Genomic DNA, 72,089 nt, shown 5'->3' on the forward strand with positions numbered 1-72,089 from the left:
ACCATGAAACAAACCATTAGTCGTGACTGTTCTGCTCCTTCCTGGAGGACCACTGCAGATTTTAAAATCTTCCTCCACCTGCCCTCGGTGGCGTCCTAGAAAGTTTCAGCTTGGGCCAATTTTACTCATTAGCTTGTATTTTAGCTCTTAGAACTCTGGGCTCTTCAGAGTGGGGCTGACGACATGAGGCTCCCTCCTTTTATTGTGCTTTTCCCTTCGGCACTTGCACTCGGACCAGCAGGAATACATTAACTCTGCAGCAGAGATGGAATTCAGACTCAAACCTTCCTCTCACCTTTGGTGCCCTTTGTCTCTTTGTCTCCCCTATTCTTCTCTAAATGCCCTTGGCCAGGCCAATGCCTATTGGTCTCAAAGATATAATTTCCCAATTCCAACTGGACAGATGCCTTTTTATTTCAGTCTGTTAAATAATGGTTTGTTATGTCTGTTAAAAAATGGTTGTCTCTATGCTCTGTACTGAATTTGCTGAAATACCATAAATGCTTCCCCAGGAGACAATGCAGTTGTGGGAACTGGGCAAACAAGAGGAAGAAGTTCTTTTTCAGGATATTTATAATTTAGATAATGACCTCCGTTGACCTGTTACCCAGGATTAACCTTCCCTTCTAACTCATGACAGTTGACTTTCTTATTGTTTTAGTTGTCACTCCTTTCTCCTTTAAGACATTGCTGTAAGACTTGTCTTTCAAAAACCCTCTATCCGTCAGGTCTTATTTTAGCATTAGCCTCGGGTGTCCAAGAACACTCGTTCATCATATCGTTTACTCTGGTTGAATATTCACAGCTTCACACATGTGCAAGTTCTAGAAGTTTACCAAAGCCAGTTAGTGGACACTGAGAAAGTATGCTTTAAAGGTGCAGATATTATATATCTTAAATATGTATTAATATGTTGGAATAGAAAGACTGAAATACTCACAGTCCATAAAATCCAATATAAAGGTAAAAAAAAAAAAGAGTATGCAATGGGTACTTTTTCATTTGAAACACACAATTTATTCTTTCCGATCATTTCCTATTTTCTGGATTGCTTAGTCTATAGTTTCTTAGGCTTATATGAAAACGCTCCTGCTACTTCGTGGAAATATTTGCATTCTAACCAAATAATTGCAGAACTTCTCAAAGGCTGAGAGAGATCCAGGCTGCCTCCATTATTTTTGAGGTTCCCAGTGTATTAATTTTTTTTAAATCGCTAAAAGGATTAAAAACTGTGGTGTTAAGGGCGCCTGGGTGGTTTAGTTGGTTGGGCATCTGCCTTCAGCTCAGGTTGTGATCCCAGAGCCCTGGGATTGAGTCCTGCATTGGGCTCCCTGCTCAGTGGGGAGTCTGCTTCTTCCTCTGCCCCTCCCCCCAGCTCGTTCTCTCTGTCTCTTTCAAAAATAAATAAAATCTTTTAAAAAAATTAATAAAAATTGTAGTGTTTTGAATGTTCACATTTTTAACAATTGACGACTATAACACAAAAAAATTACAACACAGAACAGTTGTGCTAGTCAGAAGATAATTTAAAGGTTTAATTTTGGGGGGCACCTGTGTGGCTCAGTTGGTTAAGCAACTGCCTACAGCTCAGGTCATGATCCCGGAGTCCTGGGATGGAGCCCCGCATTGGGCTCCCTGCTCTGTGGGGAGCCTGCTTCTCCCTCTCCCTCTGCCACTCCCCCTGCTTGTGCTCTCCTGCTCTCTCTCTGTCAAATAAATAAAATCTTTTATAAAGAAAGAAAGATTGATTTAATTTTTTAAATCTATAGTACACTAAAGGTGATACACTTTAGACAGGGATCTCAATTTTAAATTTGGATGAGGGTGTCTTCTTTCAATCCCATCAGCATATTTTTGTGTAATCTCCTTTGGAGTTAAAGTCAAAAGCCTAAATTCAAGGCCCTTTATAATGTCAGGACTGGGCCAGATAGCCTTCCAGCTCTGTGCCTGCCCCTCTTCCTCTTCCTCTCCCTTACCATAAGCCAAGAATATTTAATTAATAAGTGAGAAACTACATTATTATTTAGTAACACATAATGAATTAAAGATGATGCTCATCAGGTCTCATCCATTTCTAATTGTGTAAAGAAAAACTTTGAATAATCCTAGCTTGGTGAAGTATAACAAAGACCAGTTTTCCCCCCAAATGCTGAAGCCTAGGCTTTTCTTAGCCAATTTTTACAGGTATTGGTTTGATAAGTCTTGTTTAGATCACAACCTCCTTACAAAGGAACTCTATTTATCCTGAGCTGTTACTAAAAACAGTAATTAATCTTACTAGGCAGTTTCCATTTAAACTATTTAAGATTAAAACAGGAAAACAATTTTCCATTTATGATATGGGCTACACTAATATTTACACATACATATTATAGATGTGGACATATCCTGAACTCTGTGCTTATGAACACACACGTCATCACTGTTAGCCAACATATAATGCACACATACAAGGACACATAAGTAAATACCGTTCACTCAAATGATTGCCTCTGATTTGGAAACAACTGTCTCAATTTTAGTGCCACAGAAAAGATACTCAACCAACTGTGTGTAATTTGTAGCTGAAACTACCCTTTCGTATAGACAAGTTGGTTGTTCCATAATGTCAACAGAAACCAGGTATAGCTGGACTTAGATCATCAGCCACCTTGCCCTGGGGACTACTGGGTCAGTGGGTCACAGGACAGAGCTCCTCAAAACAGCAGCAGAGAAAGGTCTAGAGACCAGGGTCTTCCTAAGAGGCTGAGAAATCTCACTGTAACCTCATCTGCTCCAGGCCAGCTGCGGTGGAAAGTGGATAACTGAAGGTCAAGCAACCTGGGTCTGAAGTTGAGCTTCTCCTTTTTGTAAAGTAGAAAGAGCCAAGCGCAGATGTAATTTCAGCAGAGATCACAAAAGAGGCCAGAGAACCGAGCATTTAGAGAATAAAAGGAATTGACAAATATATTCCCCTATTAAACACACAGAAAAATCATTTTGAATGTCAGTTTCTCCCTTAACGTATTTAAAAGCTTATTAAACAAGTAATAACTATTTATTAATGTGATTTTTAAAGTAATTTTAAAGTAACACATTTTTAAAGTAATTTTTTTCTTCCTCACAAAACAAAGAATGCCACTCCCCACAAAAATACACTGTATTGAATGAATGATTGTAAATTTCCCAGCACATAGAATAGATCAGAAAGGCCAAGTAGCCTTATGTGTTGCTTTTCTGAAAAAGAAAACTGAGTTGTCTTTTTAAGAAATACAATTGGTAAATTGAAAACAATGAAAAGGAAAATGTAGCCAATAGAAAAAAAAATCCTAAAGATTGAAACTTTTGTTCTTCTTGAATAATTTAAGAGCTAGTTTCTCTAGGTGGATGTTACCACCAAGTATGACAGTAATGCTGAATAATGCAAACATAGTTATAATTATTTGGAATGTTAACTGTTTACTAAGATGGCTGCAAAGTTGTGTGTTTGTTGTCTGCTTCTGCAACTGGACATCTAGATGACAGTTTTCAAAGGCTCTGTGGACCAATGCTCCCATGCAAAGTCAGGGACTTTAATTGGAAGAAACTTCAAGATCTTTTCTTATTCTAAAACTAGGAGTCCATTGTTCATAAAAGTTAGAAAGTTTCATCACAGTATTTGTTAGGTCTTTTGCCTCCAAAATTTCTTTCATTTCTTTTTAACAACAAAAAGATGAAAAGGAATATGTTCCGGAGGGAGTTTGTGATTGTTTGCTCAGACAAAATCGGTCATCAGTCAAGGTCAAACAGTGACTGTGTGGCAGAGAACAGATTGGCAATTATTCGGTTTTAAATTCTGGACTTGAAATTAAAATAAGACAAAGTTCCTTTTGGTATCTCAAAGATCCCCACTGGTGTGAAACGTTTGCAGTTGCAAAGAGGGGTCTTTAGCTGTGCCAGGTGGGCTCTCTGGGGAGCAGGTGCAGAGACAGGGAAGGAGTGGGAAGGGAGTAAAAGCTGTGAAGACAAAGGGGAGGCAAACCCGCTTGGGCAGCGGCGGGGATGGGGCGGGGCGGGGGGAAGCCCTCTGACCCAGGCCCTCTTGACAAAGGCTTGGCCGGAATCAGGGACGCTCAAAGCACAGCTTGCACGATAAAGGAGACTTCTATCTGGCAGAAATGTTTAGGCCTTGTCCATGGCCTGCCTCAGTCATTGCTGGGGGCTACCCTGAAAAGAGCGGGACTCCTCCCCAGCTCCTGGAAGGAAAAAAAAAAAAGCTGGAGCAGCTCCTGACGGAGGTATGAGCCGGAGGCTGTCCGCCAACCACGCACCCTGCGGCTCCTGGCTGCGAACTGGGGAGGGAGTGTCAGAGATGCTCCCAGGCCTCGGTGCCCTGTGCCAGCTGAGCCTCCCCTTCCCTCTCAAACCCCCTCAAACCTCACCCATTTCCTGACCCGCTCTCCTGCCTCACTCTAGGAGAAGTCCAGGTTCTTCTCACTTTGTTACGCAGAGCAGTTAACAGGATAAAAATAACCTTTCTTAGTGAGAGGAGTCTTGTCTTTTCTATTCAGAGGCCTCTCACCTGGTCTTTTCCCTGGCTGTACACATGAAACATAAAGCCGTACTCCCTTAATATGAGAAATTGATCGTGGCAAATTCTCGCTCTAAGTCACATTTTCCCCTTCTCATTACAAAAAGAAACAACCAGGGATGGCAAGAGCAGAGAGTAACGTTTGGGAACCAAGGCTGTGAGGTTTACTGCCCTGGGCACACGCCCTGCCCTTCCTTCACCTAAGTTCACCTTTGGGTAAGAGACCGGTTTAGTGAAGGGGTGGTAGAAGCTGAAGAGTTATTTTCCTAAATAGTCACAACGAAATCCCTAGAACAGCATTCCAAGGAATCGGACTACGTGCCTTGCCTCTACTTGCCATTTGATAAATGTTGATTGTGCCATTTAATTAATAGTTAATTCTGTAGAGAGCAGGAATTTTACTCCATAAATTCAAAAGCACAAGAAATATCATATTCTTGATTTGTTTAGAACCCAATGGGCACCCCTAGGTCTCTCCTATATTGAAATTCTGGGGTCTTATTGATATGTATCATTTTGAGGGCTGACTCTTTTGTAGGACAGATTCCTAAACATGGGATTTTTGGGTCAGAAGGTCAATGTATTTCAAATCTGAACATACAGTTTCACATACTGTCCCACCCCCAAAAGTTTCAAACTGTCTGATTATCCACACCCTCACCAGCCTGGAAGTTATCAATCTTTTCAACTTTTGTCAAGCAGATGGGCAAAAATTTAATTTTGTTATTATTTTAATTTGCATTTCCCTGGCTACTGGCAAGATTGAGCAACTTTTAATGTTTATATGGCACCTGCACTTTCTTTGATCCACGGGGTCATTTGTCTTCTCACTGATCTATGAAAGCCTTATGTAAGTAAGGGCTCTTAACTCTTTTTTGTGTGTGTATGCTGCAAATATTTTCTTCTAATTTACTACTTGTCCTTTGACTGCCTATGGGCTAGCAAAGACAAAGCCTCCTGCCCCTCAGCTCATAATCCAATAGGGGCGTCAGATGAAAGATAATAATAAGACAACTTGATAAAATTATCTACAGATAATACGTCATAATAAATGCCACAGGGGCCAATTCTAATATCTGCAGCAGGCAAAATTTGTTTTCATATTAAAAATGCTTTTTAAAAATATTTAGTTAGTTTTTAAAGATTTTATTTATTTATTTTAGAGAGAGAGCATGCACACGAGTCGGGGAAGGAGCAGAGGGAGAGGGACAAGCAGCCTCCGCACTGAGTGCAGAGCCCCACATGGGGCTCAGTCCCATGACCCTGAGATCAGGACCTGAGCCAAAACCAAGAGTCGGATGCGTAACTGCCTGCACCACCCAGGTGCCCTTAAAAATGCTTTTTAATGTGTAATAAACACAGTGTAACTCCCCTGAAGGCCACTGGCATACTTTTATCATGGAGTCAGGCGTAAAGACCACTACTTTTAGATTTTGTCATAACTTGGCCACTTTTAACCTCATTCAACTTCTACCACTTCTCACACGTCCTCCCTCAGCCTACCACTCCCAAATTCCATTCTTCCTCAGAGTGTTTCTATTCAGTCTTCTATTTTCAAAGTAATGGTATTTGTTAGTTTGTGATATAGATTCTGGATAGATCTCCGGTGAGTCTTAGACTCCAAATATGTACATTAAAGAAACTGGAGAAGTCTTAACTTCTTCAAAGTCTTTTTTTTTTTTTTTAAGATTTATTTATTTATTTTAGAGAGAGAGAGAAAGTGCAGGGGGAGGGGCAGAGAGAGAGAGAGTCTTAAGCTGACTCCACACTGAGTGCAGACCCTGAAATCATGACCTGAACCAAAACCAAGAGTAGGACGCCTAACCGACTACACCACCCAGGCACCCCAGTTTCTTCAAATTCTTGACAATGCAAACAGAAGTTTCAGACTTTAATATTTTAAAACTGGAGAATCTATTTTCCTATTTAGTATTCACTCATTTACCAAATATTTGATTGCATACCTTCGATATACTTAGGCACTGTTTTAAATAACATTATATCCACATGTTCATGGAACTTACATCCTAGTTGGGAGAGAGAGAGACATTAAAGGTTATAATATGTCAGACAGTGATATATACTATAAAGGAAAATAAGGCAAGATAAGAAGGGTATTATGGGTCGAACTGTGCCCCCTCCAAAACTGAAGTCCCAGTACTTGTGAATGTGTGACCTCCCTCATTTGGAAATAGGATCTTTGCAGATGATCAAGTCATGATGAAGCCATTAGAGTGGGCCCTAATCCAATGACTAGTGTCCTAATAAAAAGGGGAAATTTGACACAGAGACATGCACACAGGAAGAACACCATGTGAAGATGAAGGCAGAGATCTATCTGGCTGATGCTTCTAGAAGCCAAGGAACATCAAAGTTTGCCAGCAAACCGCCAGAAGCTAAGAGTGAAACATGGAATAGATTTTCTCATGGCCTCAGAACAAACCAACTATGTCAACACCTTGACCTCAGACTTCTAGCTTTTAGGACTGTGAGACAATAAATTTCTGTTGTGCAAGTCTCCCAGATTGTAATATTTCGTTAGGACTGCCCTAGGAAACTAATAACAAAGAGGGAAAGTCAGATTTTAGATGGGGTGATGAGGGAAGTTTGCATATGAAAAGAGAACAGAATGTGGTCAAGAAGGTAACAGGGAGAAGACCAGGCAGAGGGAAGAGCAAGTACAAATACCTTCTGGTGGGAGCACATGAGTGGCAAGGGTAAGGATTGCCAAGGTCAGGGTTCCTGAAGCATAGCGAGCAAAGTGAAGGAAAGTGGGGGGAGATAAGGTCAGACCACAGAGGGACCAACTGGTCATGTGTGGATAGTTGCCTTCTTCCCTGGGTAAGATGAGAAGCCAATGGAGGGCAGAGAAATGACATCATTGTCAAAAGTAGCATATTTAGTTTTCTGTTGAGCAGAAAACAAGTTCCAAGTTCTTGATTTACGGTTTTGCTTATGCCTCTGTTTTAGACAGGACTCTTGGGGTTGTAAGTGGCAGAGATTCAGCTCAAACTCTCCCAAGCAAGGGAGGGAACTTATTAGCTCCCATAACCAAAAAGCCCATGAGTAATTTAGGCAGAGCTGGGGATCAACCCACATCATCAACAATCTGAATCCTTTTCTCCTTCTTTCCTTCTCCTTTCCTCTGTGTTGACTTTACTTGCAGGTAAGCTTTTATTATGTGGCAAAAGAACCACTTCGTGCTTAGTATTCATGCTTAGTATTGGATATCCCAGGAGACTTTTTCTCCCCTACCATTTACATAATCCCCCAAAGAATGCTGGTTGGCCCCCTTGGTCATGAGCCTAGTCCTACAATAATGAATGGTGGTTTCTAGAGATAATTCTTTGACTAACTGGCCTAGATCTCGTGTCTACTTCTGTGGCAAGGAAGCAGACCCACAGGCTGGACTATCTAGGTGGGAGAGGAACATTTACCAAAAGAAAACTGTTATGCCAAGGCCACAAAGCTGTACAGCTTCAGAACTCAGATTCATGTTAACATCTGCATGAATGGGACCCACTGCAGTGCACAATCCCTAAGAGACCATACATGGTGGTCTGTGGTTCTCTAACCTAGGAAGGGGGAAAAGAAGCTGTGCAGACAAAAACAGCAGGCATCCCTGAGTCCATCTAACAACAAAGCTAGTCATTTATAACTAGTCATTTATAACTCTAAGAAAGAACTTATTTTTTTTAAGACTATTTATGCAAAGTTGGCTGGACTTCTGGGTTCCTAGAACAAAAGATGACTCATAAAATGCAAATCTACAGCAGGTATATAAATACATTTATTTATCTAAAGAATGATATCCAGTAGTCCTAATTATGGCACACCCTTGAGCTTAAGGCAAGCAAATAATTCACCTTTGATAAAGGTAGTATAAATGGAGTTAAGATTCACAGATACATGGCTCTTCCTAAGAACTTTGTGCATTCATTTATTTCACAGCTATAGATTGGCCCCTAATATTGACAGGTACTATGTTAGGAATTACAAATATAGTGGGGGAACCAAACAAATCTGGTTCCTGTCCTCATGGGTGAGATGGACATTGGACAATGAACACACAAATAAATATATATTTATATTGTGATAAATATGTAGAAGGAAAAGAACTGGGTTCTATCAGAGAAAATTAACAGGAGGTTGGAGGTTAATTTAGATTGGGATCAGGGATTTATCTGAGGTTGTGCCATTTAGGCAGAATGCTGAGGGATTAATAGGAATTAGCCAGATGAAGAGTGGGAGAGGAAGGGAGAGTATTCCAGGCAGAGGGAATAGAACGTGCAAAGGCCTTAAAGAGTTTCAGATATCACCAGACATCCCTGCCCAGGCCCTGGGACGTTATCCCAGATGCTTATCATTTCTATTGTTCGTTGCTTTCTTTCTTTCTTTTTTTTTTTTTTTAAAGATTTTATTAATTTATTTGATAGAGAGACAGCCAGTGAGAGAGGGAACACAGGCAGGGGGAGTGGGAGAGGAAGAAGCAGGCTCCCAGCAAAGGAGCCTGATGTGGGGCCAGATCCCAGGACTCTGGGATCACGCCCTGAGCCGAAGGCAGACGCTTAACGACTGAGCCACCCAGGCGCTTTCCATGATATTTCAAATTAACTAAATAACACACATTCCCTTTCATCATTACATAATAGATGAAATGTTTAGATTTCCCCCCACTGACTATAATTTTTATGTATTAATGTATTAGTATACAAAGATGGTACAGTGACCAAAAACTGATAAAAAATGGAACTGATGAAAGGATGATTGTAATTATTTCATGCTGGCAATATACTTTCAAATGTTTTGTAGTCATTTACCACTTCTGTTTCCATAACTTCATGGTAGGAAAGAAGAGGCAAAATGACTTAGAAAGAGCTGAGGACACCAGCTATGGAGAGGAGGTTAGTATTTATAGGTAATTCTCTAAAGTTCTCTTCTGGCATCTACTAAGTGAAGAACAGAAGCATGGGTGCTAACTACTAGAGAGGATGCAAAACTTGGATGTCATAGTCCAGGCCCTTGAAAAATCAGGGTCCAAACAGAAAACAGATGGCACACTCAGAAGGGGCTAATTTGGGGTGTCTTAAATATGAAGGGACTGTTTTCAAAGGTGTGTGTATATGAGCTCTTACTACATAAGTCCACAGGTATGAGAAAAGACGGTTACTGGACCTAAGAGATCTATCTATCTATCTATCTATCTATCTATCTATCTATCATCTATCTATCTATCATCTATCTATCTACAGAGAGTCATAGAGTCATATAGAGTTGCCACTCTGTATCAGAGAGAAGCAATTCCCTTCAGTCAAGAGACACAGCCAGCTGGAGGCAACTCTATAGAAAGGGAACAAGGGGGGGTGCCCAGGTGGCTCAGTTGGCTAAGTGTCTGACTCTTGGTTTCGGCTCAGGTCATGATCTCAGGGTTGTGAGATCCAGCCCTGTGTCAAGCTCCGTGAGCAGTGAGGAGTCTACTTGAAGATTTTCTCTCTCTGCCCCTTCCCCCCACTCACATGCATGCTTTCTCTCAAATAATCTTAAAAAAAAAAAAAAAGAGAGAGAACAAAGGGATCAAGCAACCTGACCTCCTTCTCCTTCTTCCTTCTCTTTGACTTCTAACTGAACCCAAGTAGAAGGCAGAAATCATGAGCATCCACCAATGTGGAACATACAGGTCAACCTTCCAGGAAGAGAGTAGGATGGAGAAGAGGAAGAATAGATCAGACCTGAAGGATCAAAAGATATTTTGCCAGGGGCGCCTGGGTGGCACAGCGGTTAAGCGGCTGCCTTCGGCTCAGGGCGTGATCCCGGCGTTATGGGATCGAGCCCCACATCAGGCTCCTCTGCTATGAGCCTGCTTCTTCCTCTCCCACTCCCCCTGCTTGTGTTCCCTCTCTCACTGGCTGTCTCTATCTCTGTTGAATAAATAAATAAAATCTTTAAAAAAAAATTATAAAAAAAAAAGATATTTTGCCAGAATTTTTTACAGGTAGAAACCAATCCCCAGGTATTTAGCTAGCTAATGTTGCCTAGATGGATCTGGTTCTTCTTAACAATATTTCACAATTCATAGAGGCTGGATATATATTAAAATAGACCAAAGTGCTTATCTGCTGATTCCTAGGTTGCCCTGACAACTGGACAAGTAGTGTCAATTCCTGCTTTTCTAGTTTCAGAGTTATTTGCTGCTTTTTTTTTTTCCTACCCAGTCAACTCCTAAAAATGTACAGCCCAATAGACTTCTGCAATCACGTGTACTTGGAATAATTCCCTAATTAAGTGATGAGATACTTGAAGAAAGGCACTTTTGTCAGACTGCTATCACCCTATCACTCATCTTAGTTTTTCAAAATATTATAGGAATTTTTAAATATGAAAAACAGCACAGAGAGTAAGATAATGTGTACTCACATATCCGCCACTCTGATTTAGAAAATGTTAATATTTTGACATTTGTTTCCGAATTTTTAAACAAAATATCACAGATAGCGTGTAAGGCTTCTTGTTACTTGTCACTACCTCCTATTTATTCATTCATTAATGCCTTCATTCATTACTTTCATTTTAAAAAGATTTATTGAACAACTACTTAGTATGCTACAAAAGTCACAGGATAAAAACAAATAAGATTGAGACTTACTTCCTTTCCTCAAGGTGTTCCCAATCTAGCAACGATATCACCAAAATGTTTGATTGTCTGTTTTCAGAAGGTGGGTGTGAACATACAAAAATGGGGAGAAAAACTAAAGAAATGACAGCTTCTGCATTGAAAAATTGGCAATTTAAGATCGCAGTGGAAACCAAAGAGCGAGATGGATAAAACTCCAATTGCACTAACATAGTGACCACTTTGCCTCTTCTTGTTTCTGATAGAAGGGTACGGTAGATGCCCTTTTAGCAAATGAAAACCTGCCACTAAATAGGTATTTGACATCGGTCAATTTTTATGACAGCTTTTAGTGCTTAGTCCGTACTGAACATATAGACAGTATTAAGTGCTCAAACAAACAAACAAACAAAAAATAGATAGGTAGCTTTCAGGTCTAAAACCATGTAACTGTATACATTTTTTTAAACTGTAATTGAGGATTAGCACACTACATTGAAAAGTGTAATGCATTCAAATTCCTCTTATTCATAATTGACGGTAAGTTCTCTAAAATCAGGTAACTGTGAGACTTGCCTATTAGACGAGTAGTGGAAACTTTTCACAAGGGAAGCTATTCCTTTCACGGTTGAATTTCTTCACATTCTGCCATGCTGCTGGGTCTGGTTTGTCTGGGTCTGCAGTCGGGAAGACTGGAAGTCTATGTAGTATCTAAGTACAATTTAGGAGGTACCCCTTCTGGGCTCATACAGGCCTGCCAGCTTGTGCCTTTGTGGGAAAAAACAGGCTCCCTCTCCTCAGAGACAGCCCCAGAGCAGCCCACCCCAGCCCCACTTGCCCCCTTGGCCCAGCATGCTTGTGCACTGCACACACCGTACAACCAGGGGCCTTGTTTCCAGTGCCAGAAAACACGGCTTTCAGCACACTACACTGAACACCTCCCAGTGCTGGGCACTTGGCCAGGCACTGGAAATAAAAAGAGGAATAAGACGGAGTCTACCTTTGGTGTCTGGAAAGAGGGCCACATAAACAGATGACCACAATAAGACCTAGTAAAGGGATCAAAGAGAAATACAAACAGGATCACAAATGAAGGAACCCCTCGTTTTTCTCAGATGGGGCTGTGGTCAAGGAAAATTCAGAAAGGAAGAGGCTTCTGAATTGGGGTTCATAGAATGCGTAGAAGTTTATGAGGCGGGAAAAGGGCATCCGGGCTTTTGATGACAAGGATCAGCTTGGGAGTCTCTTCCTGCGGCCTCAGCCTCAGGAGAGCCTGGGCTGCAGCTTTACCATTTTGATCTAGGTTTTGGGTCCCACCATTTTTTGGGTTTGTCTATGTCTCTTTTTGTCTTTGAAGTGATCCAGACAAGCTCAGCAGCGGGGCTCGTCTAAACAGTGTAAAAAAACCAGTGCTGTCCCCCCACAGAGCTCTCTTGGGAGTCTACAGAGGCAGGAGGTGGCTGGTCAAAGGCCAGGGAGTTGGGAACGTGGCCAAAAGGCCTCCTTGAAGATACAGCACACAAGGACATTCCAGGAAGAGGGAGCAGTATAATACCACAGTATTTTGGTTGCTAGATGGAAATATCCTTAGTGACAAACATATTTAATTTGGCTGCAGGTGTGACCTTTGATTATGCAATAGAATTGTGGATCAGCTAGAATGTAATTTTTGAAAGAGACCTAGACTGCTTATTTCCCTGGAAGGATCAGTCAGTTTTGCCCAGAAAAGCTATTCAAAGACCGTGGACTACATTTCTAACTCTAATGAACCTTTCCCTCTGTTGGCACGTTCTACCCGTTGCTAGAAGAATCAGGAGGAAGCATGTGCCCAGAATAGTTCCACAGAAGCCACTGTCACTCTCAGAAAAACAGCTAGGTGTGTGTCCTTCCGGCAGGGAGTTAGAGAGCACTTCTCTGGGTCATTAAGGGAGAGTGGTCAGAGGCATCGGACTGACTGTAGAGGGTAGGGGACCAGCGGCAATGACCTTTATTTCTGCCCCTACCATAGGGACTCTGATGTTGCTGTGATGTACTTTAATGACGGTGTCCTCTGAACCTGTTTGTGGAGTTCAAGGAGGACTAGAAGCTTCACCACACACAGTTCAGCACAATAAGGACAACAACAAACCTGCTGACTGTGTTTTTACAGATTAGTTCCAAACTAGCTATTCCAGGCCACACACTCACAAACTAGTTCTCCTTTGATGACCCCTATGTTGAAATAAAAGGAGGTGGTGAGTTATGCAGCCCCCGCCCTCAGGAACCGCCTGAGGGCCCTCATTGCAACAATCTGATAACAGCGGAAAGCACTGAGGAGTACCTCCCCGCCCATGTTTGTGATCCTCCACTGCCCAAAACACTCCTTTCCAGGCTCCCACTGACTAGGCAATGGAAAACCTTGGCCCATAATAGTACCCAGGTAGGAGTCATCAACGAGAACACAAGACAAACTCAAGAACACTTTGTAAACACAAAAGAACATTCCTATAAAGTAGGCAGGCCCATTAAAACATGGCAGGTAAAAAAGAATAATAATAAAAGATAAATAAAATAAAATAAAATAAAATAAAATAAAATAAAATAAAATAAAATAGACCAAGGGCAGCCACAGAGAGTTGAGGGATATGTCAGCTTGTATTTAAGGACCTTGCAAAAGGGGATCACATGTCAATGAATAGCACTGGGAAAGTACCATGCACCAAAATGTCCTCAATCACCCTATAAAGACTTCATATTCTTCAGCTCAGGAATGAAAAAGATACCCCATTCCATCAGGTGCATATGCCAAAAATCCAGGAACCATCATTTATTTCTCTCTTTTCTCCACTGCTTTCCTCCCATCAGTCTGTCAGCAAGCCGACTCCAAATTATATATTGATCTGTCCACTTCTTTTTATGTCCACTACCACCATCCCAGTCCAAGACACAATAATCTCTTTGCCCAGACAACCTCAATATCCCACCTACTGGTTTCTCTATACTCACTTTGGCTCCCCACCATCTCTGATTTCAGTATGGGAAGGTCTTTCTAAGCATAAACTGATGGAAGAAATTAACATAGGAAGAGTTACATATTTGACAACAAAGAAAGCTTAAAATTTTGAATGTCAAAAAAAATCACCAAACATATCCCTTAGCAGAAGTGAGAGGGTTGGGGCAAAGAGAAATTTCACTTTCTACTATACATGTTTCTGTATTATTTAATTTATTCAGTGCATAGATATGTCTTTCAAAATAAAGAAAATCACATACAACAAAACATGCTACAAGCAACTAAAAATAAATAACAAACTGGAAAAATATTTGACACAAATATGATAAGACTTAATAGATTCGATGGTCTTAATATATAAAAATTTATACAAATCAAAAAGAAAAACATTAAGACTATCAGCATTAAAATGGATAAGGAAAGGGGTACCTGCGTGGCTTAGTGGGTTGAGCAACTGACTCTGGGTTTCAGCTCAGGTCATGATCTCACGGGTTGTGGGATAGGGCACTCAGTGGAGAATCTGCTTGAAGATTCTCTCCCCGCTTGTGCACATATGTGCATGTGCATGTGTGCTCTCTCTCTCAAGTGAATAAATAAAGCTTTACAAAAATGGGTAAGAAAAAAATTATACTTTGAAATAAACCGCCAGGTTTTTAACAAAAAAAATGAGGAAGGATATTGACAATAAATCACTGAAAATCCAATACAAATATGTAGTAAAGAGAAAATGTCCTAGCTCACTAATAATCAAATAAAAGAAAATGAAAAGTGAGATAACACTTTTACATTTTAGGGTACCAAGACTTTTTAAAAATTTAATGGGGGCGCCTGGGTGGTGCAGTCGTTAAGCTTCTGCCTTGGGCTCAGAGCGTGATCCCGGCGTTTCGGGATCGAGCCCCACCTCAGGCTCCTCAACTAGAAGTCTGCTTCTTCCTCTCTCACTCCCCCTACTTGTGTTCTTTCTCGCTGGCTGTCTGTCTCTGTCAAATAAATAAATAAATAATCTAAAAAAATTAATAAATCTATCACTTTCATCCACATTTTGTGGGAGTACCTAATGCCTTTGGTAAGAATTTTGGCAATGTCAGATATCTCAAAAGTTCACAGCCTTTTCTTTTTTTTTTTTTAAGATTTTATTTATTTAAGAGAGAGAGAGAGTGAGAGAAAGAGAGAGAGAAAGAGAGCATGCGGGACCACGTGCGTGCAAGAGCATGGGAGGAGGGGCAGAGGGACAGGGAGAAGCAGACTCCAGACTGAGCAGGGAGCCGGACATGGGGCCAGATCCCAGGGCCCTGAGATCATGACCTGAACCAAAGGAAAATGCTTAACCAACTGAGCCACCCAGGTGCCCCAAAAGTTCACAGCCTTTGAGTAGTGATTTTATTTCTAGGAATTTATCACGAGGTAATAAAATCACAGATATGGACAAAGATTAAACTACAGTGGTTCATCTAAGAATTATTTATAAAATAAAAAATTGGGGAAAACATAAGGATCAAATAACGAGAACACAGTTAAATCAATGGTGTTACATCTAACAGTAAGGTAAGTTATAATAGTGCCATTAAAAATGTTTATGGGGGCACCTGGGTGGCTCAGTTGGTTAAGCATCTGCCTTCAGCTCAGGTCATGATCTAAGAGTCCTGGGATTGAGCCCCCTGTTGGGCTCTCTGCGCAGCAGGGAGTCTGCTTCTCTCTCTCTCTCTCTCTCTCCCTCCCTCTCAAATAAATAAATAAATAAATAAAATATTTTAAAAAATGTTTATGAAGGCTCAATATAATAAAAATACATATTTTCCATAATTTAGCTATAAATTTAACATAATTCCAATAAAAATACCTTCAGAATTTTTTCAATAGAAAAACTGATTCTAAAAGTCAAATGGAAAAATAAACAAGACTGGCCAGGAAAACACTGGTAAGGGAAAAGAGCAATGAGAAAGGACCAATATTACCAGACATATATGACAACATATTTTATGCAATAGTTAAGAGAGTACAGTATTAGAATATTAATAGACAAATGGAACAGTATAGACACCAAAAAAAATACATTAGTTCATTCCTTGGAAAAGTAAGCATCTTAAGTCAAAGGGGAAAAGGTGGACCCATGAGTATATGATGTCAAGACAACTAGAAAGATACAAAGAAAACAGTTGGATCCATGCCTTTGCAATATTTATACCTTCCAAAAAACAAACAAACAAAAAACCCAAGAAAGACAAATATAAAAATTAGAAGTATAGAAGTACTAGAAGAAAACAAAGATTAAAAAATTTTTTTAATTGGGAAGGTCTTTATAATGATGATTCAAAATCCAGAAACCATAAAAGTAAATATTAAGTCTAACTACATAAAAATATATTTGAAAATTTCTACATGGGAAGATTCTACAAGAAAAGTCAAAGCCAAAACAAACTGAGAAAAAAGTTGTGATCTATGTCCCAGACATAGGACTAATCTCCCTCAGGTACACAGAGCTCGTATATATCAATATGGAAGGCCTGTAACATGTAGAAAAGTGGGCAAAGTTTATGAAAAAACAGTTTAGTTCCATACAAATTTTAGGATTGTTTGTTCCAGCTCTGTGAAAAACGCTGATGGTATTTTGATAGGGATTGCACTGAATGTGTAGATTGTTTTGGGTTGCATAGACATTTTAACAATATTTGTTCTTCCAATCCATGAGCATGGAATGTTTTTCCATTTCTTTGTGTCTTCCTCAATGTCTTTCATAAGTGTTCTATTGTTTTCAGAGTACAAAGAGTACCTCTTTGGTTAAGTTTATTCCTAGGTATCTTAATAGCCAATCTGTTGAAAAAGAAAACCAAAGCTGGAGGCATCACAATTCCAGATTTCAAGCTCTATTACAAAGCTATAATCATCAAGACAGTATGGTATGGCACAAAAACAGACACATAGATCTATGGTCCAGAATACAGAACCCAGAAACGGACCCTCAACTCCATAGTCAACTGACTGATCTTCAGCAAAGCAGGAAAGAATATCCAATGGAAACGACAGTCTCTTTAACAAATGGTGTTGGGAAAATTGGACAGCACATGCAGAAGAATGAAACGGGACCACTTTCTTACACCATACACAAAAATAAATTCAAAATTGATGAAAGACCTAAACATGAGACAGGAATCTATAAAATCCTGGAAGAGAACACAGGCAGCAACCTCTTTGACCATGGCTGCAGCAAATTCTTGCTCTACACGTCTTCAAAGGCAAGGGAAACAAAAGCAAAAATGAACTGCTGGGACTTCATCAAGATAAAAAGTTTGCACAGAAAAGGAAATAGTCAACAAAACTAAAAGGCAGCCTATGGAATGGAAGAAGATATTTGCAAATGACTTAACAGGTAAAGGGCTAATACCCAAAATCTATAAAGAACTTATCAAACTCAACACCCAAAAACAAAAAATCCAGTCATGAAATGGGCAGAAGACATGAACAGATATTTCTCCAAATAAGACATCCAAATGGCCAACAGATACATGGAAAAATTCTCAACATCACTGAGCATCAGGGAAATACAAATCAAGACCACAATGAGATACAACCTCACACCAGTCAGAATGGCAAAAATTAACCACTCAGGAAACAACAGATGTTGGTGAGGATGCAGAGAAAGGGGAACCCTCTTACACTGTTGGTGGGAATGCAAGCTGGTGCAGACACTGGAAAACAGTATGGAGGTTCCTCAAAATGTGAAAAATAGAATTACCCTACAACCCAGTAATTGCACTACTAGGTATTTATCCAAAGGATACAAATACAGTGATTTGAAGGGGTTCATGCATTGCCCCAATGCTTATAGCAGCAGTGTCCACAATAGCCAAAATATGGAAGGAGCCCAGATGTCCGTCGACAGATGAATGGGTAAAGAAGATGTGGTGTACATATACAACAGAATATTACTCAGCCATCTAAAAAAAAAAAAAAAAGAAAGAAAGAAATCTTGCCATTTGTAATGATGTGGATGGAACTAGAGGGTATTATGCTAAGCAAAATAAGTCAGAAACAAAACAGATGGACACGGGGGAAGGGAAGGAAAAATAAAATAAGATAAAAACAGAGAGGGAGGCAAACCGTAAGAGACTTAACTATAGGAAACAAACTGAGGTTGCTTGGGGGGTGGCTGAGAGATGGGATAACTGGGTGATGGGCATTAAGGAGGGCACATGATGTAATGAGCACTGGTATTATATGGAACTGATGAATCACTAAATTCTACTCTGAAACTAAAAAAAAAAGAAAAGCATATGGAAGAATTCTGTACCAGATGTCCTTTTCAAGACTCTTTAAGATTTCATGCCACTTCAAAGAAGTTGAAATTTGGAACTGTGGATTACACATTATAGATGTGATTTATGCAAAAAAGAGATAGCAAGGATCCCCTGTGAGGGCACCAGGCTCAAAGAAAAGGCTTTGGCCCTATGTTAAAATATTGGCAAATAGGGGTGCCTGGCTGGCTCAGTTGGTAGAGTGTGGGACTCTCAATATTGGGGTTGAGTTCAAGCCCCATGTTGGGCATAGAGTTTACTTAAAAAAAATATATATATGTGTATATATATATATATTCTTTTTTAAATATTGACAAATAAATGACACAGTGTTTTAAGTTAAAATGTTTAAAGTATAAATAATGACATTTTATAGGAAAGGATATAAGAATAATTCTAAAACTATGAAAAGATTCTCATCTTCACTTTTTTTTGGAGAGAGAGAGAGGGAGAGAGGAGAGGGGCAAAGAGTGATAGAGAATTTTTTAAAAAGATTTATTTATTTGAGAGAGAGAGAGGGAGGGAGAGTAAGTGGAAGGGGGGCTGGAGAGGGAGAGAGAATCCTCAAGCAAACTCCTTGCTGAGCCTGGAGCCCAATGCTGGGGGTGGGAAGGGCGTGATCCCAGGACCCTGAAGTCATGACTTGAGCCAAAATCAAGAGTCAGATGCTTAATTGACTAAGCCACCCAGGTGCCCCTCATCTTCACTCTTAATAAGAGAAATACAAATTACAACTAAACTGAAATACTACTTTTTTACTTCTCCAATTGGTAAAAATGTCCAAATTTTTGGCAAGGCTGCAGAGAACTGTGTTCTCTCACAGCTAGTAGGAGTCCAAAATGCCATAAGTTTAATAAAGGGAACTTAGCAGCATCTATCAAAAACATAATTTTGACCCAGAAATTCTACTTCCGGGAATTTATTTATGCATTTGCATGCAAAAATAATGTACAAAGCTAACAATTTAAGCACTGGTTGTCATAGGAAATGAATAGAGAAAAACAAGTGTCTACCACTAGAAGACTAGTTAAATTAACCAGTATGTATCTATTAAAAAATGGTAAAACTCACTATGAACTTCTATGGAAATATCGATAAGAGAAATTATGATAATGTGAACAATATACTATCTTTTATGTAAAAAGGAGGGGGAGAGAATAAAATCTATATTCATATCTGCATATATATGCATAAATAAAGGGTACTGTATTAGTTATTTATGGCCATATAACGAATCACCCTAAACCTTAATGGATTAAAACAACCAATATTTAATACCTCATATGGCTTTTGAAGGGCCAGGGATCAGGAAGTAGCTTTGCTGGGTGGCTCTGGGTGGCTCCGGCACAGGGTCTCTCATGACGCTGCAGGGAAGTTGTCAGCTGGGGCTGCAGTCACCTGAAGGGGCTGGAACATCCACTTCTCAGCTCACTCGTGACTGCTGGCAGGAGGCTTCAGTTCTTTGCCATGCGGGCCTCTCCATAGGGCTGCTCACATGTGTGGCAGTTTTCTTCCCACAGAGCAAGTGACGGGTGGGGTGGGGGTGGGGATCCCAAGATGGCAAGTGCAGACCTTTTAGCTCCTCATCTCAGAAGTGGAATATCATTTTCCTTGTTAGAAGCAAATATGATAGAATTTGTGGACATGGTTTTTAAATTACCACAGACACATTCTAACTAACGATAGTGGTTACCTAGGGGTTATGGGGGACTGAGGAGATGGGCAGGTATGGAATGGGTCGGAGAAAAACTTTCACTGGTATCTTCAGTTGTGGTAAAATATATATAACAAAATTTATCATCTTAACCGTTTTTAAGTGTACAGCTCTGCATCATTAAGTCCATTCACATTGTTGGGCAACCATCACCACCATCCAGCCCCAGAATTATCGCCATTTTGTAAAACTCAAACCCTGTTCCAATTGGACAATGACTGCCCCCTCCTTCCCTACAGCTCTGGCAACCACCATTCTTTATCTCTGTGAATTTGACTCCTCTGGGTACCTTATATAAGAGGAATCATATAGTGTGTGTCCTTTCGTGACTGACTGACTTTTGCTCAGCATCATGTCCTCAAGTTTCATTCACAGTATAGCATGTGTCAGAATTTCCTTCCTTTTTAAGGCTGAATAATATTCCACTGCATGTATAGACCACATTTTTTATCCATTCATCAATCAGTGAACATGTGGTTTGCTTCTACCCCTTGGCTATCATGAATGATGCTGCTATGAACATCTGTGTACAAATATCTCTTTGAGTCCTCACTTGTGTATTTTTATGTTTAAAATTTTTTATACCATGGAAATTGTATTAATAACCAGTTGCTACATAAGAACAATGACTTATTATTGCTCCTCATTCTGTGGGCTGGCTGGGTGGTTCTTCTGCTTGTTTACCTGGCCTCAGTCACGTGGTAGCATTGAGCTGGGAGATGTGGTGGGCCTGAAGGCCCAAGTTGGCCTTGTTCATGTGGCTGTCAGTTGGTCTTGGCTCTTGTTTTCCTCCCTGTGACTTCTAATCCTCTAGTGGGTTAGACCAACTTCCTTACAGGGAGGACTCAGAGAAGTGTTCAAGATAGGAAAAGCAGGGATGCCTGGGTGGCACAGTCGTTAAGCCTCTGCCTTTGGCTCAGGGTGTGATCCCAGCGTTCTGGGATCGAGCCCCACATCAGGCTCCTCCGCTAAGAGCCCGCTACCCTTGCTTGTGTTCCCTCTCTCGCTGGCTGTTTCTCTCTGTCAAATAAATAAATAAAATCTTAAAAAAAAAAAAAAGACAGGAAAAGCAGAAGCTACAAGGTTTCTGAGGCGTACGCTCTGGGACTTGCACAATGTCACTTCTGTTATCTTCTATTGGTCAAAGCAAATGTCAAAGACAGCTCAGATTTCAGACAGAGAAAGACAAACGCCACATGATTTCACTTACATGGAAATCAAAAGAACAAAACAAACAAGCAAACAACAACAAAAAACCAAACAGACTTTTAAATACAGAGAACAAACTGGTGGTTACCAGAGGAGAGGTCGATGGGGGGGGGGATGGGTGAAACAGATAAAGGGGATTAAGAGGTACAAACTTCCAGGTATAAAATAGAGAGAATAGAGATGAAAAGTACAGCATAGGAAATAAAATCAATAATATTGTAATTGTGTAGTATGGTGACAGATGGTGACCACACATACCATGGTGAGAGCCAAGTAATGTATAGAATTGTTGAATTATGTTGTTATACAACTGAAACTAACGTAACACTGACTGTTAATTGTGCTTCAAAAAACCCCAGCTCCACTTCAAGGGGTGGGGAACACTCTACCTCTTGATGAGAGTAGGTGCCAAGATATCTGTGGCCGTATTCAGGGGCACCTGGGTGGCGAAGTCGGTTAAGTGTCCTGCTCTTGGTTTTTTTTTTTTTNAAAGATTTATTTATTTATTTATTTGACAGAGATAGAGACAGCCAGCGAGAGAGGGAACACAAGCAGGGGGAGTGGGAGAGGAAGAAGCAGGCTCATAGCTGAAGAGCCTGATGTGGGGCTCGATCCCATAACGCCGGGATCACGCCCTGAGCCGAAGGCGGACGCTTAACCGCTGTGCCACCCAGGCGCCCCGTCCTGCTCTTGGTTTTGACTCAGGTCATGATCTTGGGGTCCTGGGATTGAGCCCCAAGTTGGGCTCTGCACTCAGTGTGGAGTCTGCCTGAGATTCTCTACCTCTCTCTCCCTCTGCCCCTCCTGCTCGTGCTCTATCTAAATAAATAAATAAATAAAATGTTAAAAAAAATATATGGGGCCATTATTTAACCCACCACAAGAACATATTACTTATTCCAAAACATTAAATAAAAATGTCTATAAGTAAATCTTAATGATACGGGAAAATTCATGTTATATTTTAATAAGCAGAAAGCAAAACTGTATACAAATGATGATTTATACCTCTACCACCATTGTCGCCTGGCTTCCCTGCTGCCTCCCTGACTACTCTGTGTTTAGTCCTTTTCTCTGTCTCCACGAGAGGGAATGGCTCAAGCCAAAATGCTTAAATAGTAAGGACTATGGATTATTTCACATAACAGAGAGTTGGGAGGAAGGCAGCTCCAGCGGTTGGAAATGCATCTGCTTGCTCATGTCAGCAGGCCCCAGAGCCAGGTCAGCCGTTCAGCCAGATGCTCACGCTAGTCTCCCTCACGGCGGCACCACCGCCGTGTCAGTTTACAGGCGCCGCATTCAGAACTGACAGCCTCCAGAAGGAGAAGAGTATGTGTCTTCCTGGTGTCTTTCTGCCCCCTCATCTCTTCACTTTGAAAAATTTTAAACATACAGAAAAGTTGAGAATAGTAACCACGACCCATATACCCTCCACCTAGATTCAACAACTGATAACATTTTGCCACATGCTACAATTGCTTAATCTCTCTTCTTCACTTTTTCCTGGACCATTTGAAAGTAATTTGCAGACATCAAGCAGTACCCCTACACAATTCAGCCTATATTTACTTTTTCATAAAGATTTTATTTATTATTTGAGAGAGAGAGTGAGGACAAGTGGGGGAGGGGGCAGAGGGAGAGGGACAAGAAGACTCTCCACTGAGAGCGATGCCCGACATCAGGCTTGATCAAAGGACCCCCGAGATCATGACCTGAGCTGAAGTCAGACGCTTAACCGACTGAGCCACCCAGGTGCCCCATCAGCCTATATTTCCTAAGAATACAATGTTTCGGGGTGCCTGGGTAGCTCAGTCAGTTAAGCGTCTGCCTTTGGCTCAGGTCATGATCCCAGGGTCTTAGCATTGAGCCCCGTGTTGGGCTCCCTGTTCCGCAGGGAGTCTGTTTCTCCCTCTCACTCTGCCTCTTCCCCTGCTCGTGCTCTTTCTCTCTCCCCCCACTCACTCTTTCTCTCAAATACATAAAATCTTTTTAAAAAGAATAAATATGTCTACTATAGATCCACAATAACAGCACACTTGAGAAAAATTAACAGTAATTCCCTAGTATCACTTAATATTCAGTTCAAGTTCAAATCTTCTCAGTAGTCCCTAAAATGTATTTTATAGCTTATCTTTTTTTATACCAGAATCCAATCAAGTTTCATACACTGCATTTGGTTTTATGTTTTTTGGTCCCCTTTCATTTAGAACATTCCCTCAATTTGATTCTCATTGCATTGTGTTTTTCTTTTGAAACATTCTGATATCTTTCCTCATGATGCCATTTATTTTGTTCCTCTTGTCTTTGTATTTCTTGTGAACTTCAAAATTAGATTTAGATGCTTAACTAGATTTATGTTAAAACTTTGGAAAGAATATTTCATAAGTGGTTTATTGTATCCTTATCAGTGAGGCNGTGGTTTATTGTATCCTTATCAGGAATTTCTCAGAAGCCCCATAATAGACTTTTTCATAAGTGCCATTGGCAAGAGCAGGGACACATGCACTGGCCTGGACCAATCACTGGTGATGGAAGTGGAAATACCATGCTTAGGTTCATTCAAAGGATGTACCTCTGTGGGCTCAGGATGGTGCCTGGCTCCCCGAAGGGAGTAAGGTGGATACACGTAGAAAAAGGGTTCTGCCAGGTGGAGGAAGCTAGGACACACCCTTTCCTTGAACCCTCCCATGCATCAGCAAGTTCTGCTGGTGCGACCTTCACCCACATGATATCTAACCACTTTTCTCCATCTCCACTACTCCACTTGTCCAAGTCACCAACAATGTTGGCCCGGGCTCCAGCCACAAGCTCCTAACCAGTGTCCCTGCTTCCAGTCTATTCTCCAGACAGACACCAGAGCTGTCTTTTAAAATCTAAATTGGATTATCCCAAACCCCTGCTTTAATCCTTCCACGGGTTTCCTTGTGCACTTAAGCTAAAATCCTCAAATCTCAACTTGACCTACAACACACCACATCCCTGGTTCCTGCTTACCTCTCCACTTTCCTTTGGCCCACCCTCCTGCACATTCAGTAAATGCCAGCTATGCAGGTTTTCGCTCTTTGAATGCACTACTGGAATCAGTAGTGACTGATTCAGGGTTTGTGCACACGCCGTTCCCTCTCGTGGAACACTACGCCCCCATCCCCACACACAGTCTTAGCCTGGTAGCAGAATGTACTAGTTGTTATGGGCTCGAATTGTGTTCCCCCCAAATTCATATCTTGAGGCCCTAACCTTCAGGACCTCAGAATATAACTATTATTTAGAGATAGCGTTTTCAAAGATGTAATTAAGGTAAAATGAGGTCATTAGGGTGGATCCTAATCCAATGACTGATGTCCTTATAAAAGATAATATTAGGCCGCAGACACAGAGGACAGAGCATGTAAAGACACAGGGAGAAGGGCGCCGTTTACCAGTCAAGAGAAGCCTCTGAAGAAATCAACCCTGCTGACACTTTGATCTTGGACATCGAACTTCTAGAAGTGCAAGAAAATAAATTTCTGTTGTTGAAGCCACCCAGTCCGTGGCACTTTATTATGGCTGCCCCGCCAGTTAATACAGTAGTGAAGCAGGCAGGTTCCAGAGCAGCCTTCCTGGACTCAAACTCTGCCAGTTACTAGCTGAGTAATTTGGGGCAACTTACTTAACCTTTTCATGCCTTGGTTTCCTTTTCTGTAAAATGGGGATGGTGACAACAGTACCGCCACAGTGACAACCATCCAGTTTGCCCCAGACTGAGGGGTCTCCCAGGATGCAGGACTTTCAGCGCTAAAACCTCAACAGTCACCCTAAGTGAGAGACTGAATTAATACTGGGAGCAAACTCGAAGAAGGCCTGGCACTTGGGAAGCACTCAATAAGTAACAGGTGTCGTCACTACTATTATTATTAATTACATTTCAGATCTCAGTTTAACTGTCACTTTCTCAGAGATATTTTCCTGACTTCATAATCTGCATTAGGACTCCCTGTTAAATCCTTTCATAGTGTAAGGTTCTTTTTTTGTTAGTGGTACCCCAATATCCGTTCTCCTCATATTCAATAATAATAGGACCCCTGATTTCTAACTGGGTACATGGCTGACTAGAATAAAAACGATTTCCCAGCTTCCCTTGTAGAAAACTAAATTCTGGGGCACCTGGGTGGCACAGCGGTTAAGCGTCTGCCTTCGGCTCAGGGCATGATCCCGGCGTTATGGGATCGAGCCCCACATCAGGCTCCTACACTATAAGCCTGCTTCTTCCTCTCCCACTCCCCCTGCTTGTGTTCCCTCTCTCGCTGGCTGTCTCTATCTCTGTCAAATAAATAAATAAAATCTTTAAAAAAAAAAAGAAAGAAAACTAAATTCTGACCAATGGGATATGGGCAGATGTGATATGTGGGAATTCTGGGGTGTTCCCTTAAAGCAGAAGGTTTTCTGTGTTTTTTTGTTTTTTTTTAAGATTTATTTATTTGAGAGACAGAGAGAGAGTGCACAGTGCAGAAGGGCAGAGGGAGAGGGAGAGAGAAACTCTAAGCAGACGCCACACTCAGTGTGAAGCCTCACACAGGGCTTGATCTCATGACCCTGAGATCATGACCTGAGCCAAGACCACAGGTCAGAAGCTCAACCAACTGTGCCACCTAGGCACCCCAAGCAGGAGGTTCTTAACCTAAAAAAGTTGTGGATAGAATTCTCGGAGCCTGTGAACTAGAATGGGGGAAAAAAATTACATCTGTAGTTTTGTGAACTGCTAACTGAAATTTAGCATTTGCTTCAATTATGAATACAGGCAACGAAGCACAAAAATATTGGCACTAACTGTGATCCTGTCACCGAACGAAATCACAGACATTTTCATATCACATATTCGTTTTGCATATATCTAATATATTGTTTATGTCCATCGCCACTATGAAATTTGAAATTAGACTCACTGCAAGTTTATCAGTTAATGCTTAAAGGAGCACATACTTGGTTATATGCCATGGCACAAAAATGACTTCATTCTTAAAGAGAAGGGCGTCTTGCCCCTATCCTTTCACTCATGCTACTGGCTGCCATATGGAACTACTAGAGAGCCATGTTAGACATACCAGAGAGGGCTACATTCCTCAGATGGTAGAATGACCAGACTGAAAGAGCCTAAGTCTCTGGGATCTCCGTACAATCTGAGACTGCATTCATCCAAACTGCTATGTGACAGAGGGATAAATGTTTACCTTGTTGATAGCACTGTTATTTTGTGTCTTTATTTGAGCAGCTGAATTTATATCCTTAATAACAGACTAGCAGTTATCACATTTTATGATTATATATTTATTTGTGGTGATTTTGGGGTAAATGTGTTTTTCTACTACTAAAGAATAAGCTCTTTGAGGACATGGAGCATGTCTATTTGCTCACTCTGGAATCCGGGCAACTAGTATCGTGTAGAAACAGAGTACACGTCCAATAAATGTTTTAGAATGAATGAAATATAGCATAATAAATGTTTATAACCATGTTTAGCTATTCAAATAATATTGTACAGGCAATATTTAAAAACAAGCAAAAAGCCTATGCATAGAAAAAAGGTTAGAGCTAATACCAAAATGTAAACAGTAACTGTTTGAACTATTGGTTTTAGCATGATTTTTCCCCTACATATATATCTCTATATCTATACTTTATATACTTTAATTATATATATATATTCTTTAATGATTTTATATATATATATATATACACATATATCATTGAAAGAAATCTGGAAACTATAGGCAAATGTGTGTGTGTGTATGTGTGTATAAAATGAAAAACATGTAACAAAACAAAATGGACTAAGAAGTCAGTTGATCCCTGAGGGCCTTGGAGAAGGAGGAGAAAGTATGTGGAGTAGTCTTATCCTGGGAGATTTAAACAGCTATGATCTGGTGTAGACCCTCTCAGACTGTTTAGAAGCTCAAGGTGTCATGTAAAAGCCAAAATGCCAGACTGACTCTTAACATAAGGAACAAACCTCACTTCTTGACAGAGGGCCCGGAAAAAATAAGAGGGGGAGCAATATTATGGAACAATAAGGCATAACTCTATAAAATATAGCAATCAGGGGTGCCTGGGTAGCTCAGTCGGTTAAGCGGCTGCCTTCGGCTCAGGTCATGATCCCAGGGTCCTGCGATCGAGCCCCACATAGAGCTCCTTCCTCAGCAGGGAGCCTGATTCTCCCTCTCCCTCTGCCTGCCGCTCCACCTGCTTGTGCTCTCTATGTCAAATAAATAAATAAATAAATAAATAATCTTAAAAAAATACTAACTCCTCTAGTACTTACAGCAAAAAATACTATTAAAAATAAAATAAAATATAACAACCAACCATAGGACAATCCTTATTGGGCTAAAGCTTGGAAAGAAATGTTATTATATTTCATCCATAATTACACAGATGGAACAGTTATAATCACCATAGACTCAGAAAGGATATAATGAGGAAATGCCATAGCTAAAGGCCACGTTAACGAATTGTTCTCTGTGGTCATTTATTTGTAAATGTTAGTCCTGGTGTTAAGCACTGAGCTTCTGCCTTGATTGTAACCTGGACTGAATAAAAGTTCATGCATATTTCAAATGTATTGGTTTTGATAACAAGTAATTAGACTAAGGAAATCTTTTATGTGCTCATAATTGTAAAAAAATTAATTTCAAGATTAGCAAATAATAGACATTCTTATAAATGTTAGTTGGTGGCAGTGTGTTATCCATAGCATAATTTTAAAAGTCCTTAATTTTTCCTCCATTGCCATTAATTGGAATTCTGCCTTAGGGTTTATATATCTATGGACTCATACTGTGCATTTCTTTCTTTTTTTTTAAAGATTTTATTTATTTATTTGACAAAGAGAGAGACAGCCAGTGAGAGAGGGAACACAAGCAGGGGAGTGGGAGAGGAAGAAGCAGACTCCCAGCAGAGGAGCCTGATGTGGGGCTCGATCCCAGAATGCCGGGATCACGCCCTGAGCCGAAGGCAGACGCTTAACGACTGAGCCACCCAGGCGCCCCTCATACTGCGCATTTCTTAGATTTGCATTAATTTGTGATTACTAGAAATGATTTTTTTCAATACAGACTGATTGACCTGGAGATAAGGAAACAAATGAAATATGTCCATCAGAAATATGTGAAACTAGGTACTGGAAGTAAAATGGAAGAGAAGTTAATAATACCTAATGGTAGTTGTTAAAGAATAATTTTTAACAAGATTGTATAACCACGACTCTCATACAGATATAAAATGAACACATGTCAAAAATTTCATTTAAAGGGCACCTGGCTGGCTCAGTCAGCAAAGCATGAGACTCTTCTTGATCTTGGGGTTGTGAGTTCAAGCCCCATGTTAGGGGGAAGAGATTACTTAAAAATCTTTTTTTAAAAGATTTATTTATTTATTTGAGAGCATGAGAGAGGGAGAGAGAGAGAGCACGAGTGGGAGGGGCAGGGGAGAGGAAGAGAGAATCTCAAGCAGATGCCATGCTCAGGGTGGAGCCTGACGCACAGCTCTATCTCACCACCCTGAGATCACGACCTGAGCCAAAACCAAGAGTTGGATGCTTAATCGACTGTGCCATCCAGGAGCCCCAAAAATAAAATTTAAAAAAAAATTTTTTTTCATTTAACTCATTAATTAATGTGGGAACCAGTAAGATGTTGCAACCAATTCAAAGAAGTAATTGAAGTACCAGACTATATACGCAGTTAGGAATACTTAAGTAAATCTGCTTAACAGACACAAAGCTGGCAAAACTGGTCAATATCCATAGAACAGTAATCAACAGAATCTCCTACAAACATAATTTGCATATTTCTGGACAAGAATTATTTGCATTGTTGTCAATATCCTGCAACTTGCGGAACTGTAAAATAGCTCAAAGATGATGAAAGGCACAAAGACCCCATCGAATCAAATAACCTGAACAATGTCTAGCATCCCATTGGGACACCCAGCAATCTTTTTGCTTCTTTTTTTTTTTTTTAAGATTTTATTTATTTATTCGACAGAGATAGAGACAGCCAGCGAGAGAGGGAACACAAGCAGGGGGAGTGGGAGAGGAAGAAGCAGGCTCATAGCGGAGGAGCCTGATGTGGGGCTCGATCCCATAACACCAGGATCATGCCCTGAGCCGAAGGCAGACGCTTAACCACTGTGCCACCCAGGCGCCCCTTTTTGCTTCTTTTATTTATTTAGAGAGAGGGAGAAAGAGTGCATGGGGGGCCAAGGGGCAGGAGAGGGAGAGAGAGACTCTGAAGCAGGCTCCACACTCAGCACAGAGCCCATGAAGGGCTCTATCTCACGAGATCATGTGAGCTGAGATCATGACCTGAGCTGAAATCAAGAGTTGGACACCTAATGGATTGAGCCACCCAAGCACCCCTTTTTGCTCCTTTTAAACAGTCTTTCTTAATATTTTCCCTACATAGTTGACTTGTGTTAAGTGCTGTTTATGGGCCAGACACTGCCTAGGTGCCTTTAATGTATTCTTATTTAATTCTCATTAGAACCTTATGAGGTAGGTTTTATTATTATTTCCATTTGGTAGGGGAGGAATCTGAGGCACAAGAAAAGGTAAATCTGTCACCCAAGGTCACGGAGATAGGAAGTGGAGCCAGGATCTGAGTCCAGGTTTCTCATCAGCTATGAAGCCATGGATGAGAGTATGTGAAGGGAAAAAAAAACTGATGGACCTGACCAACTATATTACATTATATAGAGAAGAGGGAAAAGGGAAGGATGACGCCAAAGTGTTTCCTCTGGTTGTGAGAGGGGGAATACTGTCCAGAGAAATAAAGAGACTGAGAAGGGCAGTTAGTTTGATTTGGTTTTCAGACAGATGGACTTTGAAGTAATGGCAAGATGTCTAGATGGAAAAGTCCTGCTGGGCAGGAGATCAGAATTGGAGATGTGGATGAGTGATTTTTCTTTTATGGATCAGGTTTAAATTATGGTATTGAAAACACTAGTTTGTGTCTGTCAGAGCTAAAGGACAAAAGGACAAAAGGCCAGCGGGAAAAGGGAACATTAGGTAGGAGGGACTGAGGTCCTGCATGGGCTGCAGAGAAGCGGTCTCAGGGAGTAAAACTAAAGCAGGGTGAATTGGCTAGCTTTCGTAGGTCCAGGCAACAGGGTACACACTCCTTTGGGTTTAAGGAGAGGGAGTCACAAATGCAAATAGCTACGGTTGAGTCTGAAAAGTAAACAGAGGCCATATCATTGAGGGGCTTTATCCAATGCACAGTAAAGATTGTCAAGCAAGCAAGGATCATGATCAGATGTACACATTAGAAAGAACCAGTTTAGCTACCGCATGAACAGTCCAGGCAAATCTGCAGGCAGGTGTCACTGGGATCCAGATGTAGGCAGGGATGGCCTGGACCAGGGCAGGTCTTGGCAACTAGACCCAGCTCTAACATTTGAAAGGCCACGGGTAAGAGTACCAAAGAAGGCTCACATACCATGTGATAAGTACTTAAAAGTTGTAAGTTAAGCTAGTAAACTATCAAATAACATATTCTCTAACCTCCTACCTCGATAAATATTTTCAGAAGGACCTGGAAGGAAGGAGGAGAGCCGGGGCGAGGTCCCACGGATTCAGGCGGTGTTTTTCTGGAACCCACAAGACAGAAGAGCGCGGCGGCCCACATGCAGAAGACCACAGCGACACCTGGCTCCCCTCCGAGCTGCGTCCGCGGGCAGCCTGCCCGCCACTGAGAGGTGGGCGGGTGAACCTGCGGGGGCGTGGCGGGGTCGGAGGGCACGCGGCGTCGGTGTCATGGCGGCCTGCGTGCTGGGCCGCGGCGGCCCGCTGCGGCTCGCTGTTGCCGGCATGGGCCGCCGCCGGTCGCCCCGGGGACTGTGGGTGCGCGCGCGGCGGCTCCCGGGGCTCGCGGGATCCCGGCGGAGCGTGGCCGCGGCCAGCGGATCGAGCGCCTGGAGCACCGACCGCTACTGCTTGGAGCTGCTGCGGTGAGCGAGCCCGGCCTGCCCTGGCAGGAGGTCGAAGAGCGGCCCGAGGGGACCGGGTGGGCGCGGCGGGACTCGGGGACGACGCAGGCGAGCCGACCACTGCCTTCCTGCGCTCGTGTTGGCGGGGAGTGAGGCCATGGGAACTTGCACGCGGGTCACAGAATGGTGGCAAAGCTCCGTCTGTCACCTAGACTGAAACTTTATTTTTACCTAGTTAAACGTACTGCCCCTACACCTTTTAAAAAATGAACAGACGACTAATTTTTAGCCGAGTTCGTATGTGTCAGGCACTATGCAAAGTACAAGTAATTTACTTAATCTTCGTTACAAATTGTGATACACAAATGTAGACCTACCATTTAGGGTTATGAGGATTAAAGCGTTTAGAACAATGGCACAAAGCAAGGGCACAGTGAGTACAACATAAGTCGTTATTATCATATTTAAATGGATGAGGATACGAAGGTTTTGAGAGATTAGGGAATTTACCTGAGATTCAGTAGAATAGTCTCATAAGTCAGGGCCTGATGACAATAACACCGGAAAGGCTTGGCACATGGCAGTCGCTGTTAATCACGTGTGGAATCGAGTTAGATGAATCAGGTCAACCAGGTGACCCAGTGGATTAGGCCTGACTGCAAAGACCAGTGGCTGAGGCCCTACTGCCCTTCTGCTGCCTTTGATTTGTAACAGTGGTGAAATGCTCAAAGTACCTGGTCTTACGAACTTCTGAGAAGTGCTAGAATAATTAAGCTACCTTGGATTTGATTGGGCGAATACATCCAATTTTTTTTGAATTTTATTTTAGCAAAATGTAGCATAACACAACAGAATTCCCATGCATTTCAGAATTTTGTTTTAATCACTTTTAAAAATAATGTTCCTGCCCCACTCTATTTGTTGATTACTTATAACTGAAACAAGATAACAGTAGTGGAAATCAGAGCAATAAGAATTTGTAAAAGCCAAAACTGCTAAAAGTTGTACTCATTTTTATATATTTTAAAGTTACCATTTTTTGATGATAAAAAGACACAAGTTACCAAAATGTATACCACCCATATCCACTGGTCCAGTGCAATTTTGACACTGGTAGTGTCCTAATTTCTCTATCCAGAGGTGAATAACCACTCTTCCTTTTTTTAAAGATTTTATTTATTTTATTTGAGAGAGAGAGTGAGTGAGAGAGAGAGCATGAGGGGGTAAGAAGCAGAGGGAGAAAGAGAAGCAGACTCCCCGCTGAGCTGGGAGCCTGATGGGGGGCTCCATCCCGGGACTCCGGAATCATGACCTGAGCGAAGGCAGGCGTTTAACCGACTGAGCCACCAAGGTACCCTCACTCTTCCTAATTTCTTATGTACTACTATGTATAAGTAATAGTATGATCACTATATTGCCTATATAATAATATATATATTACTACGTGTATATAGTGTATATGGTGTGTGTATATATATATATACATATACATATATATATATATATAGTGTGTGTGTGTGTATATTTATATAGTGATCATACTATTCTTCCAGTAATAGTCTGTGGGTGTCACATGACAGTTTTCTCAAATATATATTTACAAATGGGCAGATACTTAATCTGTCCATATAGGTATTTGAGTGGATGCTTTTGACTGTAATGATTTATTAAAACCCTGGATTTTGCAGACAGACATGATCTGAGTTTATTAGTCCTAGGTCCATCACTTGGGAAAGTTACTCATATTAAGATATTTCCTCATTTGTAAATTTCTACTCCTACTTTATAGCCTGGTTATGAGAGTTAAATGCAATGATGTATATAAAAATGTTGGCGTGTAACATGCACCACAGTAGTTCTTAAATAAAAACAAAAACTTGAAAGAAAGATTGCAATGTCTGTCTTCTGATTGTCCATTAATCTTTGCAGGTTTTGGCCTCTGAAATTATCTGGGCAGAGTTGTTTTGGACATGTATCTTCTGTAAGGCTTCCAAATATTGAAAAAGATACCAGGCCAGAAGTGCAGGTTAGCCAGCCAGAGCTCTGCTAGGAGTCTAGGTTCCTGGGAGTATCTCAAACCTAATTTACATAGGTTTCTTGGGGTATGGTTTTGAGGAACCCCCAGGCTGCCTCAGGCCTTGTGATTAGCACTATAAGGAGGTAAGGAGGTGCTAGTGGTGATGTGTGAAAGTGTACCTGTTCTGCATTCTCCCCCAGCCACACTGGGGAACCACTTTTTTGTACCTTGATGGCACAGGTCCATGGAACTAGAACTAGCACAGCGGTCCTAACAACAGATATGCTTATTTTTCACGTCTGCCTCTCCCTGCCAGACTGAAGTCTGTACCTATCTTCAGTGTCTAGCACAGTGCTGGTGCATAGTGGGCACTGGATAAATGTTACAATGAATGAATGAATGAAAGGTTCTTGGCCCTGTTGCTGTACAAAACCATCATAGTATGGAATGTCTCACTATCTGGAACAATTCTCCAATAACTGGACCTTGTTTGGCTACTTAAGATACCCTTGTCTACCAATAGTCGGTATTTATAACAATGATCCTAAGTGATGAAGAAATGGTTAAATATTCAGTATATCTTACTCAGTGTAAAGAAGTTGGTAATTTGTTTAGAAAAATTTCCAACCAAAATTTAATTTAATTTAATTTAAAAAATTAAAAATTTTTAAATTAAAAAAAAAAAAACTTTACAGGGAAACCCTTCTCTGTAGAATATCTTATTTCCCAAAGCTTGTTACCATACTAGTATGTCTTCATTTTTCATTTCCCTGTAAGAAACCTGAAGTACTTCACATATTGATTATTTTTAGGAGATATGAGACAGGTCATCAAGCCTCATTTTGCAAAGTAGGAAATAGCTGTGGCAGGTATCATTTCTGGTAGCCGCTTGAATGGAAGTTAAGATTGTAGTTTTGATTCCTACTCACTATTTTCTCACTGTTTCATAATAACATCCTAATGTTTTTAAGCAGTTTTGATGTTCAGAGACTTTTATACTAAAATTAAATTTTAAAATTTGTCTGTATTTATTATAGATATATATTTATATTATTAAATTTATTAAATATCTATATATTAAAATATATATATATGTATTTGAAAGTAGAAATTATAGAGCTGTTTTGCCCACACTGTGCATTTTGTAGCTGCAACCACTTACAGTGAAATTTTTTCATAGAGCTGTTTTCTGTTAGCAGAGTTACTTGTCATTATTGCTTCCTTTTGTTTATGTGGAAGTTGGAGGAAATTGTGAAGGGTGTGGCTAGAAGAGGTTTAAATTCTCTTGTTAGGCAGACAACAAAATGTAACCAGTTGAGGGGCGCCTGGGTGGCTCAGTCAGCTGAGCATCCAACTCTTGATTTTGGCTCAGGTGGTGTTCTCAGGGTGGTGAGATCAAGTCCCGAGTCAGGCTCTGCACTGAGCATGGAGCCTGCTTGGGATTCTCTCTCTCTCCCCTTGCCCCTCCCTCCTGCTCACATTCTTTCTCTCTCTCTCTCAAGAAAGAAAATTAAATTAAATTGAAAAAAAAGTGAACCAGTTGAAATGTCGGAGTAGTCTGAATTTCAGTACCTAAACTCCATGGAAGGATGTTGGACCCCCTTTATTTAGGTTACTGTTTTAAAGGAAATAATGTTGGGGCGCCTGGGTGGCACAGTGGTTAAGCGTCTGCCTTCGGCTCAGGGCGTGATCCTGGCGTTATGGGATCGAGCCCCACATCAGGCTCCTTTGCTATGAGCCTGCTTCTTCCTCTCCCACTCCCCCTGCTTGTGTTCCCTCTCTTGCTGGCTGTCTCTATCTCTGTCGAATAAATAAAAATAAAATCTTTTAAAAAATAAAATAAAATAAATAAAGGAAATAATGTTATAATAAAGTTCCAATATATTGTAGTGAAAGCCTTGTTGATAGGCAGTCATCCTGTGCTGTATATAATAAGGATTATATTGTTTTAAACTTTTTATTTTGAAGTAATTTCAAATTGATATAGAAATTATAGAAATAATACACAGAGCTCCAGTATACTCTTCATCCAAATTCCCTCATTGTTAGCATTCTGCGCCATTTGAGAATAAGATGTAGACATGATGCCCCATTACCTCCCCTTAATATGTTGGTGTGTATTTTTTAAAGATTGATTGATTTTAGAGCGCGCATGCACGCGCACTAGAGAGACCATGGGTGTGTGTGAGTGGGGGAGAGGGAGAGAGAGAGAATCTCAAGCAGACTTCCTGCCAAGTGTAGAGCCTGATGTCGGGCTTGATCCCACAACCCCAAGATCAAGACCTGAGCCAAAAGCAAGAGTTGGTCACTCAACTGATTGAGCCACAAGATGTCCCTTGGTTTGTATTTTTTAATACACACGGGGTCCTCTTCCATATAACTATAGTAAAACCATCAAAATCAGGATATTAAAATCAATCCAATATTACGATTGAATCCACAGACTCCATTCAAATTTTGCTGATTATTCGATTATGACTTTCATACATCCAGGATCATATGCTACATTTTTTTGTGAAATCTCTAGTCTTTTCCAGCCTTGAACAACTTCTCAGTCTTTCCTTATCTTTCATGAGTTTGACAGTTTTTGAAGAGAACAGGCCAGTTACTATGTAGAATTTTTCTCAGTTGGGTTTATTTAATGTTTCCTTGTGACTTATACATTTTTGGCAGGAATATTACAGAAGCAATGCTGTGTTTTTCTCAGTATGGTTTCAGGAAGCACATGATGTTGATTTTCCTATTTCTGTGGTGTGAACCTTTTCTTGCTTTGTTGAAAAGGTAGCTTTTGGGTTTCTCCCCTGTAAATTTGGTTAATAAGAATATTAATTAGTAACATGTATTTTGTGAAGAGATACTTCACAGGTATGTCAACATTCTGTTTCTATCAAACTTTCATCCATTTAACATTTTAAGATTTATTGATGATTTTTGACTGAATTGTCACTTTGATAGTTATCAAATAATTAAATAAAAAATTTTCAGCATGTCTTCTAGATTTATCAGTTGGCATTGTACTGTTGTCAGATTTTTCCTTCTCTTCCTATTCATCCATTCTTTTATATTGGTATGGGCTTACGGCATTCTGTTACAGTCTGTTAGTATCATTATTTTTTTTTTATGCTCAGATTGTCCCAGACTTAGTGAGAACTTCGTCAGGCCAGTTTCTTTGTCATTTTGACAAGTCCCTCTGAATATTTCATTACTTTCTGTCCAAGAAGATGTTTCTGGCTTATCTTGTATTTTCCCTGCCCCAGCCCTGGATTTAGTCCCTCCTCCAATGAGCCCTCGTTTCTTCCAGTGGAGAATGGTATTTAGAAACCAAGGATCGAGGTGTTAGGTGTGTTCACTGATACTGGGGGCTTGGGGGATATCATTGCTTCTAGGCTTTCTTAGCAGATGCTGCTAGGAAACTAAGTGTACACCCAGGTACACACACCCACACGCTCCATATTATTTTCTGTTTCTGTGTCTTATCTGTGTCTATCTATGCATTAAAAACTGTGAGTTCATACCAGTACTTGCTGGTATTACTTTCTTGATTTCTACCTTAGTAGGTTATTTGAATTCTTACTAAAATGAAAGTGATTCTGAAACAATAAAAATTGTAAGTACTATATAAGTCCAAATAAATTAATAGAGATTATTTCTTTTTAACTGGTCTGGGATTGGGGGCAGATACATTTTTTGTAATTTTAAAGAAATAAGTATAAAATATAAGAAATTTCAGGCCTATTTTGAATTGAAGTCTTTTTTTTTTCCAGTTAATTCTAGTCAGCATTTTTGTGTGTGTGCAGTTTAGAAAGTGAAAAGTGACTGTCTTTTTTTGCCTATTTGTTATAGGAAACGAGATTATGAAGGCTATTTATGCTCCCTACTGCTCCCTGCCGAATCCAGAAGCTCTGCTTTTGCACTGAGGGCCTTCAATGTGGAACTGGCTCAGGCTGGTATTAAAATACCTTAAAAAATTATTTGCAAAAATGGTGATATAATGTGCTTAATGCTGAACCATAAAGAAATACAGTTATAACTTACGTTAGATGTGCATAAGGTCTCTGCCGGTGATTTGTTTGTCCTGCTATTTAGGCTTACCAATTCAATTCCAGAGATAAACTAGCTAACAAACTTCATGTTTGTCATGATATCAGGGTTGTGGGATCGAGCCCCTGGGTAGGGCTTGTCGCTGAGTGCGGAACCTGCCTAAGATTCTCTCTCTCCCTGTGGATTTGTGGTGAGGACTGTGATCAGATAATCCCTGGGACAGAACCTAGCAAAGGGCCTGACACTCCTGGTCATTTGATACATCTTACTTCCTTCCCTTTCCTCTGGAAAGCCCCTAGTTCTGTTTCCTAGGTTTATCTCCACACTTAGACATAATTTTACCATCACTAATCCAATGAGGATTGTTTTTCTTCTCTTCCACTTATTTTTAAAAACCTTTTTATTATGGAAAACTTGGAACATACATAGAATTAGAGAGTGTAGTATAATAAATTCCCATAAACCCATCACCCAGCTCCATCAGTTACTAATTTATGGCCAGTCTGGATTTTTCATCTCTATCCCCACCTACCTTGTCCTCACCTCTGTTATTTTGAAAGAAGTCTCAGATAAATTTTTCATCTGCAAATATTTCGGTATGTATCTCTAAAAGATAACTCATAAAAAAATAACTATAATACCATTGTCATACATTAAAAATTTAATACCTCCTTAATATCTTAAACATCCAGTGTTCAGATTTTTCCCAGTTGTCTCTCTTCAAATCAGGATACAGATAAACTCCACATAGTGCAGTTGGTTCCTCTATCAAATTTCTTTTAATCTAAATGTCCCCACCCCACTCTTTTTTTCTTTGCAATTTATAACTAGAAATATATCTCCTATTTTGGAATGCAAATCTTGAAAATATTGGAAGTAATTTGCAGGTTACTTAGGAAACTCTTAATGACAACAATTTAATTGACATATAGCTTCAAGGAAAAATTAAAACAAATGTAAAGAATTAAATAGTTTTGGGCTGAATTATGTGATTATGCAGTCAACAGATTCTGATTTTGAGACTGTGAAGAGTGCATTTATTAAGCTTTTTGAACGCTGTTTATAGGTAAAGGACTCCGTCTCTGAGAAAACAATTGGACTGATGAGAATGAAGTTTTGGAAAAAAACAGTGGACGACATATACTGTGACAACCCACCCCAGCAGCCTGTGGCCCTTGAGCTGTGGAAGGTAAAAACAAAATGCTACTTTCAATTTTTAAGCGTTATTTGAGCATACTTTTTGATGCATATGATTTGACTAGTGGTGATAGGGAATCTATCCTGAAAATAATGTTAGGCTCATGTAATGTTCAGAGCTCTGTTTTGACAGGAATTTAAAATCATCTGCTAATAATTTACACAGATCTTTAGTGAATTTCTTTATTAAAGGAAAAAAAGAGGAATCTGGTCTCTTTGTGTTATAAATTATGTATTTATTTTCCACATGTTTGCTGTAGAAATTAAACCCCACAAATTTTGAAGCAGTGGCAGGTTAATTGTCTGTTTTGTCTGCCCAGCAGCTCCTTATTCCAGTGCTCTGATCCGTACTGTGGGCTGTAGAAAAACACAGACTGATCTTTTGTGAAGGGAGACTTGCCCTCACCATTGTCCAGACACAAATATAAAACTGTCTTGTTGAGTTTGATAGAGTTGCATATTCATTGATGAATTTGAAGTATTAGAGAATGGAAACCTGTGGGTTAGAGAATTCTTTGGTTAGCTAGATGTATCTAGTGAATGGTTTCACAGTAGAGCAGTTATATGGATCCTTCATTCATGAACAGCTCTGCGGAGTTTGGAAATGTGCTACACCATGATTGGAGGAAGGGAATTAGGTGCCTTTGGTCACTGATCTGTGTCCCCACTATAGCGTCAGGAGTGCCAAAAGACAGGTTCTGTGACGGAGCCACTGAACGGACCTGACGGGTGCACCTCTCCTCAGGTCTGCGTACCAGCAGAGGCAGGCCCCATTCCTGGGCCCCCAATTGACTTCACAGACACCCAGTAAGGATGGAAAGCCAGGCAACCCCCCAACTGGGGACTAAGAAGAAAAAGTGGATGGGAAGCTGTGAGTATTAGATTAGTTGTTTACCTCTGTTCATCTCCCTTTAAGAACCTCAACCTTGGTGACTGCGTTTAAAGAAGAGTTTCTCTAAAGCCCAGAAAAATGGTGATTTTACATGCAAACATCCCTGCAGTGGGAGTTTATGCTAAGACTTGCATCGAAGGTCCTGGCCTTTGCCAGGAAACATCATGGAAGATTAGAGATTCCTTCATCACAAATTTATCTTGTTCTTGGCCCCTCTTAAAAAAAAACAAAACAAAACAGAGGAGGTATCTGAATTGTAGAATGTTTACACGTGTGCCAATTTGTCCAGTTTTCAAAGCTGCTTAAATTTAGATGATTGCTGTTGGCCAACTTTCTGATATGACCAGTGTTGAGTTTAATATGAATATTTGAAATAAGCGGGTGGTGTGCAGAGCAGTTGTCCCCATTGCATGTTCTCTTCCCTTTCCCATCCTGCTGGACCATATGCTTACTGGACTGCTGTCCGTAAAACGTTCCATTGGTTCTTTGGAGAGGGTCAGCTTCTTTTAGAAGATTAAATAGGGAAGGAGTGACAGGTGTTGTTCAGAGGACACTTTTCTGCCACAGTGATTCATTAGTGCTTTTAGGGTACAAAATCATTGCATTTCTATAATTACATATGTGTTTCATATGGGCTTCTTCATTTCTCTGTGTATTAATGTTAGTTGCAGTTTGAATTTATGTTTATAGCCAAGGTTTTTATTTTTTTATTTTTTTATTTTTTATTTTTAAATTTTTTTTAAAGATTTTATTTATTTATTTGACAGAGACAGAGACAGCCAGCGAGAGAGGGAACACAAGCAGGGGGAGTGGGAGAGGAAGAAGCAGGCTCATAGTGTAGGAGCCTGATGTGGGGCTCGATCCCATAACGCCGGGATCACGCCCTGAGCCGAAGGCAGACGCTTAACCGCTGTGCCACCCAGGCGCCCCCCAAGGTTTTTATTTTATTTGTCTTCGTTTCCGAAATTGTTGATACTATTCAGCAGATTTTCAGCTTCTTATTAACTACTTGTTTTTTACCTTGATCTCTGATTTCCTCCAGAATCAGACAGAAGAATTGTATTTTGTGGTCAAGGAACTGCAGCTGGTATGGGTTCAGCCTGGAGGAATCTGACTTTCAGGGGTTAAACATTTCTTGAGTACTTTATGTACCAGGAATGGTGCTTGATGGTGGTTGCAAAGATCAAACATGCCTCACTCCACTTAGACACGTACAAAATAAAGCAATATCAGGATTCTGTAATGACTTAGGAACCCCAGGCTGATTCCTGGGAGTGGGGAGAGGCCTGTAGGTAGTCCTACCATGTAATAGTGGCTGTACTGAGAGCACTTTGCAGCCAATGCCATGCAGCACTTGGAGCTTCTGTTAGGTTCCTGCCGGGCAAAATGGGCTCTGTGCTCCCTGCTTCCACCTCTGTCACAGAAATGTGTATAGATGAGCATGCTTTTACATTTTAGTATCAGTGACATCTTAGAGTCTTAGATGGTGTATAGGATAGTCCTAAGATTTTGTTTCACTACCATCTTTATTTATTATGAAAATATATCTTGTTGTTGACTTGGTAAGGAAACGATGTTTTGAAAACTTACTTGAAAATAATTTTAAACTTTCAGAAAGGCTGCAAAATTTAAAAGAGTACAAAGAACACTTCTATAAGCTATATCCATATTCACCTGTGGCTAACATTGTATCCTATTTGTTAATGATTTCTGAGTACTCACTTACATGTGCATGTGCGCTCTGTGCATGTGTGTGCTCGTGCGTGTGCATTTACACACTCATAATTTTTATCTGAATCACCTGAGTGGAAGTTATATACATCATGGCCCTTTATCCCTAAATACTTCAATGAGTATTTCCTAAGAATAGGGATGTTCTCTTCTGTAACCAGAACAGTTACTGACTTTCATAAATTTAACTTTGATATAATACTTTTATCTAATTTTCCATTTATATTCCACATTTGTCAGTTTCTCCGGTAATGTCCAGGATAGTATTTTTCCCCTCCGGTATAGGATCCAGTCTAGGATCAGGTATTAGTCATCATGTTTCTTTCGCCTGCTTAATCAGGAACATTTCTAGAGCTTCTCTTTGTCTTCTAAGACATTGACTTTTTTTTTTTTTTTTTAAACGTATAGCCCCTTGCCCCCTGCCATTTTAAAGCATTCCTCATTTTGGAATTGTGTGATGTTTTCTCATGACTAATTCAGTTTATGGGTGTTTGGGCAGAATACTGCGAAGGTGACATGTTCTTCTCAGGATGTCACATCTGGAGGCACATTTTATCCGTCTGTCCTTTATTGGCGTTGTTAATTTTCATCACCTGGTCAACGTGTTGCCTGGTTTTCCCAGTGTATAATTATAATTCCTCTTACAAAGTGGTTGTCTTCAAGACGATGCATGATACGTATCCTGCTCCTCATCAGTTTCTTCCTAAACTTAGCATTCATTGATGGTTCTTGTCTGGTTCAATCTTTACTTGTGATGATTGCAAAATGATAATTTCCAGAGTCTAGCACTCTGTCAACATTACTGGCTGGCACTTGGCATTCTGCCATAAGGAAGAGCTCTCCATCTCCTGTGTTCATTTATTTGTTTATTAATTACTGCTATGAACTCATGAATTCCTATTTTTTCCAGTAGTTTATAATTCATTACTATATTTAATTATTTTGGTGTTCAAGCTGGCCCAGATTTTGACAGTGGGAGCCCTTTCAAACTGGCTCCTTTTGTCATGCACCCCATCACTTTTGGGGGCACTTTCTATTTTCTGGCACAGTAAAATATTCTGGGATTACTTTGACTCTCCCCTGCCCTAGTTCTGGAATCACCCATTTTTCCAGAGCCTTGTTTCCTTTGGGAGGAATGGGACTGGAGACCATGATCTGGGCACTAGGTCTGCTTTTTCCTACTGGAGTGTCTTTGCTAAGATAACACTGTGGCCTGCCGATTATTTTCTGTGGATCTTTAGTTATTCTTTTCATGTTTGGAGAAGTGGTTATTTTCACTAAGTAGAATTTTTATCCTATGGAAAAAAGTTTATGTGGGATAAAGAAGCATAGAACTCAAGATGCATCATATAACAGAAGCTGGTATTTAATTCTTATTTTGTTTTTGTTTTGAAAGTGGAATTGTTAAATTACTAATAGCATAAGAAAAAAAGTCTAGTGGAAATGTTTTGGATGTATCATCTGTACTTTGAAATGTTCTGAAATATTTTCTAGGGACATTTTCTTTTCCCCTGATATTTCTTTAACATGGCTATTTATCTGGTGATGAGTTATACAAATGTTTCCTTACCTAGTTTTGTATTTGGTTTGTTTATTTTATTCAAGTCTGCTGAAGTAATTTCTAGTACTTTCTAAAAATTTACAACATTGTTTGTTGTTTTTTTAGGCTGTCAAAAGACATAATCTGACCAAAAGATGGCTTATGAAAATCATTGATGAAAGAGTAAGTTGAAATTGCTCAAGTTTTCAGTGTTTTCTTCCTTTTTAATCCGTAAGCTAATTCCTCAGGGAGGAAATGTCTTAATATGTGTATTATATTTTGGAGGAAGGAACCTCTTAGAGGACTGTGCCATTCTGTCCGTTGTCCCTCACTTCATGCCACCCACCTCAGCCCCTGCCCTGCATCGAGTCAGACAGGCAACCACAAGCACCCAGGCAAAGGCGCGTGCATGCACACCCACATACTGATGTTTTGTGGGTTTTGTTGTTGTTTTTTAATGGAAATTTTCGGGCTTATACAAAAGTAGAGAGAATAGTGTGATATACTTTCACGTATCTGTAACCCAACTTCAGCTGTGAACACATGTCCACTCCTGTTTCATTTATACTCTACCAGCTCCTCTCATTAAACCTTATGGGATTATTTTAAAGTCAACCCCAGATATCATATTAGTTGATCTGCAAATATATATGAATCTTGAAAAGATTTTAAAAATGCTTTTAGAAAACATACCCACAATAAATGATCATACCTTAAAAAATGACAGTTCCTTAATATCATCAAAACTTGAGTAGTCATGCACATACCTTTATGTACACCCAGTGTTTGGATCTCTGTCTAGATAGTAGAGGGAATAAGGAAGGTCTGATGATTCTATTCTAGTGAATGGAGTACTGTACTATGTTCTAAGAACTGAGTTCTAGATCCAACCAAGCATGCAAATTGCTCTCTGTCCTGGGCTAACTTATGTAATCTTTCTGACACATTGTTGGCTCAGTGTCCTCATCAGCCTGATATTTATCACATACTGTTATCATGAAAATGTAAGTTTAGTTTATTTGGCTACAACCCATTAATACCATAGGCTGTGGGGCAGCTGGCTAGCTTAGTCGGTTAAGCGTCTGCCTTCGGCTCAGGACAGGATCGAGCCCTGCATCAGGTGCCCTGCTCAACAGGGAACCTGCTTCTCCCTCTGCCTGTCGCTCCCCCTGCTTGTGCTCTCTGTCATTATCGGATAAATAAATATCTAAAAAAAATAATAATCATAATCATAAGCTACAGTCATTATAATATAAACCAAAATGGGAGATAATGATTTAGCATTTTTAAAAAATTGCGCAGTTGGCCTACAGAGTTAATTGGCACTAGAAAGATCTATTTTTCAGGTATTTTCTGTTTTGTTTTTTTAAAGATTTATTTATTTATTTTAGAGAGAGAGATCACGTGCTTGCTTGTGTGTATGTGTGTGAGCTGGGGGTGAGGGGGTGGGCAGAGGGAGAGGGAGAGAATCTCAAGCAGACTTCCTGCTGTGTGTGGAGCTTGGGAGGGCGGGGCTGGATCTCATGGCCCTGAGATCATGAGATCATGACCTGAGCCAAAACAGTCAGAGGCCTAACCAACTGAGCCACCGAGGCACCAAAGGTGTTTTCTGTTTTTATGAGGTAAAGACAGAGAATTCAAGACAGAACTTTTTGGTTTAATGGAAAATAACATTTGGCATTTGTAGGGAGGGATATTTAAGAGTAAAAGACGGGGATCAATCTCGCACATTGATCTTTAGATTCAGTGCAATTCCTATAGAAATTCCAGCTGCCTTTTTGCAGAAATTGACTAGCTGATCCTGAAATCCATATGGAAATGCAAGAGACCCAGAATCACTAAAGCAATCTTGAAAAAGAAGAAAGCTCCAAAGTTACAATACTCAGACATGGAGTATTGGCATGCCATGGACATACAGATCAATGGAATAGAATTGAGAGTCCAGAAATAAACCCATATATTTATAATCGATTTTTTTTGACAGGGATGTGAAGATAATGCAATGGGGAAAGAATAGCCTTTTCAACAAATAATGCCAGGACAACTGGATATCCACATGCAAAGGAATGAATGTGGATGCCTGTTTAATACCATGTACAGAAGCTGACTCCAAATAGGTCAGATACCAAAATGTTACAGTTGAAACTGTGAAACACTTAGGAAAACGCTTTGGCATAAATCTTTGGGACTTCGGGTTAGGCAGTGATTTCTTAGATATGATAGTAAAAGCCTAAGCAATAAAAGAAAGAAACAGGTAATTGGACTTCAACAAAATTAAAAATTTCAAGAGAGTGAAAAGGCAGCCCATGGAATGGGAGAAAATATTTGCAAGTTATATATTTGATAAGGAAGAAGTATCTAGAATATGTAAAGAACTCTTATAACTCAACAGTAAAAAAGACAAATAACCCAATTTAAAATTGGGCAAAGGATTTGAGTAAACATTTCTGCAAGGAAGATCTACAAATGACGAATAAGCACCTAAAAGATGCTCAGCATATTTTCATTAGGGAAATGCAAATCAGAACCAGACTACATGACTCCTTTCCACGCATTAGGATGGCTGTGATAAAAGAGATGAACAGTAACGAGTGTTGGTGAGGATGGAGAGAAATTAGAGACCTTCGTACACTGCTGATGGGAATGGGAAATGGAGCAACCACTTTGGAAAACAGTTTGGCAGTTCTTCAGAAAGTTAGACATAGAGTTACCGTTGACCCAGCAATTCACTCCTATATTTATAGCCAAGAGAAATGAAAACATGTGTCCACACAAAACTTGCACATAGATGTTCATAGCAGTGTTATTCATAACAGTCCAAAAGTGGGAACAACTCAGTCTATCAATGAGTGAATAAAAATATAATGTGGTATATCCATACAATGGAATATTATTAATAATTTCTTCAGTTAAAAAGCATCAGGTACTGATACATGCTCCAACACAGATGAACCTTGAAAACCTGCTAACTGAAAGAAGCCAGATACAAAAAACTACATATCATATTTCCGCACTTGTTTTTTAAAGATTTATTAGAGAGAGAGAGAGTGTACAAGCGGGGGGGGGCAGAGGGAGAAGCAGACTCCCCACAGAGCAGGGAGCCCAATGTGGGGCTCGATCCTAGGACCATGAGATCATGACCTCAGCGGAAGGCAGATGCTTAACCAACTGAACCACCCAGGTGCCCCATGTATCACTGCATTTTTATAAAATGTCCAGAACAAACAAATCCATGGAGATAGAAAGTCGATGTGTGGTTTGCTGGGGGGTGAGGGAAGAGGGAAATGGTTAGTAACTGCTTAATGGATACAAGGTTTCCTTTTTGAGGTGGAGAAAACATTCTGGGATTAGATCATGGTGATAGTTGTACAACTTTGTGAATACACTAAAAACCACTGAATTGTACATTTGAAGAGGGTATATTTTATGGTATGTGAATTAAGTCTCAATTTTTTAAAAAAATGTAAAATATCGGACATACTTTTTTTCCCCTGGGATCATTGCTGGTGCCATTTTCTTCTGATTAAAAAAAAAAAAAAAAAAAAAGGAGGAGGAAGCAGTGTATTTCCTTAGCAATAGAGTCTTTTAAATGTGTTATTATAAAAGTAGCTAGATGTTCTTGCTCTGAGATATACATTTTCCTGTTTCTGGAATATAGTTGTCATCAGGTAACATAATCATCCCTGTTACTTTATTGAACATGGTTTCTCTGGGGTGGGGGCTAGTTATGATCTCCTTTCCTTTTCTAGGCACCTTTTCTTTATTAAGAACATGGACTTAACCGTTAAAATATATGGGTTTGAATCCTATCCCCACCATTTACTAGCTCTGTGACCTTGGACATATTACTTAATGTATCCGTGACTCAGTTTCTTCATCTGCAACATGGAAAAAGCATTAATTCTTATCTTTCGGGAAGAGGTTTTTAGGATTAAGAAGTAATGTCTAAAGTATGTGAGAACTCAGTTAAGTCTGTTTCTCATATTCCTTGGGTTTTGAAGGAATTAAAAATTAAGCTAGCCACATGTCTGTGCATTGATGTTATTCCCAAAGTTTTATTTTGAGGGGTGATTTGTAAGTATTGAATGTGTAGGACTTTAATATTTTAATATTTTAATTTTACTGTGTACTAAACAATATATACTAATTTAAAAAAATTCTTTATTCTTTAGGGCAAAAAAAATGGTGCCTTTTCTTTATAAAATACTGACAATTCATCAAACTTTAACTGAATTTTGTTTGACTATAGGAGAAAAATTTGGATGACAAAGCATATCGTAATATTCAGGAATTGGAAAATTATGCTGAAAACACACAGAGCTCTCTTCTCTACTTAACACTAGAAATATTGGGTAAGTCTTTTTTGTTTTATAATTCTCTTTTTCAAAGAAAATGCCCTTCAGACTTGACTCATAATTTGACAGTCTGATCAGTTTAACACTGAAGTTTTTCTTTGCATCACCGATAAAAGAACAGTTTTTTGTTTCGTTTTGTTTTTGTTTTTTTTTAAACAAGAAGGGGAATATATAGCTTTCTTTGGAGTACAGACTAATCAAATACTCAGGCTCTCATAAAAGTACTTTAGCTACCTCATGGGAATGCTGTAATTAATACTCTGGTAATTGCAGATGGTGTTTCTTTTTTAAGTGTCTCCTACAATTTGGAAGGCCTGGGGCCTAACTCTTCCTTCCCTGTCAATAATACTTTCCCACATTAAAAAAAAAAAAAGAGTAGAAAATATAAAACTGCATTTCTCAAAGTTTTTATGAGATTTTTCTTTCTTTTTCCTCTTAAAAATAAATAAAACAAATGAATTGAGATGATACTTTTCCTCATCTGACTTTTAAGTTAGTGAAGTCTTATTATAATGAGGAAATTATTTGGTCCAAATACAATGCCCTCTCTTTGAAGAAGGTAATATATCTTTATGTCATCCTAAAGGAATAACACAAGTCCCTGTTGAGATTCCCAGGCCTCTTCTGCCTGTACACCCGGTGACACGTTTGCCAACACAATGAAAGGAGGGAGCAAAGAGCAGAATGTTTGTCAAGCGTATACTTGAAATGAGGTCACATGGAAATTGCATTGAGGAGAAATGGAAGACTTGTAATGTTTTTCCAAGACAGCTGATTAAAATTCCAAATGTGTTCTCAGTGGGCTGTAGTCCGAGGAGAACTCTTTTCTTTAAAAGTTGAGGTTCGGAAACCTGTTCAGTGGTAAACAGTCAGCTTGATCTTGTGCCCAGTTTTGCTCAAATAAGTCCTGTTTTTCAGCTTTACAACATAGGATGAACACCTGCTTTTCCACGTGTAGGTGGTTTCCGCAAGCTGCTTCTGTTGAGTTGTTGTGCACGTAAGGAGTAAAGAGCAGCCCTGTTGCTTAATTTCTGAAATCATAGGTGTAAAGGATCTTCGTGCAGATCACGCCGCAAGTCACATTGGAAAAGCCCAGGGCATCGTGACTTGCTTGAGAGCGACGCCCTATCATGGTAGCAGAAGAAGGGTGTTCCTTCCCATGGATATTTGTATGCTGGTAAGACTGACTTGTTTCCTCTAATGAGTTACCTCAGGAACTCGGGGAGGGCCGTGATCTCTTGGTTCTTTTGCTTCATCTATTCAAGTAACTGCTTTGAAATGAATGCTGATTGCTCTTTGGCTCCAGTTAGCAAGTCAGATTTTTATCAGTCAGGCACCTAGGTCTATGAGGGATCCATATGTGTGTTTTCTTGTTTGTATAATTTTGTTCTACCTGCAACTGTGGTTAATTAACATCTTGTTGTATATTCTTCTAGGAGTGTGTGTGTATGTGTGTCTGTATACACACACGTGCATAAACATGTATTTTCAAAACAAAATAAGCATTATACTGTACATACTGTTCTATCACCCGTTTTTCTTGAGCTAAAAGTGTGCCTTTAGATTCCTAATGTAATATGTATTTTCCCACACAGCATGGTGTTTCACAAGAGGATTTTCTACGGAAGAACCAAGACAAAAATGTGAGAGATGTGATATATGACATTGCCAGTCAGGCACACTTGCACCTGAAGCACGTAAGTAGCCTCTCTGCCAAACCATGTAGGCAACCACCATTTCTAGATGTGGCTATTCCTAGCATGTGGTTACGGTTTCCAGCCTTTATTCTGTTTCTCATTGAAATCCCAGCAGATTTATCTCAGGGACTACTGTGAACTCTCTCCAGTTTTTTACAGTCCCCCTTTCTCCCTGTCAGCGGATGAACACATCCTTCCTCAGCTTCCTCGCTGAGCCCCTGTCTGCTCTGTGCGCCCGCCAGCTCTCGCTCTCGGGGGACAGGGTGTGTCTGCCTTGCCAGGGCTGGTGGCTCCTTTCCCGGGAGCTCATGTCCTCAGCGTCCGCAGCTGGCCTGATAATTCGCCCCTTTTCTGGGCAGCTTGTGGACCCTCCTGTGGCTCATTTGCCCCTCCCAGGTAAACCTCTGTGAGTAAGTGGTCTGCATTCATTCCCTCAAGGCCAGCATCACCCTGGCACCGTTCATCGTGTTATCATTCCGCTTCCTTCCCGCCTACTCTGATAATAAGCACTCTAAATAATCTCCTTATTGCCGCATTTAACGGGCACTTAAAATTCTCGTTCATGTTAACTCTGCTTTTGACACCACAGACATTTTTTTCTCCTTGAAACTTTCTGTTATCTTTTTCCCTTGGTTCTCTGACTTGGCTTCTAAACTGGATCCTGATTTCTCCTGCATACTACTTTCAGTGCTTCCTCAGAGTTAGGCCTTCATGTTTTCTCAAACTGTAACTTGTCTTCTGTTGACTCCCCCCACCCCTGCTTTCTTTTTTTTTTTTAAGGCTTTATCTTTAAGTGATTTCTATACCCAATGTGGGGCTTGACCTCACACCCCCCAGATCAAGAGTCATGTGCTCCACGGACTGAGCCAGCCAGGCACCCCCTGCCCCCACTCTTTTGAAACTGTGTCCTTCATTCCGATAATTTATTCCTTCCCAATTCTCCTGGAACTATTCCTTCATTTTAGTGGCTCCTGAGAACTTGGTGGAAACTTTCTATTTCCTTGACTCCCATGATACTGTTTCTTCCTGGTTCTTCTTGTGAAACTGCCCCCCCCCAGCTTTTTTTTTTGCGCTTCAGTGGATCCTAAAGACTTGTCATTTACCTGCAAATCTCAGGGCCTTTGTACTTGCTGTTTCTCTGCCTGGAAGATGTTCTCCACCCCCCAACTCCTCCACCCCAACCCCATAGACAGTATTAAATATCACCTTATCAGAACGATCTTTCCTGGCCACCATATCTAAAATAACATCCTCCCTTTCCATCACCCTCAGTCCCTTTACCTGGCTTAGCACTTTTCATTACCTGACATACTAAAAGTTTGTTTAATGCCTCCCCATCTCATAGAATGTAAGTGACTTTGGTTCTGTGCTGTATTTCTTCAGCATCTAAAGTGTCTAGTACATTATAGGCACTCAGTAAATATTTGTGAAATATTAAATAGGTAATCTGATTGTAAGCTTTTTGAAGGTAAAGAGTCTTTCTTAATCTTTTTTTAAATCTCCTGAAGCACGGTTCTCTGCCATAACAGAGGTATAGATAAAATACATGGGACTTTAGATGAGAAATAAACTAGCAGAGTTTTAGGTAAGACCTGAGAACACAACAAAATCACAGAAGCAGGAAAGCCTTATGCTGGAAGCTGAATAGTCCCAGTTGATGGACACTTAAGGCACCTGAAAAATACAGATTCCCAGGCCTCACCCGGAGATACAGTAAATCTGGGATGGGGCCAGGAATTAAAATTTCCAAATGATTTTAAACAGCCACGTTTGAAAACTACTGGTGTGTAGGTTATGTGAACCAGGACCCTGATAAACAGGTTTGGAAGGGTGGATTGAAGAAAGAGTACGGCGTGTGGGAGGCTTACGAGAGGCGCTGGAGCACGGGAGATCAGAGTGCAGACTCTGGAACCGGAACTTGACTTTCTTTTTTTTTTTTTTTTTAAAGATTTTATTTATTTATTAGACAGAGATAGAGACAGCCACTGAGAGAGGGAACACAAGCAGGGGGAGTGGGAGAGGAAGAAGCAGGCTCCCAACCGAGGAGCCCGATGTGGGACTCGATCCCGGAACGCCGGGATCACGCCCCGAGCCGAAGGCAGACGCTTAACGACTGCGCTACCCAGGCGCCCCAAGGAACCGGAACTTGACTTTCAGTCCTAGCTCCGCAATTTACTAATCACATGATCTTAACCTCTGTGCCTCAGTTTCCTCCTCCGGGAAAGAGGGTCAGATTAGTACCTAGCTCAAAGGGCTGTGATTTGGATAAATGGGGTTAGGGTGTATAAAGACTTTATAACTGTGCCTGGCATACCGTAAGTGACATGTTTCCTCATTCTCACCATGAAGCGGAGCAGGGACAGTCGTGTTGCACATGAGGGAACCTGGCCAGCAGTGTTGGAGACGAATCTGGGGAGTGGGAGATCTGTTAGGAGGCTTGTTCAGGAGAGAGAGAAAGAGGATCTGACTTAGAGACAGTAGGTGTTTATGTAGATTTACACAGACGTACACACAGCAGAGGTGGAGTCAGCTAGACTCGATGATGGATTGGGTCGTGGCAGGATCGGGGAGAGGGAAGGCTGCAGAGTTCAGGTTCAGGTAGTGATGGTGCCATTCAGAGACTACAGTGAAAAGCAGTGGCCTGCTGGTGCTGATCAGTAGCCTCTGGACCAACTGTTGGACATTATGGAATTTAAGGGGATTCAACGGGCTGTTGAAGACTGCAGGATTGTGCGTTTGCCGGGAGGTTAGAACTGGAGATAGAGATTTGGGAGTCATGCACATAGAACGCCTATGGTTAGAGCTCTAAGGGTGGATGGTGTTGTCCGAGGAGAATGTACATCTAGACATGAGGACCAAGGGCAGAACCCGAGGCCCACCTCTGCCTCTCAGGTAGGAGGAGAAGGAACCAGTGATCAAAGTAGGTGCACTAAGAATCAGTCTCTTGGAAACCAGGGGAGGAGAAAATTCTCCTCCAGGGGAATATTAAAGTTGTGCATGCTGCAGAGAGGTTGAAAAGATGGGTATGGTGATTAAGTAAATCGTGGATGATCTTGAAAAGAGCAATTTTAGTGGACAGGTGAGGGTAAAGCCAGAGTGCCGGGGTGAAGACGTCAGGAAGTAGAGGCCGTGTCTGACAGTGTAGACGGAGAGTGGCTTGCCGAGTGCAGGGTGGTAGGCATCTGCGTGAGTGGATCCGGGCTTCGTAGTCCAGGGCAGTAGTGAGATACGGAGGCCTTGGAACCCCAAAATGAAGCCAACACTTGTGTATCAGGGAGTTAAGTTAAAGTAAAAATAAAACAGAGACTAAGGACATTCATTTGGCTGCCTGTATGAACTGGACGAAAGGTTGAGAATGCAGACGGGAGATCAGTCAGGATGCTCTGAAGTTCAGGTAACCGGGAGATGCCCACGATTGGAGCTAGGCTGGTGCCAGGACTTGGGAATGCCACTATTTCTTCCTTCCCCCTCACTGCAGAGCTAGAGGGCCAAAGCTGTGAGATGTTGGAAGACAGCTGGAAAAGGCCAAAGCCGATCTGCAAGAACGAATGGGATTCTTATTAGAGTACTTTTTCCTAAGTCCTTTAGGCTTAAGAAATTAATTTTCATTGGCAAGAGAGCTATTTTCTTGTCTTTGAGAGAGGCCCTAGCCGTGTTGTTGAACTTCTGGTGTTGCTTTGTGATCACTTTCAGAGGCAGAGTGTTTATTTCCAGAAATATTTATGTTTGAAACCAGTTTCCTTTTGTCTTCCTTTGTAGGCTAGGTCCTTCCACAAAAGTGTTCCTGTGAAAGCGTTTCCTGCTTTTCTTCAGACGGTAAGTAGATTAACAGAGAAGGCTGTTTAATTAATGAAACAGATGTGTATGATCTCTTTTTCTGTTTTGTAAGGTTCCCAGTGCAGTTCTTTAGCGTGGGATCTTTGTGTTTGCTTCCCTCCCTTCTGGTGGGTTTGTTCGTTACGTTCTGCTTTTGGTGACGGCCGTGCCTGTGTTTCTGGGGCAGGGAGTGCAGTCACCAGACTGCATAGGTCTACATAGACGCATGCGTGTGCGTGTGTGTGTGTGTAGCCAGACATTCCTTTGGATCAGATCCTAATTTGTGAATGTCCAGTTGAGCTCTGATTTTGAGGTCACATTTCATCTATATTTGAATGGAATTTTCTCCTAGTTGTAAAAACTACATTCTCAGAACAGAGATTTGGACAGTATAAAAAAAAATGAGAAGGAGAGAGCAACCACCTATAATGCTGGTACCCAGACATAACCACTGCTTATTGTTTTTTTTTTTTTTTAATGAATTTTTGTGTACAGTTGAAGTCCTACTTTATAGGTCATTGTCCTACTTACCAAGCATCTAGCTACGTCATTAAAAATATTTAGAAGTACAATATTTAACGGCTGTATAATATTCTATCATGTGCTGGCACCTTAATTTCATTAACTATTCCTTATAATTAAATATTATAAACTACTAAAATGAATATAGTAGAATTCTTAGAGATGGAAAGTTGATCACAAAATATTTTTCTTTCATTCTCTTTAAAATTTTTAATATTTGATATCTACAAATGAATGTGGTCTATCTACATATGTGTGCACGTGTTATAAAGCATAACGTCATGGACACCCATGAGCTCCCCACTCAATCCAGGAGCGAGAACGTCACCATCAAACTTGACTCGTGTGCTTTCCCCCATCTCACCCCCCTGCCTCTGCCTGCCTCCTTCAAATAGCTCTCCTGAATTTTAATTTATTATTCTGTTGCTTTTATTCCAAAGGCCTCTTCCCCGTTTTATATATTCCTAAGCAACAGATTGTTTAGTTTTGGTTGAGCTTTATAAAAATGGATCANTAAAGATTTTATTTATTCGACAGAGATAGAGACAGCCAGTGAGAGAGGGAACACAAGCAGGGGGAGTGGGAGAAGAAGCAGGCTCATAGCAGAGGAGCCTGATGTGGGGCTCGATCCCAGAATGCTGGGATCACGCCCTGAGCTGAAGGCAGACGCTTAACCGCTGTGCCACCCAGGAGCCCCTAGTTTTGGTTTTGAGCTTTATAAAAATGGATCATACTGTTTGTGTCTTTTAGGTCATATGTTTCACTTCAGTGTATTTCATTGTGTGAATAGTGCTTTCTTTCTTTTTTTTCTTTGGTCAGAGGCCTGGATTGTTTGCAGGTATTTTGCTGATACAACACACAGCAGCTGTGCACATTCATGCATATCTCCTGTTGTACACGTCTATAAGTTTAGGGTTTAAAATGTAGATGGTGAATTTGTATGTACATTTGTCTGTGTGTGGGAAAAGAGTCTGGGAGAAAATACAGTCCTTTTTGTTGTCTTTTGGCTCCTCCGTATATTCTAGCAAATCCCAGCAGGGCCTCTGCGGGATCACACAGCTTGTCCTGCAGACACTAGGGGGAGCTGTCCACGTGGACTGAGAAGGCGAGAGGTGCCTCAGGATGGTCCAGTGCAAAACTAAGTGCTTCTGTTTAATCAAGTTATTGCAATAACATTAAAATGTACAAATTAATAAAAATAACTGAAAACTATAAAATAAAGAGGACGGCCCATCGCAACTGTTTTCCATCCTGCTTCCCAGTCCGCATGAAAGTTTAATCAAGTTTTGCGTGATGGGTGAAGCATGGGGTGATATTTATTAGGGACCTGTGGTGGTTCTCCCAGTTTGCAAATTGTTTTCTAACAAGAACATGGAGACCCATTAAACTTTTCCACAAAATAATGTTTTTAACAAACAACTTAAGCTCATCCTCATAGAACAATGCATTTGTGCAGGGGAGGGGGTGGTGGTGGTGGGGCTCAGTGTCCTTGATTGACATAGCCCTTCTGTTTACTACAGAATCTAGTAATAATACCTGACAAACAATAATTTCTCTAATTTTTTACACATTTTGTGTAAAACACAAATTTGAATACATACATGTTCTATTAAGTTATGATCAGAATTGACTTGATAATTTCTAGTACTTGCTCTTTGATCCTGTTTTACTGGTCTACTAGAAACTTCTTAGATGTCTTTATTTTCTCTCTCCCTTTTAAAATTCTCATTTAGAATTAGTACATAGTACATATGTCCTAGCACATAGACCATCTCAGGGAAACTAAAATAACCTTAATACTTAGAATTTTTCTTTAGTTTCTTTAAAAACCTTAATCATTCTGTGACCTCATGACCATTATTCTCCTTTTCCAGGTTGCTCTGGAGGACTACTTAAAGAAAATTCAACAGGTGGACTTTGACATATTCCACCCATCTTTACAGCAGAAGAATACGTTACTTCCATTATCATTGTATATTCAGTCATGGAGAAAAAGATATTAAAATAATTTTATGGCACTGCTCTTTACTTTTGTTAGTTTTATAAAAGTATACTGGTTAGGGTTCTTGTTTACAAACAACAGGAGCTGACTGTTTACTTGAGGAGAAAGCGGATTTTTAGGATGGGTGTGTGTGGCTCACAGAATCGATGAGACGTTGCTGGGGGGCGAGGGCACTGAGACGTTGCTGGGGGGCGAGGGCACCCCAGCGCCGCTCAGATTCTGCCACAGGCACCACCGCTGTCGCCAGCTGTCACCAGCAGCCCAGAGAAGTGTGCTGTGCTATCCCTGTCAAGTCACAGCCCTGGGAGGGACTGTGGTTTTAGTGGCACTGAGACTGCAGGCTGTGCGTCAGCCACCAGGGGGCAGGGAGAGGGACTGTCTCCTCCCTTCCTCACCCTTGGAGCCANCCCCCCCCCCCCCCCCCCCCGTTTGCATGTGGAGCAGCCACACTCAGGGGGCCCGTACAGCTAGGAAATGCCTTTCCTTAGAGGTCACGAAGAGTGAAGTTACTACTGGGGAGCGTCAGTCACTATGGCGAGGGCTTTATATCCCAAATATTTCATCTTTACAACTCTGTAGACTTTCCCATGATGAGAAAATAAAAGGTGAGCTGGCTGGCTGTCCAGAGCTAGAACCCTAATTTGACTTGAGGTCCGGCTGACTTGTCCTGTTCTTGTATAAGTTAGTATACTCTTAGTTGATGCTGATGCCGAAAGAATATCCTCTTGTTTAACTCNTCCGGCTGACTTGTCCTGTTCTTGTATAAGTTAGTATACTCTTAGTTGATGCTGATGCCGAAAGAATATCCTATTGTTTAACTCTGGTTTTAGAGGGCCTTTTAGCTTATCTAAAAGAGGCGACTACAAGGAAATGGCACACATTTCCTCTTGGGATTCTGAGTGGAGTTCAGTAGAGACATTCTTTGTTAGTAAGCATTGTCTGTGCGTCTTCCCAGGTTAAATCTGGTACAATCAGCTGCTAAGCATCTTGGTTCCTGTCTAAGGGTCTTAAAAAGAAGGGTTTAAACATGAAGTGGATTACCGGATTCTTTACTGGCTCAGTAGCTAATTTACTATTAAGTAAATAATTTCAAAATACTCTAAGCCATTTTAAATTTGGTGCTTAGAAATTTGGACGAACTGATGTTTCCAGTATCCTAGAGATTAAAATGGCATCTTATTCGGTGACATTTACTGTACTCTTCATGGCAGAAAAGACACTCCTTTAGGTAGTGGTGCCAACATTCTTTTTCATTTTTCACATTTCCTTTTTTTTATTTGAGCATTTTAAAGGAGTCCAATACATTTTTAAACCATTTAAGATGTATTTGGTATTGAATAGGTGGAGAGCAACAGGTAACATGTTAAATATAAATTACAGATTAATCTCAATGTAGGTAAAGTTGCATATCATTATAAAGTACACCTTGAGTAATTCCTACTCAACTCGAAGTATCCTTCCTCTCTTTTTCATTAAATGTCTACTTTTCACAAAACTAAATTCCTCTTGAGAAATACAATAGCAGCTAACACTCAGCTGAGCATGAATTTGGACAGGTGATAGCTCTGCACCCTTTGCATTAATCTTCACAGAGAAGGAAGTCTTTATTTTCCAAAGGATAAAACTGCCTCAGAGTTGTTAAGTTCAAGGTCACATAGCCATTAGAATTGGAGTTGGATGCCAAACCCACATTCGTTCAACGCCAAAGCCCACAACCCATGTATTTTTACCATTCTTGAGATTGTAAAATAAACTGCCAAGTTTAAAAGCTCAAGGGCACAACTAAAAAGTATGACTATATGTATTTTAGGTACAAATTAGGTTAAAAAGTATAGTTCCAACTACAAATTAGGTGAGAGATAAATAGAGAACTGAAATAGATACTAAGTGCTGGGCACGGGGTATATACAGGGGAGACACGTCACCACTTTGGAGGTCAGGGGACGTGGCATGTGAAGAGTGTCAGGGAGTTTGGGTAGGAGCCAGAGTTTGGGGAGGGGGTGTAGATGTAGGGCGGTCCTGGCTGAGGGAGCAGTAGGAAGAAAGGCCAGGAGGCAAAACAGACAGCCTATTGCAAGACTCCTAATATTTTGGCTTTAAAGAGAGTAAAAACAGAATGTGACGTCCAGAGTTCTTAGAAAAGTCTGTGAATAAAATGTGGCCACATCCCCTCGTCCAGTGAAACATTTTGAATGAAGATCAAAGAGTTGGGAGTTTATATTTTGCCCATTTCACCAAATCCCTAAGTGCCCTTGGATTTGTTTTAGCTCACATAAATAGGGTTTCTCTGAAGACACTGGCCTAATAACCGATTGCCTTGTCCAGAAAGATCCACAGAGTTGTAAACATTACGCAGTTATTGAAAAGAAAGCATTATCCCGTTTGTACCTGTAAAGAGGACTGGGCAACAAACCACCAAGCCCCAGAACTGGGAAGGGTCTTGCAGTGGGTCGGAAGGAGCGGGGGAGGAGCTGGAGAGTGAGGGAATCCGTGAAGCACCAGACCCTTCCCCGGGCCTGCTTTCTTCTCCGAGGAACACAGTATTAGGACCCTTCAGATCAGAAAGATGGTAATAAGCAAGGAATGTGATTACGTTCATGAAACAATGGATAGATGGACATGAATTTTTCCAAAACTATACACCAGATAAAAGAGTTTGTTCAACAACAAAATGGAGTGAGATTTGGCACGCTAAATCATTAGCCGTGTAACTCATTCGTATGATAAGCTGAATAGAGATTTTTTTTTTTTTTTTTTTTATTCGACAGAGATAGAGCAGCCAGTGAGAGAGGGAACACAAGCAGGGGGAGTGGGAGAGGAAGAAGCAGGCTCATAGCAGAGGAGCCTGACGTGGGGCTCGATCCCATAACGCCGGGATCACGCCCTGAGCCGAAGGCAGACGCTTAACCGCTGTGCCACCCAGGCGCCCCTGAATAGAGAAATGTTAAAAGTTCGGGTACAGAGCAGCAGAGTGCTTTCAAGCACTTCTTTTAAAGGTGTAGACTCTGGAGATGGCTAGTGCCAGACCCCAGCTCCCCCCACCCTAGCCACTGTGCCACCTCAGCAAGGGACACGAACTCTCCAGGGCCTCAGTCGGTCCACTTAGCGAATGCGCAAAATCATAGTATCAGTCTCAATGGTTGTGAGGAGTACGTGAAAACACATGAAGCGCCTAGAACAAGGACTTACACGTACTAAACGTGAGATGACGCGTCAATGTTATACAGAAGCCACACACTGGCAGCCTGCACCCCGTGAGGCCTGCGGGCAGATTTCATTTTGCAGGCATGGCACCTGAAAAAGACGGAGACCTTGAGCGACGTCGGACAGAATGTGTGCGCTCCATCTGGCCTCAGCCCCAGCAGGCGCGCCCACAACCAGCCGGACGCCTGCGTCCGTGTTACTCGCTTACGCTCCAAGCACTCGTGTCTGCTCGAGAATGTGTGGATGGTGGATTCATAACAAATGGTCACCACAAGCATGCCCCCCTTTCTCCACCAAAGCCAACCAGCTTGTAACTATTGTTGATATGTCTGTCCCGCACTCGCCAAAGTTCTTTGAGTGCATGACCACGTTTCAGTCATGTCTCTCTTCATCCCCAGACCCTGCCCTAGGCCCTGATGCTGCTCTGTGCATCTCTGTATCCGAATGAACACGCTGCAGTATGAGGCGGGGTGCTGGGCTCCGAGGAAACGTGAACACGTTGGGGCTCAGACTTACCGGCCGAACTGGAAATGCGTGTGGAAGGTGTGCGGCGAGGCAGTGCCCGGGGCGTTCAAGAAACGAGGTTGTTGGGTACCCCGCAAAGGAGGGTGTGAGGAAGGAAAGAGAAATCACAGACACATTCAAGTGTTTGACTTTTAAGAATGGGCATGAAATTTGAAAATGGTCCATAATACATGTATTTTGTGTATACGCTCACGGAGAGTATTTGCATTAATTCCAATGTAATCATTTCTTTGGGTAAGCAGTACCTTTTGAGTCACATATGAGATACAATGTCTCTATTCTTATTTGGTAAGTCTGTGGCTTGACTTTTCATTACCCTGTACAAATATTGTTTCCCTTCAAATTACCCTTTTCTCATAAAACAGTCCTACCCTGGTGTACTGTGTGTTTTCCCTTTTTATTTTTAATCACGATTAATCTTCCCAGCTGCTCAGTTATATAATAATATCCTGCATGTATTTAAACACAGGCCTACAGATTAAATTTCTCAGAGAGCAAGTTCAAGAGCTGTTCAAAACCCTTTTACGGGGGGATTTTTAAGAAAGTCAACATTAATGATTTGAGAAGCTATTTCACTACGTCTTATATTAATTTCTTGTTGCAGTGATTCTATCCTATATTAATCTCCTAAGTTGACAAACAAGTTGAGAAAGTTCTCACCTAAATTAATCAACATAAAGACACTTCTTCCATTCTTTGCAAGTTATCCCATGTGGTTGTTAGAAATCTGTTTGAGGGGCGCCTGGGTGGCACAGTGGTTAAGCGTCTGCCTTCAGCTCAGGGCGTGATCCCAGCGTTATGGGATCGAGCCCCACGTCAGGCTCCTCTGCTGTGAGCCTGCTTCTTCCTCTCCCACTCCCCCTGCTTGTGTTCCCTCTCTCGGGGGCTGTCTCTATCTCTGTCAAATAAATAAATAAAATCTTTAAAAAAAAAAAAAAGAAATCTGAGTCTTGGCTTGGAGGAATGTATCATGCACTCTTTCCTGGGAGAGATTTTTTTTTTAATTAATGTACTTATTTTTTTATACAAGTAATGTACATGTGCTCATTGGAGAAATATTGAGAAAAAGAAATACAAAAGTATAAAGGAAAAGTATTTTAAAAATCAACTATAATTTTACTAGGTAAGAGATAACCATCATTAACATTTTAGTCCATGTTCTTCCAATTTTTTCCTTGACATACAAAATATACAAAATTGGTATATTCTATATGCTGTTTTTTAGTCTGCATTTTAGCTTAGTAATACAATGTAAAAAGATACTAGAAAAATATTCTTAATTTTTATTCTATAGAATGTTAATTTAGTAGGAATATGTTCTCTTATTTTGCAATTGTAATCTAAATTGCACCTAAGGCCCTCAGCCTTCTGAAGTCAACCTTTCCTTGAATAACCAAATAAAGTGGTGTAGGCCACATCCCATGGAATGTTCTATGAAAAGCCAGCATAATAACGTTTGCCAATATTCACAAGATTTCCAGGGTAGAATGGAACACAGGATTTATCGATTTCTATCACTTCTCCATATAGTTTCATTTGTCTTTCTCTTATTATGGATGAATTTGAACATCTTTTCATGTGTTTAAAAGTCATTTGTTTATCCTTTAATTCTGTATATTCTTTGCCCACTGGAAGATTATAAAAAAACACTTCTCTCACGATCTTAGTATTTGTGTGTGTATTTTTTTCCATGTGAACCCACATGAAATGAATGTGAGGCAAGATGAGGAGTATGGGGCCACAGATGGTCTCCCAACTGAACCAATGCCATCAGCCTTGTTGAGCGAACACTCAATTTCCAATTTGAATCTGAAGGGTATTTTAAATCAATTAGAGGAGGTCACTTTTTAAAGAAATGTTCCAACTCCTCTTTGTTAAAAATAAAAGACTCTTTGAGAATTGGGCAGTGATTCTCAACATATTACACAATTATAAATCATCTCGACCTTTTTCTTTTTTCTTAGTTTTGGACAGCTACTAAAGAAAACAGGGTTTTCCTTTTGTTGCCTGAAGTGCTAGCTCGGACGTGAGCCATCATAAGAGAAATGGCATGTTGGGTCTGGGCTTGACCCAGGAATATGAAGCAGACTAGTAATTTAGCTCTATCCAAACTAATATTCATTTAAATAAAATTTCACGGTTCATTTAGTGTGGATGGAGCTGGTGCCCACGGGGACCATTTTCCCCACTCAAGGCACCATCTTCTTCTGTGGGAGCAGGACCAGTTTCCATATACTGGTTATGTGAGGAGATGCTTGTGGGACCTGTTATTCCTGTGATGTTTACTGGTTCATATGGACTGAACACGCCCCACACAGCTGTTCAGCTCACCTCTTAAACTAGTTCTGGGGGGGCAAGCTCTTACTCTCTCTGACCTTTTCATGAGTGTGCCTGTGTGTGTGTGTGTGAGAGAGAGAGAGAGAGAGGATGAACAGTAGAAGAAATTTATCTTGTGTTGCCTGAATGTCACAGGCAAAATTACGTCAGTGTGTGCCTCAGGCTGAATGGGCTCTGAAGGATCCACCCAGCTGGGTCCTGGTGAGAATTGGAGGTCGAAGACGCTTATTTTGCTCCTGTCAGAGGAAGAGTTACTACTGCAGCTGATCGCCAGGGCAGCTGCACTGGTCCTGGCTCATGGAATGTTCCTAGAAAATACACTTAGGGGGATGGAGAAGCAGGAGAGAAGAGGAAATTGGGGCAGACACAGATATGAGGAATGACCGCTTTGTGCAAAGGCTATTCTTCCGTCTTGACCACAGAGCAGTCCACTGAGAGGCCTGGGCCTGGTTCTGCAGTTGCCCAGAATGCCCAGCGCATGGACACATTATTTTCTGGGGCAAAGGGCATTTTCTTGTCACTGGTAAATTTTCTCCCATAATTAAATGGAAAAAAAAAAAAGTCATTTGGCTCATTTTTTTCTTTGTTCAAAGGGGGAAAGGAGAAGTGTCCTTGTGTGTGTCTCGATTTTAAAATTTTTCAGTCTTGATGCAAACTCCCCAGATAGGAATTTTTTTTTCCTAATGGCATTTCTGGGATATAACTCATTTGATGTGTAATCGTAATTTAAATCACTATTTAGATTGACATGATACTTCCTGTCTGGAGTTTTATCTTCCCTGAACCAAGGAAACAACACTAGGGAGTAGAGAATGCGGTTAAATGTTAAGTGTGACCCTATCCTAGGGATAGGCCTCTTCATTCTCCCTGGCGAACATCAGGACTTTCTTGTGCTAGGCCAGTCACTATTTCACACACATCACTGAGTCCATTGGTGGTTCCAACTCCTCGTCCACACCTGCAATCAGTTGCCCAGGGAGCTTTGGTATCAAATATATATATATATATGTGTGTGTGTATATATATATATATATATATATATATATATCTTAGTCAGTCATTCAGCAAACTGGATGCTCTGTTGCAAGCTGGGTAAGCAAAGATATCTATGACACCACAGCACGCCTTGTCCTGCCAACAGTTTGGCTTTATGACCCTTCCAGTAAATTCCTCCCTTTTGCTTATGCAAGTTTGAGTTCAATTTCTGTCACTCATAACCACAACGGTCTGGTCAAGAGAGGGGCTGAGAGCTTGAGAGGATGAGATGTGTGTGCCACATCCTTCGCTGAGGAAAAGGCCCAACCATCATCTTGCTGCTGTGTGACCACGCTGATCAAGTGTGCGCTTATGTGTTTGTTGGCACGTCCCAAGAAGGTAAATGACAAACTTTTGTCATAGCCACTGTACATTTGCTTTTGTTAATGTAAGAAATTTTCTATAGAAGTAGAATGTACAGGGGCACTTGGGTGGCTCAGTCAGTTGGGTGTTGAACTCTTGATTTTGGCTGAGGTCATGATCTTAGGGTTTGTGGGATCGAGCCCCGCCTCAGGCTCCACACAGCCTGGAGCCTGCTTGAGATAAGTCTCTCTCCCTCTCCCTCTGCCTCTCTCCCCTTTTACACTCTCTTGTGTACATGTGCTCTCTCTCAGAAAGAAAGAAAGAAAGAAAGAAAGAAAGAAAGAAAGAAAGAAAGAAAGAGAAAGAAAAGAAGGAAAGAAGTAGAATGTACTTCTCGGTTAGGAAAGAGAATTTAGGCTTAAATAGGGGAGCTTCCAGTAGAGCAATATTTTGGCCAATCTTTTATGAAACCATCTGTGAATGTGAAAACATCTTTGTAAATACAGATTTTCATAATTTGGGTTTGCTTAACGTGAGTGCCTCCCCTGCCCCCTATTTGGGAAGGGAAGAGAGGAGTTATCTGTTGTGGCAGATAAAATGCGGTCAACATCAATTTGTAATGAAAGTGAAATACAATTTAAATCTTCGCTTTTGATAAACTAACTCCAATATAAACCCAATGGTTATTTCTAAATATTTCAAGGGACAATAGGTGTGATTAATAGAGTTTTCTAAATTGTGAAATTTGGTTATAATCTTATCTTGGCATATGTTCCATGGGCAATTGAACAGACTATGTATTCTGCTATTTTGGGGTGAAGTGTTCTGTAAATGTCAGTTAAATCCTGTTACTTGATGATGTTCTATATCCTCGCTGATTCTAGGTCTAGGTGTTCTATCAATTGCAGAGAGAAGGATACTGGATTCTCCAACCATAACTGTGGATTTGTCTCCTTCTCCTTTTCAGTCTAGCACCTGTTGCTTCCTGTATTTCATAGCTCACTGTTTGGTACCTTCACCATATTTAAGATTGCTATGTCTCCTTGCTGGATTAATCCTTTCATCATTACATAATACGCCTATTGCAGGTAAATTTCTTCATTCTAAAGTGTACTTTATTGATAGTATTATAGCCACTTCTGCTTTCTTTCAATTAATGTTTGCATGATATGTCTTTTTCTATCTTTTTACTTTCAACCTACCTATACAGTTATATCTAAGTGAGTTTCTTGTAGACAGCATTCAGTTGGGTCATATTTTCTATTCCATCCTGCCAATCTTTGTCTTTCAATTGATGGATTTCGATCACTTACATGTTTGAATTATTTTATTTATTGAAGTATAGTTGAGACACAATGTTCTTTTAGTTTCAGGTGTACAACATCATGATTTGACAATTCTGTATATTATGATATGCTCCCCATGGTAACTATAATTACCATCTGTCACCATTCAATGTTATTACAATATTACTGACTATATTCTATGCTGTACTTGAACTTTGTAACTCTTAATCCCCTTCACTTATTTCCCGAACCTTGCTCCAACTCCTCCTCTGGAAACCACTAGTTTGTTCTCTGTGTTTATGATTCTATTTCTGTTTTTATTCTGTTTTTTAGATTCCATATATAAGTGAAATTATATGGTATTTGTCTTTGTCTTATTTCACTTAGCATAATACCTCATTTTGCATATGGCAAGATCTCATTCGTTTTTAATGGTTGAGTAATATTCCAGTGTGTGTGTGTATACCACATCTTCTTATCCATTCATCTACTGATAAATATTTGGGTTGCTTCCATATCTTGGCTATTGTAAATATGCTGCAATAAACATTGGGGTGCATATATCTTTTTGAATTAGTGTTTTGTTTTCCTCAGGTAAATACCCAATAGGAGAATTACTAGATCATATGGTATATTTTTATTTTTTTGAGGAATCTCCATACTGTTTTCCAAAGTGGCTGCACCAATTTATATTCCCACCAACAGTGCACTAGGGTTCCCTTTTCTCCACATCTTATCAATGCTTGATCTTAGCTCATTCTGACAAATAGAAGGTGGTGTCTCCTGCTTTTGATTAGATCATCTACATTTAATATAATTATTGACATTAGGACTTAAATCTGCCATTCTATTTTTTGTTTTCTATTTGTTCTATTTCTTATTTTTCTATTTATTTATTTTTGGGGTTTTTTGTGGATTACTTGTACAATTTTTGGGATTCTATGTTTTTCTTTAACTTTAATTTTTATTTTTAAAATTATTCTATACATTCTCTTAGGACTGTGGTGTTTGATTGGGGTGTATCTCTTTGTAGCTTTTTTAATGGTTGCTCCAGCTATTACTTTATAGATGCATAATTTATTATAGTCTAATGGTGTCAATATTTTATCGTTTAAGTCAAGTATAGAAAACTTAAATCTGGGATGCCTGGGTGGCTCAGTCGGTTAAGCACTGGCTCAGGCCATGATCCCAGGGTCCTGGGATCAAGCCTTGCATTAGGGAGCCTGCTTCTTCCTCTCCCTCTGCCTGCCACTTCCCCTGCTTGTGCTCTCTCTCTTGCTCTGTCAAATAAATAAAATCTTAAAAAAAAAAAAAGAAAACTTAAATCCCTTTACATCCTTTTGCCTTCCCCGCTTATAAATTCTTCTAAGTATTTTCTTCACATACATACATTTTTTTTTTTAGGTAGGCTCCACGCCCAGAGTGGAACCCAGTGTGAAGCTTGAACTCATGACCCTGAGATCAAGATTCAGATGCTTAATCAACTGAGCCACCCAGGTGCCCCTCCTCTACATACAAGCACAACAGACAGTATTATAATTTTTGCTTCAACCATCAAACATAATTCAGAAGCTTAAGAGAAGAAGGAAATATATTTACTTTTAACTTTTACTCTTTCTATTGTTCTTTCTTTCTTCCTGATATTTTAGGATTCTCTTTTTTTCCATTTCTTTTCTGTTGCTCTAACAGAACTTCTTTTAGTCATTCTCTTAAGATAAGTCTGCTGATGACAAATTCATTTAGTTTTTCTTCAGCTGATAATGTCTTGGTTTTCCCTTCATTTTTGAAAGGTATGTTCACTGGACATAGAATTCTGGGTTGTCAGTTTTTTCATTTCATCACTTGCAAAATGCGCCATTTTCTTCTGGCCTCCATGGTTTCTTTTTTTTTTTTTTTTTTTTTTAAAGATTTTATTTGTTTATTTGACAGATATAGAGACAGCCAGCGAGAGAGTGAACACAAGTAGGGGGAGTGGGAGAGGAAGAAGCAGGCTCATATCAGAGGAGCCCGATGTGGGGCTCGATCCCATAACACCGGGATCACGCCCTGAGCCGAAGGCAGACGCCTAACCGCTGTGCCACCCAGGCGCCCCTCCATGGTTTCTGATGGGAAATCTGCTATCATTCAAGCTGTTTTGTTCTACATGTAAGGTATTACTTCTCTCTGACTGCTTTCAAGATTTTTTTGTCTTAGTTTTTTTTAAAAAAAAAAAAAAGCTCTAAATTTTATTATTATATTCAGCAGGCATAAAATTACATTGAAGTAAATATAAGAACAAATTCTATGTTCAGTTTTGAGAGGTGCCTGGGTGGCTCAGTCATTAAGCATCTGCCTTTGGCTCGGGTCATGATCCCAGGGTGCTGGGATTGAGCCCCACATCAGGCTCCCTGCTCAGCAGGAAGCCTGCTTCTCCTTCTCCCACTACCCCTGCTGGTGTTCCCTCTTTCGCTGTGATTCCCTCTCTGTCAAATAAATAAATAAATAAAATTTTTAAAAAAATTCTATATTCAATTTTGAGAAGTTTGAGTTGGTATGGATTTCTTTGGTTTATCCTGCTTGTGATTCACTCACACCTTGAATCTGTAGGTTTATGTCTTTTGTCAAATTTGGAAAGTTTTCAGCCATTATTTCTATAAGTATTTTTTCAGCTTTGCTCTCTTTCTCCTCGCATACTGTGATTTGGATGACAGAAATGTTAGATTTTCTGTTGTGGGCCCACAGGTCCTTGAGCCTCTGCTGGCTTTTTTTCTCTTTTTTTCTTTTCTTTCCTTTCCTTTTCTTTCTTTCTTCCTTTCTTTCTCTTTTTTTCTTTCTCCTTCCTTCCTTCCTCCCTCCTTGCCTTCCATTCTTTTCCTTCCTTCCTTCCTTCCTTCCTTCCTTCCTTCCTTCCTTCCTTCCCCCTTCCCTTCCTTTCCTTTCTTCCTTTCCTTCCCTCCCTCCCCCTCTCTCTGTCTGTCTTCTTCTTCTCCTTCTTCTTCCTAGTCTATTTTCTCTTTATTATTCAGACTGGGCAATTTCTGTTGCTGTATATTCTAGCTCACAGATTTCATTTTTCTCTGGCCCCTGCACCCTTCTATGGAGCACAGCCACCAAGTTAACTTCTGTTATTGTATTTTTAAGTTCTGAAGTTTCCATTTGGTTCCTTTTACCTTCTATTTCTGTACTGAGACTACATTTCTTTAGTCGGACTTTTGATTTTTTTCACGTTTCAAACATGTCTGTAATTGCTTTTTGAAGCATTTTCAGATGGCCTCTTTAGTACCTTTGTCAGATAATTCTAACATCTCTGCCACTTTAGTGTTGGCATCTATTGATGATCTTTTGTCTTGAGATTTTTCTAATATTTGGCAGATGAGTGGTTTTCAATCAAAAACTGGACATTTTGGATATTATGTTATGAGACTCTGATCTTACTTAAACTTCCTGTTTTCACTGGCTGTTCTGATGCCAATCTGGCAGAGGAAGGGAGGAGCACTGCCTTGTTACTGCCAGGGTGGGGGAGTGTGGGGCTGAGGGGGTAGGAGGCCACATTCATCACTTGACCCCTGTTCACACTGGAGAGGGAAGGGGCTCCTAGTTGCTGCTGAGCAGGGGTGGGAGCTCTAGATCCCACGAGGCATCCACTACTATTATACCAGCCTGCCTGGGAGGGGCAGAGGTGCCTTGTTATGGCTGATGCTACAGAAAGGGGGTTTCCTTACGTCTGGGCAGTGGTGAAAGTCCTGACGGCTCCTTTGACACCACTCTAGCAGGGAGAGGGAGAGGGATGGGTACTTTATTACTGCAGTCTGTGGGTAGAGTTCAGATTCCCCATGTGGTCTCTACTGACCCTGTGGTGGCAGGGGCCTTGCTACTGTCATATGGGAATAAAAGTCCCAGCTCTCTATGGCCTGCTTTGATAGCACCCCAGCATGTATGAGTGTGTGTGTGTGTGTGTGGTGCACAGTTGGAGTTCTTTGCTAAGGCCTGGTGAAGCAGGAAGTCTAGGCTCCTGCTCCCTGCTTTACTGCTGTGGGTGGGAGCGGGGCCACCATTTCTCCTGTGTTTTTGTTTTGTTGGGTGCGGGGGAGGCAGAGGGAGAGGGAGAGGGAAAATCTTCAGCAGGTTCCATGCCCAGCATGGAGCCCAGTGCAGGGGTTGATCTCACCACCCTGAGATCATGACCTGATCTGAAATCAAGAGTCAGACGCTTCACCGACTGTGCCACCCAGGCGCCCCTCTCCTGTGTTTTTTATCTGGAGTAAGTGATTACTGTCTAAAAGTTTTTAGTCTTGGTAGGCTGCCCCCTTCCTGGACTTTGAGAGAACAGGCTTTTGTTGGGGATTTTTTTATTTGTTTGCTCCCGTTGGCATTTCTAGGTTGCCAGCTTCTTCAGCTCTAAGTCTGGTACATATGAAGCTAAGAGAAAACCCAGACAACTCATCACCAGGGTGTGCTTTGGATCCCACAGTCCCTAGTCTGTCCCTTCTCTCCACCTTTCAGGATCGTCTCATGTCTTATATACGATGTCCAGGGTTTTTAGCTGTACTTAGTGGGACCAATAGGAAAAAGTGCATCTAACTCCATTTTCCTAGAAGTGGAAGCCAAGATATAATTTTAAAATACTAGTTGGCTTCATGTCTTTCGAATTGTACAGAGACCTATTTCCCATGGTATGCTAACCTCCCCACCAGAACAGTGTCTGGCACATGGTAAAACTTAATATTCAGTGACTAATGTTCAGTGACTGAATCCCCACTTTACTGATGAGAAAACTTAGGGAATTAAGCCATCTCCCTCAGGTCTCACAGCTGGTAATAGGAAGAACTGGGATTTGAACTAGGGCATTCTGATTCCAAAGCCTGAGCTCTCAGAAGCATCACTGGGGCACTTGTGAAATTCAAGGCCCCTTTTGTTCTCTTAGGACAAAGGACAAGTGAGAGGGAGCCTCCACTTGAGACAGTAACAACAGGACACTTCTCTATTGAATTAACAATGTCGTTGCATTTGCAAGAAAATGTCCAATGCTGTCATCTCTCTTTCCTTCCATTCACTGCCAAACTTCCTGTCTAGCATCTCAATTACTCCTTAAGTCCCTTGCAAATGGGGTTCCACTTCAGTTTCTCTCCTGCTGTTGCCCCTCTTTTCAGCCCCAAGACCAAATGCAACGGTGTCTTCCCAATTCTCACCCTTCTAAATCTTTCTGTAGTGCTTCCTAATGCTGCTCACCACTTCCCGGACTGCACCCCTACTTTTGGCTTCCACTTTCTGTGCTTGCCCTTATCCTGCTGCGTTCTGCTTCCTCTTTCGGTCCCATCCTTGAAATGGCAGTCTCATCCTCAAATCACTTCTCCAAGCCCACGGCCTCAACAAGGCTGGCAATACACTCACTCGCTTGCTCATTCATTTGTTCAGTGTTCATTTATTGGACACCTGCTGTGTACCAGGCACTGTACTACAGTTAGTCAGTTAGTTATGGAGCCATATGACATTTCGACAATATGAATCAAACTTGTAAACTTTCGCGTGCATAGTCTCAATGATCCATTAGATTCTAAAACTACTGAGGGTAAGAACCGTGTTATTGCCATAAAACTAATGCCACCACCTTATATTTATTTGTATTATGGTTTGCTTGAAAGATGGGCTTTCACGTAGTCGGTGATTTTAATAAAAATCCTTTGAATTATTAAATATTAGTTTTTTTCTAAGACCTTTATTTACAAATGCCTCAAAGCAGTTTCATGTGTTCTTGATGTGACACAATGACTTCGAAACCTGTCCAGCCACACAGTCTGAGGCAGACTTAACCTCTCTAAACAAGAACATTATTCTTGTATTCTTGTCACTAGGAGCACCTTAACTTGTGAACCTCATCCCCACACAAGGACTCAACACAAGGCAGGTGTCTTGAGGGTCCTTTGTCTCCTAAGGAGAGGAGGACCTCTTCTTTTTTTTGAGAAACACTGCATGTAGAGCAGAATGTGGCTCTGGGACCAGGCAGCTTGGATTTTTGTGCTAGCTCCTTCACTTCCTAGTGTTTGACCCTTAGCAAGTTATTTAACCTCTCAGTGCCTCTATTTTTTCATCCATAAAATGGGGGTCATGATAATGCCTACTCCCTAGAACTGTCATGAAGATTCAATGAGTCAATACCTGTAAGTGTTTACATAGTACCTGGCACTGAGTAAGTGTTGCATGTGTGTTTGCTCCTTTAATCCATATACACACCTATTTCCCGTTCAGAGAAAACTGCGCCACTCTATTTTATCTGTTGTAATCTTATGACATTAAGGTTTGAATCTCAGACTTTTACATCTTGGATGCTTTACTCATTTCAGGTTATCAAACAACTTTAAGAGAGGAAATACATTTTTATCTCTTTCAACTTCAGCGAATGAGCTTCTAAAAATAAGTGCTGCGTTTCTCCCCACTTTAGGTTATGGAAAACAGAAGGTGTGTGTGTGTGTGTGCGTGTATATACACACACATATACATATATAAACAAAAGAAACAGCACATAAAAATCCATTAATTCAGAAGCTATATTTAAAATAAATGGGCCAGATGGCAGGCAATTAATATACACTAAAATTGTTAATGTCACACATAAAGATTAAAATGTATCAACAACCAGAAGCCAGGCAGAGAATTATTGGTGTCATAATTCGTTTCCATAGCACTTTGCTGTGTAATTCATCCACAATGAAAAACAGAAAAAACCTCTCACACGCGTCTTTTTCTCAGGTTTGTGATTTGGAAGCGTATCGCCCATGATTTTCCCCCACCCTGATCACTTTCCCTATATTATTTGTCTAAGTCAGAGGAAGAAAATGATCTCAGAAGAGCAGCAAGCAATAAAAAAAAAAAAAATTCTATTCCAGGGAAACAAGATCCAGACTCACCTCCAGATCACTTAGCGGCGGAATTTCCACGCCCAGTAAAACCTGCTCCTTTGCTTCTGTTAGTACCGTAGGGTTCTGCGCAAGCCTGAGGCAGACTTCACCAGCACAGCGCCCCCTTGTGCAGCCAGCGTCACTGCCTCGCGCGCCCCCGCGGGCTGTCCTGGGGGCCCCGGGCCTGCAGAGGGGTTGAAGAGGTTGGCCATTCACCAGGGCTGACTCAGCGGCCTCTGCAGCTTCTCCGTGAGGGTTTCAGGGTCCTGCATCCTGTTCAGAGGGCAAGGGAAAGGGCTCATGGGCTGAATATAGCTAGCCTGGCTCCATGTGGCTCAAAGTAGCTCCTGGCAGAATTCCTGCAGGAATGAGTTTGGATGGTGTTAGAGTCACGTCCCTCCTCCTTTCGGAGGTGGTGGCTGGAGGGGCCTGTGGGAATCTCGAGGGCAGCCATCTGAAGCCATTCCTGGCCCGGGCTCAGCTCCAGCCATGCCCAGGGCACCTTGGAACCAGCTGTGCCTCGGGGCCAGCCCTACGTCCGAGTCTCGGGGTGGAGACCCTTTCATGGGCTTTTGGTGAGAAAGGAGCTACGCTGGCAGAGAAATCAGTACCAGGCACAGGGGTTTTCTTGCTTCTCATACCCACTTCTTTCAAGTCTTCTTTCATTCGGCACACACTGGTTTTATCTTCAAGGGAAAGGAGGAACACAAGATGCGGGTTTGCACCTCAACAACGTTTAACCCCTCTTGGCCAGAATTTAATCTGTGTGTGTCTCTGCCGCAGCACGACGGCCGTCTCGATGTGCAGTAAGATGACAGTTTCCTTGCCCGGCGTATCTCCTGCCTTCCCCATCCGGGCTACTCACTAAGACCCAGGGCCTTCATGTTGGGCTGCCCACTTTGCAGCCCCACCTGGACCTGCCTAGGGCTGCTCCCCCGGCGAGAGCCCGCTCAGCCCCCATCAGAACCAAGCTATCCTTCGTTCCTTTCCCCACACATCTTCATATTCATCGTTGAAGCCATCATATCCTTTATACTAATCTACATCTTATAGTACATTTTGAGAGGCATTGGGTATCTGTTGGTACTGAGTTAACCTTGTGCCAGAGGCCTCAGGTGCGGAAGCAAAGCTGTGACGGACGCTGAGATTTGGGGGTGTCTGGGTAGTTGGAGAAAGGGAGTTGAACTGACTCTGCTTCTCAGCTTACAGGTTTCCTATTAGGGCTCAGAAGCCCTGCCCAGCATTTCCTTCTGAAGAGAGACCTTTGTGATGAGCCCAGCCTCTTTCCAGAACTTTCCAAGGCAAAGAAGGACTTATTGCTCCTGGCTCTGCTGCAAGGCAGAGTGAAGCAGCCACATGGGCATTCCTGGGACACAGGTGACCAAGTT

The 72,089-nt window shown here is 40.9% G+C and overlaps 1 protein-coding gene across 4 annotated transcripts; it reads left to right on the forward strand.

Annotated features, from left to right (window-relative positions):
- Positions 1–31,134: 31,134 nt before the first annotated feature.
- Positions 31,135–55,152, forward strand: NDUFAF6 (NADH:ubiquinone oxidoreductase complex assembly factor 6). Of its 4 annotated transcripts, none has more exons than XM_034668334.1 (9): positions 31,135–31,347; positions 37,187–37,286; positions 38,451–38,573; positions 42,871–42,927; positions 46,994–47,096; positions 48,143–48,276; positions 48,695–48,796; positions 52,556–52,612; positions 55,009–55,152. In XM_034668334.1, exons 1-9 carry the CDS (start codon positions 31,154–31,156, stop codon positions 55,135–55,137), a joined length of 999 nt encoding a protein of 332 aa, XP_034524225.1. In that variant the 5' UTR covers positions 31,135–31,153; the 3' UTR covers positions 55,138–55,152. The 4 variants fall into 4 exon arrangements, with proteins under 4 accessions (XP_034524225.1, XP_034524227.1, XP_034524228.1 ...); XM_034668336.1 differs by having other exon boundaries at positions 31,210–31,347; positions 37,187–37,290; XM_034668338.1 differs by lacking the exon at positions 31,135–31,347 and adding an exon at positions 39,327–39,452 and having other exon boundaries at positions 37,272–37,290.
- Positions 55,153–72,089: the final 16,937 nt, after the last annotated feature.

Source organism: Ailuropoda melanoleuca, chromosome 9 (genome assembly GCF_002007445.2).
Source record: "Ailuropoda melanoleuca isolate Jingjing chromosome 9, ASM200744v2, whole genome shotgun sequence".
Taxonomy (NCBI): domain Eukaryota; kingdom Metazoa; phylum Chordata; class Mammalia; order Carnivora; family Ursidae; genus Ailuropoda; species Ailuropoda melanoleuca.

Excerpts from the sequence above, each read along its gene's own strand:
- NDUFAF6 (XM_034668334.1), top strand. The coding sequence starts at position 31,154 with ATGGCGGCCTGCGTGCTGGGCCGCGGCGGCCCGCTGCGGCTCGCTGTT. Across the intron at positions 38,574-42,870 it reads TGGCCCTTGAGCTGTGGAAG|GCTGTCAAAAGACATAATCT; the intron begins GTAAAAACAAAA and ends TTGTTTTTTTAG. Across the intron at positions 52,613-55,008 it reads TTCCTGCTTTTCTTCAGACG|GTTGCTCTGGAGGACTACTT; the intron begins GTAAGTAGATTA and ends CTCCTTTTCCAG.